This window comes from Pseudophryne corroboree, chromosome 6 (assembly GCF_028390025.1).
Source record: "Pseudophryne corroboree isolate aPseCor3 chromosome 6, aPseCor3.hap2, whole genome shotgun sequence".
NCBI lineage: Eukaryota > Metazoa > Chordata > Amphibia > Anura > Myobatrachidae > Pseudophryne > Pseudophryne corroboree.
Genome location: NC_086449.1, coordinates 205,292,728 through 205,364,816, shown reverse-complemented (window position 1 = coordinate 205,364,816; position 72,089 = coordinate 205,292,728).

Sequence of the window (72,089 nt, the reverse complement as noted above, 5' to 3'; positions counted from 1 at the left end):
ATTATTTTGTTTCTGTGCAGGGTAAAAACTGGCTGCTTTATTTTTACACTGCAATTTAGATTTCAGTTTGAACACACCCCACCCAAATCTTACTCTCTCTGCACATGTTATACAGTGTATCTGCCTCCCCTGCAGTGCACATGGTTTTGCCCAACTGCTAACAAATTTGCTGCTGTGATAACCTCTGAATTACGCCCTAAGGCCGTATTTAATTATCAATTATACTCTGCAATGAAATAGTTTTTAGAAACTCACACCTAGTATAAATATACCAGGGCGGCTTAAGAGAAAAAGTAGCCGTGTGCAGTTTCCAAGAGGACTTTCTCTCTCGCGCAGGCGATACTGGTTAGAAAACCATCTGACTCTGGCACAGTGCCATATTCACTGTGATTTATCTACTGTGCAATGCGAAATCTCTGGAAAAATGTCCGCCACACCACTTTCCCGGTAGCGCCGAAGTGGAGCTTCAGTGAGATGAGTTTAATATATAGGTGCAGGGTGTGCGGTGTGTGCCACCATGGGGCCCGTGTGCACGGAACACCCTGCACCTATTATAGATACACCACTGTATGAAGCAGTGGGTGCCCAAGGGATGCATTTAGCTTCCTGGCTGTGGGGATGCCGGCGGTCATGTGACTGACACCAGAATCCTGACACCACTCAGGAGACTCGCGCCAGATCACAACAGCCGACATCCAGAAGGTGAGTATTGGGCTGGGGGTTAGGCACTATGGGGGAAAGGGGGGTTAGTCCTATCCAACACCCCCAGAGGTTTAGCCCTAGCTGCCACCCCCAGAGGATTAGGGTAGGGGACAAGGGTGGTTAAAAATACTTAACCCCTCTGCCGGGATATAGTATGTATTCCGTGCCCATCTACCATGGCAAATTGACTTTATTCAGATGAAACCTATATTAATTGAAATGAAATGTATATTCGTAGGGATCATGCTGATATGATATAAAAACACATTTTTATGGATGGATGGGGTGCTGGACCAAATGAAAGTCAGTAACAACCTTCAAGTATTTCAAACTTCTGGAAGTAAGGGGGGTGGGAGATGGGTATACACAGGTCCAGCAAAACGTGTTCTATGAACTTCATGTGTATTCCTGTAGAGTTTAATTGATATGTAAATATGGTCTTAGTGGTGTGCACCTGCATTTTCACATTGTGTCTTGTACTTTCAGTCACAGCAGTGTGGCACCTTTTAATGTATTTGAAAAGTACGGTTTGCAGACCAACCCTCCCCTTGAGAGTTTGTGGATGGTTCTAAAACACGAGGGGTAATTTAAAAACAAACAAACAAATAAACATGTTTGTAATGAACAAAACATAAAAACAAAGAGTACACATAGGCGTGCGCAGCTAATTTTATTAGGGGGTGCACCGCAGGAGGGGTGTGTCTAGTACCACCTTTTGGGCGTGTCTAGCACCACGCAGGGACATATCTAGCACAATTTTACATTCTCTCTGTAAAATCACATGACTTAATTTAATTTCTCCTTAGTTCCTAATAATAAAGTAGATATAATACACCCCAGAGAAATAAAATGAAACATAATGGTGTGACCACCGGCCGATACTGACTGTCCGCAACGGCATAAGCCCTGAGTCCTAACTGCCAGAAAGTATAGCCAGGTATAACAGTAAAAGAGACCGAGCAAATAACGGATAGTAATCATTATATAAGTTTTGCAAATTGTATGTCTACAGCATATAGATATAGAAAAAAAGCAAATAGTATATTTATTCAATAACTGAAGAAAAAAACACGAAGCCAGTATGTGAATGCTGATTATTTTACAGGACCAAAAAGCTATACCTTAATACACTTAAATTTGAGCCGCTGCGGCCGCTGTATGTAATCCTTGCCCTACGTACTTTTTACACAGTTAGCGTACAAAAGCCCATACCCTGTACGCACTTTGCGTACTCACGCCGCGACGGACGTACAAAGTACACGCAGTGCATACACACACGGATACGCTGAGAGCACAATGCAGGTGTGATAGAAATACACCTTAAACCTTAGCAGGAAATGGGACACGACACCAATTGTATTTCAAAACTATGTTGGGGTCCAACCCACCAACGGTTATTTTACTAGCAGGGGGTTACAACAATAATACAATACAATAAGAGAAAAAGGCTACAGTCAATGGTACATACGTTTGTTCGCCTGCGCTTCCCGGTCCGGTCCTCAATCATCAAAGTAGATGATCTTCAGAGATTGTGTGTGACCGTGCCTGCAGCTGGCTTTTTATACATTTGTCCAAAACCTAACACAATGGAAACTGTGATCTCTTTGTCTATTGGTCACTGGGGTGGTCATTTACAGTACAGGAGAGGTCATAGGTCGGTTTGAATAGGTGGGCGATGTCTGGTCCAGGTGCACTTGCAGATGTTCTCCACTGGGTTCCCGACGAATATCAGGAGTACAGTAAATACAGTTGATATTTTCTGCTCCTGCGCATAACTATTTGCAGGAGCGTGAGATCTTCTGCAAACTAACACCGGAATATTGCTCTTAAAATACCCTACAGCTGGATACCAAACACCACCTCCTAACCTAATTCTGTCCCCTCCAATCCTGTAAAGGTGAATCCCTTTGTTATTATACCCTTTAAGCAAGTGTAACTCGCTGGTGTGGTGCAGGCTGACTATGTGTAAATTGTGCGCTATGTGTATTAAATATGTCATGTGTTTTTATGGCTTTTCCATGCGATTACAAATACTACCGTAATTACTCATACCACGCGCTAATACGCAGGACCGTGGGAGCGATCATACGCAAATTGCGAATATGTGCACGCACGGTAGAACAAGTACGCGCACGGAGGCCATCTGTGTGTAGTTTGTACGTGATGTGTGTACTGAAATATTTTCGACTTCGACAAGTAACAAACAAATAGATAAGGGGAAGGGGGGAAGGGAAAACGGGGGTTTGGGGGGAATAGTGTTCCTGTTCACGAAGGGGGCAGCGATGAGGGGTAATTTAAGTATTTTTTTTCCATGTTCTTCTTGTACTAGGCACACCAGTAAGGAGCACTGAGCTTTAGGAGCCTCTAGTTAATCTTCTGGTAAAATGTATAGCTAAGCTTAGCCCGCCTGAGATACATATCTCCAGTACTGTATCTATGTATCTTCTTGTTTCAGGATTGCTCCAAGGCTATGTAAGCTACTATTATATTACAAAAATGTTTTCAGAGAGGGGAAGAATTAACACTGTCTCTGTATACAGTAGGTATAGCAAAGATGTACCAATTAAAGGTTAAGAGGTGGATGTTTGGTCCTAGTCATGATACAGGGGCCCCTGAATAAATGGGGCCCACACTACACACCATGTACTCATGGTAGTTTCTTACCTAATTATCTAACGTGCAAGCGTCTGCACCATTTTGTTATGCGAAAGGACTTTGCACTGCTTACCCATCTCAGGTACCAATATTTTCATATCCTGGTAAATATTTATAAACAATAAATGGAGTTTATTAGCCAGCAAGTTTCCATCAAAACTTAATGTAAAAACTTTAAAAAAATAAAATAAAATCACACAACATGCAATAATACAGTGTTATAGGGGAAACAGAATTAGCATTAATACAGACAGCCAATCTCTAGTGCAGGGTCCTAAAAATCCACATTATCCTTTATCCAGCAAAGCAGGAGTATAGCGCAGTGTCACTCCGCATTCAGCAGATACACACTGCGGTACTTCTCTTCCTCTTGATTCTGGAAATCTGGCATTTACCGCTCTAGTGCAGTGGCAAACGCAGGATTTCTAGAGGGGGGTTTCCAAATGCAATCCACAATCTCCTACTCTGCGGAACATTGGAGCAAGAGTGGTTGTCTGGGGGAGTGGCAGAAAAACCCAGTAACGACCATGGACATTAATGTAAACAATGGTCTTTTTATATATACTGGATACTGTGTTAAATACCGTATTAATATTTAAAACTATAGATTGTCTATAGTATAGGCTGTACTGAACATATTTAAATCATATAAATAAGATAAGTGGTCAGGAAAAGGTTAAGCATACCATAGGAAATAAATACACAAACATAATAGAACCAGTACTGCACTTTCTGAACACACATTCTCCCTCCTCATAGTAAGGCTCCTGTCTCTTCTTCCTGGTAGCTACTATCTGGTCCAGTACACTAATTATCAGATCCACACACACAGAAAACGTGGTAGAAGAAGCTGCCACACTAGGCATGTGCAGCAGCTCTACTCTGTCCCTTAAACTGCATGATGTGGCAGCAATTCTAGTAATCGTATTATATACCATTGCTATTGTTGTCATAATTTTAGCAACTTGCCAAGAGGATGGGGGTTTCCGTGCAACCAGAAACCCCCCCCCTTTGTTTGCCTATGTAGTGGGAACCTTATTGCTTTGAAAAATTGGTCATCTGTCTGTCACCTTTTATCCCATATTGTCAGATAGTGGGTAGTTAGTAGGAAAGGAATCTATAACAAAGTTTTCAGCAGTCAGCATACAAAGAGCATGCTGACCCGGTGGGTTGATCTTCGACAGCAAGACACAGGCATCACTATGGAGGTACAGGTGGTGAAGACTGGAGGAGGTTGTGATGTTAGTGTATTAGAATGCTTAATATTTGTAGACACTCCCTTACTAACATGTGTAAGCCTGAATCTTCAGTGATGGTCCCTAGGACCAGGGGGATGCTGGGAAGTGGGCGGTCCAGTGTGCAGTGTGCCTGGAGTTGGGGATGGAATAAAAAGCACAGCAGTGAACTCACATGTCTCTGTGTCCTGATGACTGGATTTACAAACATATGAACAAAACAGAGGTGATTCCAAAATGCTGGCTCCTCCACAGTGACAGGGAGGCGGGTGCTGCACTGTGACATTATCTGCAGAAGCCGGCTCCTGTCACTGAAAACAAGCCAGCAGTGCAGGGGGAGTCTCAGAGGGCAGACCAGCATCTCCGGGAATGTTGGGCATGCCCAATGGTGCTGAGAGGCAGGGGGAGCGGGTACAAATTACCCGAGCCCGGGCTACTGGACGTGCCCGTGAGGGAGCCCCAGGTCCGCTAACTCCCCTCCTCAAGGTTACCTGTACTGGGGCCAGCCGAGAGCGGTGCCATCTTCCTGGTGATATTTTCGGGGAGATGGAGCCGCACATAGAAAGCAAAGACTCTGACACTGTACCAGAGTCTTTGCTGTCTAGTGTCCAGCGTCATCTTCCCAAATATCACTGGGAAGAAGGCGCTGGACGGGGAGGAGGGACCCGCTTCCAGATCAAGTAAGGTAGGACATGGGTGCCCTCCCCACTGCCCCCCTATGTTAAGACGGCACCACCCTATGTTAAAATGGCGGCCCTCTTGTGGAATGCACTGCCCCACAATTATTTTAATATTAACATATTTTTGTACTAAAGGGCATAGTAACGACTACTTAATAAGCCACACCCCCAGGCCTTTACCAGGGCCCGGCGTGGCTTTCAACGGCCCTGGGCACGCCCTCAGAGTGATGAAAATTGGCATGCCTTGAGGTTGTATGCTTTTCCCACAAGGGCATGCCCACTTTTGAACTTTCGGAGGCTTTATTTGGCGCACCAGGTGACACAACACCCAGTAACGCCTCTGACCCTTGTTACTTTGTAGACTAACCTGTAGTTATAGAGAAGCAATAATCACCCCCAAAACAATAAACAACGGTCACCTCTACATGACACAAAGGTCTTGGCACCAAACCGAATTTGCAAGGAAGAAACTTTGAGCAAATTTGAGTAAAACAAGAAGATTTACATTACAGATTGTGTAACAAACAAAATGAACAGCATGTCCACTTGCACAGCTAATGGAAAAACGTTTCTGCTTAAAATGGCCATCATCTTTTCACACCCTTTTCACATTATTTTAGTTTCACCTGAATCAGGGCCAGTGCTAGGGTGTTCGGCGCCCCCCTGCAAACTATAAATTTGCGCCCTCCCATATTCCTTTGGCGCGCACCGGGAAAAGGGGTGTGGTCTCACAAGTAAGGGGCATAGCCACACAATAATACCCCCATTCAAAATTACGCCACAATGTAGCACAATCTTATTCATCTTATACGTAATGCCCCACAAGTAGTAGTAGCGTCCTTATATGTAATGCACCCCAGTAGTAGTAGCATCCCTATACATAATGCCCCCCCAGTAGTAGTAGCATCCTTATACATAGTGCACCCCCAGTAGTAGTAGCGTCCTTATACGTAAGGCCCCCCAAGTAGTAGTATTATTGTTATATGTAATGCCCCCCAAGTAATAGTAGCATCCTATACATAATGCCCCCCCCCCAAGTAGTAGTATCGTCCTTATACGTAATGACCCCCCTAGTAGTAGCATTGTTACACGTAATGGCCCCCCCATTAGTAGCGTTGTTACACGTAATGGCCCCCCCATTAGTAGTGACGTTACACGTAATGGCCCCCCCATTAGTAGCGACGTTACACGTAATGCCCCCCCTGTAGTAGTAGCGTCCTTAAAGCACACATAAACGCACACAGACATACCACAAACACACACATACACAATACACACACACTTCCCTCTCACCCTTCACTTACCTAAGCCAGTCTCCCTCTGAGTCTGTACACTATAGCAGCCTGGTCCGTGTAGCTCCGCCCCTACAGCCCGTTTAGCCCCGCCCCTTCCGTCCAGTGTAGCTCCGCCCCTTTTGTCCCATACACAGCGCTGTCCTGTCACACAGGTGAGGGGTGGGGAGCGGAGGGAGGAGGATTCTAATGCTACAAGCGCCGCTGCAGCAGCAGCAGCACGGGGGACAGGACGGCGCAGCAGGGAAGGAATGCAGAGCAGGGGGAGCGCCTCTCCGTCCCAGCGCCTCCCTGCACTGCATCCCTTCGCTGAGCGGGTAGCGCCGGGCCTGACCTGAATGTATTAAAGGACATTTGGAGCAGTTTTCATGAAAAACTGCTCCAAATGCTTTAATTCACTTTTTCTTAGTAATCCACATCGCATTTCCCATACTTCTAATGGGAAATGCGATGTTGCCAAATTTACAAAAAAAAAGCCGTAAAAAATACCGCAGTGTGCCCTGTGATAATCTCGCCAGCTCAGACTGGCGAGATTATACTGGACCCGGCTCCAGGAATCAGCTATGTGTGTCCGATGGACGGCGCATGCGCAGCAGGACATCGGGGTATTTTACTTTTATGAAAAATACCCTGATGATGCTGCGGAGTGTCATCGAAGGGACAGAGCATGACCGCAAGCTCTGTCCCTGCATGCGATAATTGATACATCCCTGCGATGTAATCAATTATCACAGTGCGAGTTTGGGCAATTTTATCACCTGTCATCCGCATCCAAGGATGTGGATGGTGATAAATAGGCCCCTTAGTACCAGTGGATAACCAAAACTTTGTGTGCCCCATATCAACATATTGAATGGTTACGGGGGAGATAGAGAAGGGATGTAAATTGGATTATATTCTACAGAAACGCCTGTTGTAGTTACAGTGTTCTGTAGCTATTGTCATAGGGCCGCTGTGACTGGCCCTCTCCTGTATGCTCCTCCTTCTCTAAAGATCTTTTCTGTTTATTTATGTGTGTGTACTGTGTAACTGTGGGACTGACTTTGACAAGATGACAGGAAGGAGCACTTCTTCAAAGGCTTCACAGAAGCTATATGCCTGTAAAAATTGCTCAGCCAAGTTCACACAACAGAATGAGGGTTCCCTGTACTGTGATACATGTGAGTCAGTGAACCCACTGGAAAGTCCTGCCACTACACAGGACCCCACTCCTACTTGGTTAACTCACCTGGCTGGGGTTATGTTTGATCTTACTGCGGAACTGGCTGCTTTTCGTAAGGACAGAGAAGCATCCAGGTCCCAGGTTTCACTACCTGAACCAGATTGGGCACAGAGTTTAGCTAAATCAGTAGAAGGGTTAAGACAAACTATGGGGGCATCTAAATTCCCTGCTTCCTTTTCTACGCAGACGGTCTCAAAAAAGATAATTGCCAGTGGTTTACAGTCTGACATACCTCCCAACTGTCCCGATTTTCGCGGGACAGTCCCGTTTTTTGAGGACTGTCCCGCTGTCCCACCCGCGGGCCGCAGTGTCCCGCGGTGGGGGGGCAGTTGGGAGTCTCTTACTCTCGCTGCCCTGCTTAGCAGAGCAGCGGTGAATAGACGCTGTGCGCATGCGCACAGCATCTATTCCCTGGAGTCAGAGGGAGAGGGGGCATGCCAGCGGCTCACAGAGCGCTGGGCATGCCCCCTCAGTGACGAAAACGGGGGCGTGGCTCACGAGCGCGGTCCTCCCGCGAAGCCACGCCCCTTTTTCTTAGGTCACGCCCCTTTTTCGGGAGCGCGCGCGGCTTTGCCGCACGTATGTCCCTATTTAAAGAACTTACAAGTTGGGAGGTATGGTCTGATGAATCAGACACTGAAGATTTACATCCTTTACAGGAAGGAGAAGTTGATCTGGACTCAGACACTGAATTAATTAAGGACGACACGGAAATTGAGTCTGAGGGGTTAGACGCTCTCATACGAGCAGTGAGTAAAGTCTTTCAGATTTCGGATTCTGAGCCGACTCCTCCGCAACCTTGTTTTTTTAACAAAAAGAGATAAATTAACAAGACAACTACAAAAACTCACAAACTTGAATGTCAGTGACGTAAATCTCGTATTTCAAGTGACTTCCTCACATATAAGACTGTCTACCACTCTTGTAGAAAATGAAATGCCTTGGACACTGCCAAACAAACATATTTCCAAACTCTTATCTCTGTTCAAGCCTCTAACCCCAAACGACTCTTTAATACATTTAAATCACTTCTGAATCCTCCCTCACCTACCCCACCAGCCACTATCAAGGCACAGGATCTTGCTTCCTACTTCAAGGAGAAGATTGATAAGACCCGAGATGAAATGGTATGCTCTTCGGCAGCCAGTGACCTGCTCCGTTCTTTACCTGAACCCTCAGGAACTCTCTCTTCATTTGATCCCACAAATGAAGATGAAGTATCATCACTCTTCTCATCCTGCTTCTCTACTACCTCTCCTCTTGATCCTTTACCCTCACAAATAAGTAAAGCTCTGTCTCTGGTGCTCATCCTTACCTTAACTAACATCTGTAATCTCTCTCTCTCTCTACTGGTATTTTTCCTTCTCTCTTCAAGCATGCAGTGATTACTACCATTTTGAAAAAACAAAATCCTGACCCTAACGCTCTCTCAAACTACCGCCCTATCTCTTAGCTCCCTTGTCTCTCTAAGCTACTTGAGAGACTTGCCTACACTCGACTCACACACTTTCTTAACTCACACACTTTATTGGACCCACTACAGTCAGGCTTCTGTTCCCAACACTCCACAGAGACAGCACTGACTAAGGTGGTTAATGATTTTGTCACTACGAAGTCTAAAGGCCATTACTCACTACTTATTCTTCTAGATCTATCTGCTGCATTTGACACTATTGACCACTCTCTTCTCATACAAACACTACAATACCTAGGTCTTAAAAACACAGCCCTTTCTTGGTTCCTATCCTACCTATCTAATCGCTCCTTCAGTTTTCGCTTCTCTGAATCTACCTCCTCTTTGCTACCTCTTTCAGTTGGAGTACCGCAAGGCTCAGTCTTGGGTCCTCTGCTTTTCTCTATCTATACTTCATCTCTTGGTAAACTAATCAGCTCTTTTGGATTTCAGTATCATCTGTACGCAGATGATACTCAAATCTACCTATCTTCCCCTGATTTTTCCCTATCTGTACTGGGCCGTGTCACTGAATCCCTTTCTGCCATTTCATCTTGGATGACATCTCGCCACCTCAAACTTAATATTTCAAAGACAGAGTTAATTATATTTCCACCGGCCAATAGTAGGTACCAACCTGATATCTCTATAACTGTTGAAAACTTGACAATCTACCCTACCCCACAAGCTCGCCGTCTAGGTGTCATCCTTGACTCTGATCTGTCCTTTGTTCCCCACATTCAATCTGTCTCAAGATAATGTTACATGCATCTAAAAAACATATCCAAAATACGACCATACCTTACACAAGACACTGCTAAAACTCTAAGCCACGCTCTCATTATCTCCCGCATTGATTATTGCAATAGTCTCCTAACTGGTCTTCCCAAAACGAGACTCTCACCACTACAATCCATTCTGAATGCAGCTGCGAGGCTAATCTTCCTCGCTAGACGTTCATCGTCTGCCTATCCACTCTGTCAGTCCCTCCATTGGTTACCTATATTCTACCGTATTCAATATAAAATACTTTTACTCACACACAAGGCCATTAACCAAACTACACCAACATACATCATGTCGCTTATCTCAAAATATCTCCCAACCTGACCTCTTCGCTCTTCACAAGACATGCGTCTCTCATCCACACTCATTACCCGCTCTCACTCACGATTGCAGGACTTTCATTGGGCTGCACCAACTCTGTGGAATGCTCTACCACACATAATGAGACTCTCCCCTAGTCTCCAAACCTTCAAGCGTTCCCTGAAAACTCACCTCTATAGGCAAGCATATCAAATTCCAGAAACGCCCACATAACTTTCAAAAACCTTCCTATCATATTGCATCCACTCTGCACAGTCCACACATATCCTCACATGTCTTCTCATTCTTCACTTTCACTTCCTCTCGACCCCAGTTCATCATTGCTGTAAGACCATATCATTCAGCCCACCAAGAACCTTTGCAACCTGGCGGACAACTATGCAATAGATAGCACCTATCCTTGTGTATACATGCCTATTTCCCTATAGATTGTAAGCTTGCAAGCAGGGCCTTCCTACCTCTATGACTGTTTGTTATTACCCAGTTTTGTTATATCATCGTTATTTCCAATTGTAAAGCGCAAAACAATTTGCTGCGCTATATAAGAAACTGTTAATAAAAAAATAAAATAAATAAATAAAAAGACAACGGAGTGCTATTTCTTTTCCTGTATCTGCAGAAATAGATAACCATTTTGTTGTAGCATGGAAGAACCCTGACAAGAAATTTCAGGTGACCCGCGGGCTTTTGCTTTCCTATCCTTTTCCAGAGGACAGTAGAACAAAGTGTGAAAATCCCCCCCGCTGGTAGACCCCTCTTTATCTAGATTATCAAAAAAGACTATCTTACTGGTTGCCAGTGCTACCTCGTTAAAGGAGCAGGCTGATCCTAGGTTAGAAAATACTTTATAGTCTCTATACACAGCAGCGGGGATACTTCTTCGACCTATCATGGTGGGTCTTTGGGTCAATAAGGCTATAGAGGCCTGGGCAGAACAATTGGTGACAGGGTTACAAGCAGGTCTCTCTACAGATCAATTAATTACACTGGCAGAACATATCAGAGAATCTGCTGTTTATTTAGGTGAAGCATCCAAGGATGCCGGAACCACTGGATCCAAAATATCTGCTTTATCTATTTCAGCACGACCGGCACTCTGGCTTAGGCAATGGCAGGTGAGTGCGGAATCCAAGAAGGCGGTGGAGGCCATACCGTTTAAGGGCGCGTTCCTGTTTAGTCAAGAACTGGATACCCTGATCTCCAAAGCCACTGGTGGTAAATCAACCTATCTTCCTTCTGCAGCTCCAGCTCCCAGGAAGACTTATTCTGGTCCGTCCTTCCAGTCCTTTCGAGTCCCATCAAAGTTCACAGGACGTGGCTGAGGAGGAAACACCTCTTTTGGAGGTAACAGAGGCCGAGGTCGTGCAGCAACCACAGCTGCATTACCACAGGTCCCTAAACCTGCTGCTAAACCCACAGCATGATGGGCTACCCTCCCTCCTGGGGGATCCCAGGGTGGGATCTCGTTTACTAAATTTCAGACAGGTTTGGTCGGAAACCTGCACAGATGCCTGGGTAAGAGATATCATTATCCAAGGTTACCGACTAGATTTTCAGTCAAAGCCTCCTCAGAGATTTTTTACAACAGGTTTACCAGTTTCACAGGAACGTCAAGATTCCCTTCTCCAGGCAATAAAGAGACGTCTAGAGATACGAGTCATTGTTCCAGTCCCTCTCCACCAGCAAAAATGAGGGTTTTATTCCAGTTTATTCGTAGTACCGAAGCCGGATGGCTCGGTGAGACCCATCCTGAATTTGAAGGATCTCAATCCTTTCCTGAGAATATTTGAATTCAAAATGGAGTCCATGCGCTCTGTGATAACAGGTCTAGAAGCAGGGGACTTTCTCGTGTCTATAGACATCAAGGACGCTTATCTCCATGTACCGATTTGGCCTCCGCATCAGTGTTTCCTCAGGTTTGCGGTAAAGGATTTACATTTTCAATTTCAAGCTTTGCCTTTCGGTCTTTCTTCAACGCCTCGAGTCTTTACAAAGGTAATGGCAGTGATGATGACACAATTACGATCTCAAGGGGTGAATATTGTTCCCTACTTGGACAATCTCCTCTTAAAGGCCCCGTCAGCAGAGAAGTTGATAAACGACCTGAGATTAGCCCATGCCTTTCTTGTGAGACACGGCTGGATCATCAATGTCCAAAAGTCTCACTTGCAGCCAACACAGCGGCTTCAGTTCCTAGTTCGTATGATGATGGACACTGTACGGCAGAAGATTTTTCTTCTCAGGACAAGATTCAGTCCATTCAGGAATGGGTTCATCTGGTCCTTCAGCATCACAGTGTATTCATTCATCTGTGCATTCAACTACTAGGAAGGATGGTACCTGCCTTCGAGGCAGTACAATACGTCAGGTTCCACTCCCGACCTCTTCAACTAGATCTCCTTTCACAGTGGTCAGGTTTGCATCTTTTCATGCATCAAATAGTTCAGCTACTACTCAGGACTCGTCTGTCACTGCTTTGGTGGCTGAACATGGCGAATCTGTCCAAGGGGAGATCCTTTGTTGTCACAGATTGGGTGCTCCACACAACCAATGGCAGTCTCCGCAGATGGGGATCGGTGACTCTGGATTGTCAATTCCAGGGCATTTGGACTCCACAAGAACAGACTCTACCTATCAATATACTGGAACTTCGAGCTGTCTACAATGCTCTCCTACTGGGATTTCATCTCCTACAGGGACGTGCAATATGCGTGCAGTCGGACAACGCCACAGCAGTGGCATACATAAATCGTCAGGGCGGAACCCGCAGCAGGGCAGCTATGATTGAGGCAACCAGGAACCTGTTATGGGCCGAAAAGTATGCAGTAACAATATCGGCATGGTTCATACCAGGAGTGGAGAATTGGGAGGCCGATTACTTAAGTCGTCAGGATATGCATCCGGGCGAAGGGGAATTACATCCTCAAGTTTTTCATGGCGTCCAGAAGAGATCACAAACTTCCTCGGTATTGCTCTCACACCAGGGATCCCGTAGCAGAAGCGGTGGATGCACTGACGGTTCCTTGGAATTTCCAGTTTGTGTATCTTTTACCTCCGTTTCCTCTGTTACCGCATCTACTCAAGCGGATCAAACGAGAAAGGATCAGAGTCCTATTTGTGGCACCAGACTGGCCTCGAAGAATGTGGTACAGCGACCTACATTACTTACTCATAGACGACCCGTGGCCTCTACCTTTACGACAGGATTTACTAAGGCAGGGGCTTTTTGTTTATCCAAACTTACAGCGGCTTCGTTTGACAGCGTGGCTGTTGAAAGGGAAATCTTAAAGCATAAAGAAATTCAATCTCTAGTTATCCCTACGATGCTGAGTGCTAGAAAAGAGGTCACTTCAAAGCACTTTTACCGTATATGGAAAGCCTACATCTCTTGGTGTGAGCAGCTTCTTCTTTTGCATTGGCTAAGCGTCTCCTTTTTTTCCAGGCTGGTTTCTCAGCTGGTTTGAGTATTGGATCTCTCAAGGTTCAGGTCTCCGCCATTTCAATTTTTGTCCAGAAGAAATTGGCCTTACTCCCAGAGGTACAGACCTTCCTCCAGGGGATATCCTCCTTAAACCTCCATTTATCCCTCCTACTGCTCTAGGGATCTGGATACGGTTCTAACGTTTTTGCAGACATCTTTATTTGAACCACTGGAATCGGTGGAGTTAAAATTTCTTATATGAAAGGAAGTTTTGCTTCTGGCCCTGGCTTCGGCGGGGCGGGTTTCTGAATTAGGAGCTCTGTCGTGCCGTCCTCCATATTTAATATTTAATGAGGACAGAGCGGAACTCCGCACTCATAGGTCTTTTCTACCTAAGGTTGTTTCAGAATTTCACATTAATCAACCTATTGTAGTCCAGGTGATTCTCCTTCTTCAAGATCCCTGGATGTATTACGTAGACCAAACAGCTGACACTCTCTTCGTTCTCTATGATGCTGTCAAGCCGGGTTGGCCGGCCTCCAAACAAACTTTTGCTCGTTGGATCAAATTTACCATCAAACAAGCTTATCTCGCAGCCACTCCACTAGATCCGTTGGTTCTTCCTGGGCGGCTGCTAGAGGAGTTTCTCTGACGCAGTTGTGTAGAGCAGCAACTTGGTTGGGGAAACATCCGTTTGTAAAATTCTACAAATTTGATACCTTTGCAGTGTGGGCTTCTAAGTTTGGCCGAGCGGTGCTTCAGGACTCTCAGCGCTTTCCCGCCTGTGTTGGGAGCTCTGAGACGTCCCCACCATAAAGATCCTCGAGTGTCCCCTAGTGGATGAAGGAGAAAACGGGATTTTGGTGCTTACCAGTAAATCCATTTCTCCGATTCCACAGGGGACACTGGACGCCCTACCAGCTCTGGGCGTTTTTTTCATGGGATTTCTTCTTTTCTCCAGGTTAGGGGATTGTTGGTGAGTCCTCACCGATTCAGTTGAATGGTGACAATGATGGTTGCATTTGGTGTTGTTGGTGTTAACCTTGTTTTTTACTCTCTCTCTATTTTACCTCCTCCTCTGTTCGAGTATATCGAGCCGTCTCCTCTCGGGCTCAGTTTCCAAACTGGTCTGTAGGGGGATAGTAGAGGGGAGGAGCCAGTCACTATTCTAAACAATTGAATGTGCCAGGCTCCCACTGGACCACCATCTATACCCTATCGTAAAGATCCTCCAGTATCCACTGTGGAATCGGAGAAATAGATTTACCGGTAAGTACCAAAATCCCATTTTTAAACTGTATCATGTACAGACAAACTAGATATCATACAGTATTTCCTGGGATTTCCTTAATGTGTTAGAGATGTCGGGTACAGCACTTCATATTTGGTGGTACTATTTTTGTCGATTTAGGGATCTTCTCCCTTTGATAAACCAATCTTCTGGTAGAAGATTCAAAGTGAATGAGATATACGGAACTGAAAACTTTATTCCTCTCAAAAATGTTCATACTGAGAGTAACTGTACATTCATTTAAGATATAAGGCGAGATGTATTAAGCATTGCAGAGAGATAAAGACACAACCAATCAGTTCCTAACTGCCATGTTACAGGCTGTCTTTGAAAAATGTCAGGAGCTGGTTGGTTGGTGGTTTTATCTCTCTCCCACTTTATCACTCTTCAAGGCTTAGTACATCTGCCCCATAGTTATTTACAACTGCCCACCCTCTCTGTTTTTCTTTACTTTTCACTCTATAACCAGTTCCTCCCCACATCCCATTTTTCCTGTAAGGTACCTAGAGTGTTGGATCCTCTGGGACCCTGTTTCCTGCATCTAAAGCATCAGCATCCGCCCTGCTAATTTTTATTGTTTTAGCTGTCTTTCTCCTGATCGGACATATTTGTAATATTACATTACACAACCCAGCCCTTTATACAGCAGTTCCACTGAATGAGCTTTGCTGTGTCAGAGGGTCCCACGCTGCAGTGTATCGTAACAGGCAGAACTGTGTGTTGTGACATTTCTGACAAAATGAATCACACAAGAATTCAGGAAAATATCATAATCAATAAAGAACATCTCTAGGTACAGCAGGATATTAGCTATGGACTCGAAAGAGAGATACTGTAGGTTCCCCAATAGTAACGGACTGCAGTGCCGTAACTAGACATTTTGGCGCTGTGTGCAAGAAACAGCATTGGCACCCCCTCCCATATTTAAAATAGGGCTGGTGCGCACCATAGGCGCGCCCAAAATATAGGGGCGTGGTTTCACAGGGAAGGGGCATGGCCACAAAATAATACCAATTAATATTACGCAGCACAGTAATCTCCATTATTCAAATTACGCCACCAGTACTGCCACTTATACACATTACACCAGGTAGAGCCACTTATACACATTACACCAGGTAGAGCCCCTTTTACACATTACGCTAGGTAGAGACCATGTCACACATTACGCCAGGTAGAGCCTCTGTCACACATTATGCTAGGTAGAGCCCCCTTTTACACATTACGGCAGGTAGAGTCCACCTTTTTACACATTACAGCAGCAGAATTCCCTTTTACACATTATGGCAGCAGAGCCCCTTTTTTACACATTATGTCAGCAGAGTCCCCTTTTTACACATTACAGCAGCAGAGTCCCCTTTTTACACATTACGGCAGTAGAGTCTCCTTTTTACACATTACGGCAGCAGAGTCCCCCTTTTTCCACATTACGGCACCAGAGTCCCCCTTTTTACACATTACGGCAGCAGAGCCCCCTTTTTCCACATTACGGCAGCAGAGCCCCCTTTTTACACATTACGGCAGCAGAGTCTCCCTTTTACACATTACGGCAGCAGAGTCCCCTTTTTACACATTACGGCAGACAGCATCCCTTTTTTACACATTACTGCAGACAGCGTCCCCTTTTTACACAGTACGGCAGACAGCATCCCCCCTTTTACACATTACGGCAGACAACGTCCCCCTTTTTACACATTACGGCAGACAGCGTCCCCCTTTTTACACATTACGGCAGACAGCGTCCCCCTTTTTACACATTACGGCAGACAGCGTCCCCTTTTTACACATTACGGCAGACAGCGTCCCTTTTTACACATTACGGCAGACAGCGTCCCCCTTTTTACACATTACGGCAGACAGCGCCCCCCTTTTTACGCATTATGGCAGACAGTCCCCCTTTTTACACATTACGGCAGACAGAGTGTCGGGGTGGGGGGGGAGTGAGTGAGTGTGTGTGAGAGAGAGAGAGAGAGAGAGAGAGTGTGTGCCATCCATAACAAAATGCATTACTAGACCGACATATATAAACAAACAGAGGTGGCACGTTTATGGACTTATAAATCACAAAGAGACAGTACACACAGCAATACACCAGGCGCCAGCCCAGCTACCTATTTTTGTGGAGTGGCAAGAGGTGACCTGGCTCTGAGTTGTCAGGGACATGATAGCCCGCTCCTCGCTGGGGAATGCGGGGATCGGACATCACAATCTGTCATCGCCGCTGGCCGCTGTAGGTCTCAGAGAGGAGCCAGGGGTGTGGAGGGGCAGGGAGGAGAGAAGAGGTTCCCCCGTCCTCTTCTCATGCTGAACAGCTTCCTCCTCTATTCTGACTGCAGGCCGCGGGTTCTCCGGCATACTTAAAGAGTCAGAGTGTCTCATTCTTGTTATACCGACAGCTTCGGGACCCTCCGCTTCTGGTGGTGCGCTTGCAGAGCCGGCCCTACCTAATATGATGCCCTAGGCAAGATTTTGGCTGGTGCCCCCTAGCACCGCCGCTAGTTCCGCCTCTGACCAAGCACCCCTTTCACAGCACGATCACTCCTCACCAGAGCCGGCCCTAACCAATATGATGCCCTAGGCAAGATTTTGGCTGGTGCCCCCTAGCACCACCGCTGGTTCCGCCTCTGACCTTGTGCTTCTTTCCCAGCACCACCACCCCTCATCCATAGCAGTCCTTATTTTGGTGTTTGTACCCCCTATATTTTAAATAGGAACAGTTTGCATGTTTGGCGCACAGCCCAAAAAGGGGTGTGCTTTTGCTGGCAAGGGGCATAGCCACACAATAGTAACCCCAATTCCAATTACGCCACACAGTACTGCAACTTTATTCACATTTGATCATGCGATAGTGTCCATAATTCATATTACATCCCACAGTAGTATCTCACTTTTCCTTATAAACGTTACTCCTCACAGTAGAGCCCCTTATTCACATTACATCACACTGAATTGCTCCTTATTCACATTACACCACACCCTATTGCTCTTTATTCACATTAGACGACACAGTAGTGTCCCTTCTATATGCAATGCCACATAGTAGGGCACCTTATAAACATAATGCCACACAGTAATGCCCCTTACACACATGAGACACATTATTAATGTCCATATAAACATAATGCGCCTTACACATTATGACAACCTTTATTAATGCCCTTTTACACATAATGTCCCTTACACATATGCTGCACATTATTAATGCCCTTATACACATAATGACACACATAGTGCCCCCTACACATTTGCTGCACATTATTAGTGTCCCTATACACATAATGACACACATACAGTAGTACCCTGTTACACATATGCCGCACATTATTAATGCCCTTATACACATAATGACACGCATAGCGCCTCTGAAACATATGTTGCACATTATTAATGCATTTTTACATGACACACATAATGCTCCTTACACATATTCCGAACCAACCCACTCACATGCACACAGCACTCACACTGCCACTACCACTGTGACCTCTGCCTCTGCTTGGATACAGATGTGTCCTCATAAATCTTGCCTCAATGCTAATGTCGGGCTCATTTTTTTAATGAAAATGCATCTTATTTGCATTGCTATGGGGCTAGGATGCACAAGCAGCTTCTGTTGATTAAAATGATATGCAGCATGCCTATATACTGTGTGAGACTGTGGCTGTATCTGCATATGAAATGCTACACACAGAATATAGGCATGCTGCATATCATTTTAATCAGCAGAAGCTGCTGATGCCCCTAGGCATATCAAATGCCCTAGGCAATTGCCTAGTTTGCCTATGCCTATGGCCGGCTCTGCTCCTCACCCATGGTAGTCCTTGTTTTTTTGTTCCTGCCCCCTACAGTATATTTTAAATAGGAACAGTGTGCACATTTGGTGCACAGGCCTTTTTTGAAGAAAATGCAATTTATTTGCAATACTATGTGGCTAGATTGCACAAGCAGCTTCTGCTGATTAAAATGATATGAGGCATGCCTATATTCTGTGTGCGACTGTGACTGTACCTGCAATCAAAATGCTACGTTACAGTGATTTCCACTGTAAAGCAGCATTTCATATGCAGATACAGCCGCAGTCACACACAGAATATAGGCATGCCTCATATCATTTTAATCAGCAGAACCTGCTTGTGCCCCTAGGCACACCAAATGCCCTAGGGATTTGCCTAGGTTGCCTATGCCTAGGGCCGGCTCTGTGCGCTTGGCAGAGAAGAAGTTGAGCGCACCACAACATACAGGAGTACAGCGCTGCAGCTAATGGAGCGGGCGGCAGTGGTGTTTGGGTTGTGAGCCGCTGTGTGGGTGCTGTCAAATGGTGCGCCCACAGTGCACCTGCGCTGTGGGCAAAACACCGCTGGCACACCGCTAGTTACGGCCTTGACGGACTGGGACTGTATATAACAGCCCTGGCTTATTATTGTGCGCACACACAAAAAGGGGCTGATCACAGTTTAGGAGGGTACCGCAGCATGCCCCGTCCCTCTGCAATATACTGGGCAGCAGAGCAGAACACCAGATAGCAGAGCTGCCCGGCCAGCCCCTGTCTATGTGAGCTGGGCAGCTGAGCAGAGTGCTGGCAGGCTGAGCTGCAAGGCCAACCCCGGTCTCTCTGCGTGGCTGGACCGGCCCATCAGGCCATTGGCCCTTCTAGCATTTTCCAGAAGTGACAGATGGGCAGTCCGGCCCTATCCCCCAACATTCCTGCAGATACTGTCATTTTGCTGCATTAACGTACAGACTTCACATTAAAATTACACATGCATGCCAAACTAGTTGGAAGATGTCACCTGACAGGATTATCTCTGCAGGAACTTTCATTGCAATGTTTGTAAATGACCTTTAGGGAGGAATACAATTCTATGCATCATTAAATATTTACGGGCTATTCCCCCCAAAACAGCCATTTTCAGGGGGAACCTGCATATATTTTTTCTGCAATGTGCTATGGAGGGAGCCCTCATAGATTCCTACAGGGGCTGCAAAGCATTCCAGAGAAAAATGAGTAAATGAAAGGATCCCTACCTCTCTTTGATTACCTCGATGTGATGGCCACTGACGTCAGTGAGAGCAATCCTTAACGTTACAGATAATACACGACACCATGTAGTTAAGAATCACTCTGCGTTTATTGTTCATAACAATGGTATATAAGGCATCATTGTCTAGGGAGGGATTGGAATGTCCAGGGAGGGGTAGGCAAAAGTAAATACTTTATTGGTTTAACTTTACTGCATAGGAGGGATAAAACAGGCTACATGGGGGGGATGTAGGATACAGCCTAGTACTTCATCTAGGGGTGGTGATTTCACACAGTTCCCAACAAACTATGGGTGGAGCTATATTTATTTTATGCAATGCAAGCTAAATCCAAGGCAAAGGAAAAAGAAACAATATTTACACAATGCACAATGACAGAGGAGATTTAACCCTTCAATCCCCTCTTAGAATCATGATTGTTATACGACATGATTCTTCTGTAGAGCCCCCTTTTTGTTTCTCCAATTTTTTAGATATTGAACATAATCATCGGGGCCTTTGCTATCAGAGGAGGTGATGGGGCTAGTGGTAACATCATAATACATCAAGACTGTGTCAATACCTTTAGATGTGAGTTTCTTTCCACAGGGAATCACACAATAAACTATGAGACCTATAAAGATTAAAGTTATTATTATGAATATACTTATTTGCACAAGAGCCTGTTTCCAATTTTCAATCCACCCAAAATATTGGCTCCATGGGTTATCAACACCTGAATTTTTCTTAAGTTCTATGGATAAGGTTTCTAATTTGTTTATGGCTAAAGTAACCTTACCATTAGGACCAGTGTTGTCAGGAATATATGTACAACAGCCTTCCACCTTACTAATGTAAACACATGTACCGCCTTTTTCTGCTAGAATCATGTCAAGAGCCATTCTATTTTGGAAGGTCATTTGGGAAGTGGCTTCTAGCTGTTCAGCTATACCTTTAAGAGCATCTTTGGTATCATTAACAAATCTTTGTTGATTATAATATATATAATTAATCCAGGCTACGTTTTTATTTACAGTTACTATAGGAAACAATGATTCAAAACCCGCAGCCACCTCATCTCTAGCTTTGAACTCATTTGGAACACCTCTTGGGACCCCTATAGCATCAATGTATACGTGGGGGTCAAAGCTACCTCCTGGGAGTGCTCTTTTCTTTCGATTAGCAGGAGTATTAGAGGGAGGAGTGGGGTCATCGGTGATCATTAGGAGTGGCATTATGACTTTGGCCAGGGCACACTCACCATACCATGGTGTGTCTAATTTAGTTCTAAGCTTCATATCCCCACATATATAATAAATGTCACCTAGTGATCTAGTTTGGTTAACTAAAACAGTTGTTCTTTTATTTGCACAATACCCTGGTGGGAAGGTTTTTAAATTTCTACCTGTGGTAGTGTTAGATGTATAACAGGTATAGTTTCCAGGATATATGGTTATGGTGCTTCCTGGGTTGGGATTTTTTGACAATATGGGATATTCCCTTTTCCACATTTCGCACTGACTGTCATTTGTTTTGGTGTCATTAAAAAGGCTGAAAAAAACAATTTTCCTGTTCTAGGGGTATATTAAGGGGCACTGTACCTAGGTGGGGCCTAGATTTGCCACAGACATAACAGTTACTTTTATTATGTTTGCTAGCACTATACTTCATCCATTCTAACCAGAAATTGATGTCAGAGAAACCAGTTTCAATAGCTAGGGTGTCTTTAAAGGTGGGATTGTTAACGGCCATCATATCCTTGAAGGTGGTTATATGAGGTTTCAAGAGGTTGGGGCGTGGTTTAGGGGGCTTGAGCTGGGCATACTTTTCATTGTTAAACATATCCTGTAACAAGAATGGTGTAAGGGATGGGTTTAAAAAAAAGGATTCACCTAGGACATAGGTGCCTGCATCAGTAGACTGGGGATGTTTTATGCTTAATATGAATTTACTATCACATCTGTTTTGTCTATGAAGGGTAAGACGGGTAAGCAGGGACTCACCATATTTGTCTTTTCTTGAGAGAGCCTCTTTGGGCTGGTATCCATAACTATGGCCAGAATTCCATCCCACTGATCCCCAATACGCACATTTATTTCCCCAATATTTACTAGTAACACAAATATAGGCTTCAGTGGGGGTATTACGTGTACCATACTGATCACACTGCCAGGCATAATGTTTGTTAAGACAGGGAGCAATGGTACAGAAATCTATTTTATAGGCGGCAACCTCAGTATTGGAGGAGTTATACCAAAATGTGTAGGTGCCGGATTTTTGTGTAATGTCTACTTCAGCTGTAGCTTGGCAAGTGAGGACCATTAGGATTATCAACATAGTCCCCAGGATAGAGGTAGGGGACAGGTTCCTCATCCTCCTCTGTTCTTCTGTCTTCGCTAGGTGGGAGGTCAGGGCTGTCTGCCCCCGTTTGTACCTCGCTGGAATCACTTGCTTCCCTCTCTAGGTCTGGTCTAGGAATCTTTTTCACTCGGGATGCATGGATCCAGGTGGGGCTTTCCTCTGTCAGGACTGCTGTTCTGGTTACTGCTACGACCTCTGTCTCTGGACCGTAGGTAAAGTCTCCTGGGCTCTTGTTCCTGGGGAGCACCTTCACCACGACTCTGTCTCCGACTTTAAAGGGGTGTGTAGGTTCCTGTGGATTCAAAGGGTTTTTACAAACAACCTCATGTTCAATTTCATTCAGTTTTGTTATCAGGGACCTGACATACTCTTCTCTGATAAGTTCTAGATCTCCCTCCTGTATTACTAATGGTTTCTTAGCCCAAGGTGTAGGGAAGGGCCTACCCATTAATATTTCAAAGGGGGAGTAACCCAAAGTCTTTTGTGGTGTCATTCTAATTTCTGCCAAGATAATGGGAAGGACTTGCTTCCATTTGTGGAAGGTGCCTCCTGTGGCCTTCCTAAGCTTGTCTTTGAGGGTCCTATTCATGCGTTCTACGACCCCTGAACTTTGCGGGTGATACGGGATGTGGAACTTCCATTCCACCTGCAGGGCCTTTACCAAGGCCTGTGTAATTTTTGCTGTAAAGGCGGAGCCTTTATCACTATTGATTTGCAATGGGCACCCCCATCTGGGGATGATTTCCTGAGTTAGGATCCTAGCAACTGTCTTTGCATCCTCAGATTTAGTGGGGAATACCTCTGGCCATCGAGAGAACATGTCTACAATGACCAGGGCATACTCCTGTTTACCAATACCTGGGATATGGGTGAAGTCAATTTGCAGGTGTGTAAAGGGTGTGGTGGGGTATTCAAGATGCTGATGTTTTGCCTTGTCAGGGTTGTTGGGGTTGTTTCGCAGACAAGTGATGCATCTACTGACATACTGATCTACTAATGACTTGGCATCCGTGACATAGAAATCATTACGTAAGAGTAAGGTAGTTGTTGCCTTACTGTGGTGTCCTATGCCATGGTAGTGGGCAATAAACAAGGGTGCACTGGACTGGGGTATACAAGGTTTCCCCTCTTTGCAGATTAATCCTGTTTTAGGATTCTTCTGCAAAACTGGGTAAGTCCAGTCAGCTAGGTCGGCTTTGGAGGCTGAGGCCTGTAACTGGGTGATCAGGTAATGGTTGTCGAGAGCTGGGGGGGTCATGATGGTCATGTGGGCCTGAGTGATGGGCTGTGAGGCTGCATGTTTGGCAGCAGAGTCAGCAAGGGCATTTCCAAGGGAGACTGCATCCTTCCCCCCGGTGTGTGCCCTGCAATGGAGGATTGCAATGTCAGAGGGTAAGGTTATGGCATGCAGAAGGTCAGAGATGAGTTGGGCATGTGATATGCCTTTTCCATCAGCTCCAAGGAAACCACGGCGTTGCCAAATGACCCCATGGTCATGCACGACGCCGTACCCGTATTTGGAGTCAGTGTAGATGGTGACTGGTTTATTCCGGTAAAGGTGACAAGCCCTTGTGAGAGCAATGAGCTCTGCAGCCTGTGCTGACTGGTAAGGAATAGGCTGCGCTTCCAGAATAATGTCAGGGAGAGTGACAATAGCATAACCCGCTTGGTACGTGGTGTCATTGGGTCTGCTACAGGAACCATCTACAAAAATGACATCCGCGTCGGGGACAGGGACAGGGGACATGTCCAGTCTGGGGGATGTTTCTGACTCAATGGAGGCCGAGCAGTCATGGGGTTCAGGAGGGTGGTCTTCAGGACCTTTGAGCCCCAGTAGAGCGTTGAGAATGGGTGCAGGACCTGAAGAGTTGGTGGCATACTTAATGGTGAGGGAGGGGTTGTTCAAAAGGAGAACCTCATATCCACTGAGGCGCTGAGCTGACATGTGTTGTGTGTGTAACCCTTTTAAAATGGTTAGAACATCATGAGTGGTGTGAAGTATTGTTGTGTGGCCTAGGGTGAGTGTGGTGGCCATTTCAGTTACCATTGCACAGGCTGCAAGTGCCCTGAGGCAAGCAGGCATACCTTGCACAGTGACAGGCATTACTTTGGAAAAAAATGCCACTGGGCGCAACTTTCCTCCATGAAACTGTGTGAGCACCCCCGCCATGGTTTTACAATTGTCCCTTGCAAACAAATGAAAAGGTAGTACATAGTTGGGGAGGCCAAGTGCCGGACTTTTCATTAACATACACTTTAAGCTCTCATATGCAGTTAACATTTCCTGTGACCATTGTACAGTGTTAGGTTTGTCTTTCAGTGTGGCTTGTCTCAAGATGTTATCATAATAGGAACAATCAGATATCCACTGTCTGCAGTAATTTACCATACCCAGAAAAGACAGCAGTTCTCTCTGGGTAGTTGGGGTGACCAGGCCCAATACAGACTGAATGCGCTGTGGACTGACTTTCCTTTCCCCCTGAGTGAGCACAAAACCTAAGTAATCCACATGCTTCTTACACCATTGCATTTTTGTTTTGGACACCTTGTGTCCACATTCACAGAGCCAGTTTAACAGTGATATACCATCCTCCCGGCAGGCCTCCTCAGTTTGACTACAGAGCAGCAGATCATCTGCATACTGTAGCAGGACTGAACCATGGTGAGGTTGCCAGGGCCCCAATGTGGCCTGGAGTACAATGCTATACACAACAGGTGCGTCAATGTAGCCCTGGGGTAAACGACACCAGGTGAGTTGCTTGCCCTCAAAAGAAAATGCAAAAAGTAACTGTGTATGTGCATCCACTGGAATGCTAAAAAATGCATTTTTTAAATCAATCACAGAAAAAATTGCAGCATCTGCAGGGATAGCTGAAATGAGTGAGTTAATGTCAGGTACAATGGGTGCTATAGGCACAATGAGTTGGTTAATTGCCCTGAGGTCTTGTACAAACCTTACACTACCATCTGACTTAGCAACAGGGTTGACTGGTGTGCAGTAAGGTGAGATTATGTGTCTGAGAATGCCTTGTTGGAGAAACTGTTGTATCATTGGTCTAAGACCTTCAACCTTCTCTTGTGACAAGGGGTATTGCTTTTGATAGACAGGTTGTGTGTCAGGTTTCAGGGTTGCTCTATATGGTGTGCAAGGAATGAGGCCAGTGTCATAGGGACCCTCCGACCATAGAGCAGGGTTTACTTTGTCAAAATCAGGTGTAATGTCTGTTGCTTCCCACACCGGTAGGTGTGGGGACTCGACCTCCAGGCCACTGCTAGTGGGTGAAGGGAGAATGGAGATTTCGAGTTTGCTAAGAAGATCCCTTCCCAGAAGATTAATTGGACATTCAGGTATTACAGTGAAATTGTGTTTACCCATATACGTGCCTCCCGTGGTTCTGACACTAAGGGCATCTGTCAGGTAAGCATCTGTGGGTATCCCATTGATTCCCATTGAAGGAGCAGTCTTTTCCAAATGACCATCGTACAGGTCGACACACAAAACACTAGTAGTTGCCCCGCTATCCACCAGGAAAGGGATTGCTCTCTTTCCTATAATCAAGGTTAGTAGCGGTGGGTCCTTCCAGTGTCTGGTGAGTTGGGCAAAGGCTGGGATACCCTCCTCCGGGCCCCGTCAGTGGGAGGGATCCTGCCAGTCAACCCGGAATCGGACATGATCCTGAAAGGGGTTGTTGTGTGACTGTCGGGGATGATCCCGGGAGGGAGCCGGAGCTTGGGGCTGTCGGTGGTTTTGTGGGGGACAAGGGCAATCCCTTGCCCAGTGATCGTCCCTTCCACAGTTGAAGCAGGAGGTTTGTTTCCTGCTGGCAGAGTCAGGGGGGTGGGGTGGCCTGGCTTGTGGGTTTTGATATCGGGCTGGATTGCGGGGTGGGCCAGTAAAGTGCTGCTGGCGTCTATCTCCCCGGTTTCTCTGATTTTGGTAATTATGAGTTGGGGCATTCTGCAAGGGTTTTTTAACATCAAAGCATCCTGCAGCTTCCTTTTCATATAAGTGCTTTTCAAATTCCTTAATATTATCAGAGGTCCAGGAAGAAACAGCTTGCTTAACAGGGACCATAACAGATGGCAACAAGTTATTTACAAAGGTAGAAATTAGTAAATGGTCTGTATCTACAAGAGTAAGACCTGCATCTTCAGACCAACACTTTTTAAACCTCTTCCAAAACTCAGTGACAGTTTCAGTGGGCTTTTGTTTACATGCTACGGCAATAGGAAGAGAAGCTCGGGTTTTAAAAATCTCTTTCATATGGGTCTCAATTTCCTTCCACATCGCCTTTACACCATCCCCAGTATTGAGAGGGTAGCGAACGGCATCGTTAAGGATGGTAGGAGTGTTTATGGTGGGAATCTTTTTCCAATCCCACCCGTTGTAATGGTCTATAACCCCATCTATGATCAGCTTCATATCTTCTTGAGTATAGCTGCGTCCTGTGCAAGCCTTTTTCAAGTAAGCTATGCAGCCGTCAGGTGCAACAGTGGGTTTGGGACAGTTCTTAACAATTCTGTCTAAATCCTCTATTTCAATGGGTTTCTTTAACAACTGATCCCCTACTGTCATGAAGGGCAGGTGGGTGGCAACACCGAGGAAACCAGTGCCGGATCGCGTTGTGGAGGGGGTGAGAGGGTTGTCAGTAGCAATAGTTAAGTCAGCGTTGCGGCGGGAGACGGTTTGTCTGTTAGGAGTAGGGGCACTAGGGGCGGGGGTGGTTACGTCTATGTGGAGGGTACTGTCAGGGGGGGCTATTCCTCCTGAGCCTCCTTCTCCTTCCCCTTCCCCTCCTCCCCCTCCCCTTTGCATCGGCATTCGTGACAAAGCAACTGAGCCTCCTTCTCCTTCCCCTTCCCCTCCTCCCCCTCCCCTTTGCATCGGAATTCGTGACAAAGCAACTGCAGCTAAAAGATCTGTGTCTTTTAAGGAGGGATATAGGGGAGTGTAAGGCGGGGGAGAAGAATTTTTCAGAAACTTGTTGCTTCTAAATTCCTCAGCTTTATGCAGTCTGGAAGTTACAGATTTTATTCTACGCTGTTTCTGCTTGATATTCTTGTCATACCAATGAGGTGCTATCGTGAGCCATTGCTCTCCTCCAGCACGCATATATGTCATGTCCCATTGTGGGTCATGATCATACCATGGCCAGGCTTCCTTGTCTTCCAGACAAAGACCTTTGACCATGTCCATATAAAAGGGATAATTAATACCGTCACGGGGGAATGGACTGGGGCTGCCAACTTTCTCTGTCCATCCTGCTAAGTTATCCACCCAAGGGTTAACTAGATAATAATCTGTGGTGGAGTTACGGGCTACATACTCCTTACATGTCTCTCCTGGTAAAGGTGGAGGATAAATGACTGTCTTACTCTGACCCCCTCCCATAGTAAAGAATACAATCTACACCAGCTTTCTACGCAATTTCTACAACAACTTATAACAACTGTCTATGCAATATCACAACAAAAATGCAGTTTACAAAAAAAACATTCTATGCAATTTCACAACAAAAATACGTTCTATGCAATTTCACAACAAAAAATGCAATTTAAAAACTTTCTATGCATGCATTAGCTAACACCAGTTAATTAGTCATTGACAATATCACAATATTATCTGTATAATGAGAACATGAAATCTTTTGACGGGTACGCTTACCTTCGTACAAGATGTCAGAAAAATACAGCGTTTTAAACAGGAAGCAAGAAAAGAGTTTTGAGTAAAGATATCTGGCAGACGAAAACTTACCAGCCGTCTGAACCAAATATAAGAACTTATCTCACTACAACATACAAGAATATATATATAGACGATCAGATCGAGGTATAGTCTACGTTATGTATAGACCCCAGGTCTATATATTTTTTTTTTTAAGTATCCCAGATACTAACGTCTTTGGAGAATTGCGCTTGGACTCCTGGTCCTTTCTCAGACGTATCTTTAAGTCCCAGACATTAAAGATTCTATGGTATCCCTGATACCTGTTTTATGTTTTTTCATAAAACTTCGTAATATTAAGTCCCGGACTTAAATATTACCTTGTCACGTGTTCCCGGAACACTGACACGGATTCAGCTTCAGTGTATGACCGCAATCCTGTATGGCAAAGATAGACAATAAATTCTCTATTTTTTTTACCATTCAGGGACGATCACTGAATCCCGGACATAGAGCTCCCAGCTGAAAGGATCCCTACCTCTCTTTGATTACCTCGATGTGATGGCCACTGACGTCAGTGAGAGCAATCCTTAACGTTACAGATAATACACGACACCATGTAGTTAAGAATCACTCTGCGTTTATTGTTCATAACAATGGTATATAAGGCATCATTGTCTAGGGAGGGATTGGAATGTCCAGGGAGGGGTAGGCAAAAGTAAATACTTTATTGGTTTAACTTTACTGCATAGGAGGGATAAAACAGGCTACATGGGGGGGATGTAGGATACAGCCTAGTACTTCATCTAGGGGTGGTGATTTCACACAGTTCCCAACAAACTATGGGTGGAGCTATATTTATTTTATGCAATGCAAGCTAAATCCAAGGCAAAGGAAAAAGAAACAATATTTACACAATGCACAATGACAGAGGAGATTTAACCCTTCAGTAAAGATAAATCATGGCGTTGTGTTTTCATGACAGTTCTGGTGGCACTTTGTAGTACATTGCATGAAACTGAATTTTCTACTTGATGTTTCAGGAGGATCCCTGCCACTAGTATGCCGGCAGCGGGGCGAGAGCTAGAAAGCCCCCTGCGGCAGGGCTGTTTCTAGCCAATTTGGCTCCCAGTGCGAGATTTAAAAATGTGGCCCCCCCCATGACATAAAAAAATGTGCCCCCCCCACACACCTAGATTAAAAAAAAAAACTTGCTTGCGCAACCGACAAGGGGGCGTGGTCTCATCTAAATGGGTGTGGCCTCATTTAAATGGGCATGGCCTCGTCTGAAAAGACTACCTCACAATCCAGTTTTTGACCCTGCTCCAACAGATCACGACCACCACAGGAAAAAAAAATTCTACCATATTATGCCACACACAGCAATGCCCTTGATACATTAAATCCCCACACTACGGTAGGCAAAAGTCCCCATTTCACACATTACGGCAGGTGTCCCCATTTTACACATTGAGAGAGAGAGAGAGAATACTTACAGAGGCGATTACCGCTCTTCGGCCCGCCTCACCAGTCGCTCCTCGCGCCGGCCTTTCCCTCTTCCTAACTTGGATCCCCCTCTGTACTCCGCTCGGGGGGGGGGGGGGGAGTTTTGCGGAGTGACGGGGTTGCGTCGTGACGTAACGACGCAACCGCGTCATTCCGTGAAACTCCGCCCCCCGAGCGGGTTACTCGGGGAGAAATAGGAGGGGGAAGCGGGGAGCCACAGTTAGTGCCGCGGCGGCGCTGCTCGCCTGCCCCAAGAAACGGCCCTGCCCTGCGGGCTCGCCGCGCTGCGGGCATGGTCTATATGTGGACACCCACAGAGGGAGAAAAGCTGTGGCACCGGTATTTTCCAGCGGTGGCATTTCACCACCTGCCGGGTTTCCGGCGTTGGCATTGTGACCGCAGGGATGCTGACAGGCGGTCTCGTGATTGCCTCCCTTTCAGAAGATTTGCAGCATGCCAGTTCTTCTCTGTTTATAAGTTGTTTGCTAATTACAAGACAGCAGATAAATCAATAACAAAACCTGTGAATTGTATTATTATAAAATTATGAAATGGGGGGAAACATTTTTTTAAGGGGCACACTTATTAATTATTGGGACCTGGTCCCAATAATTTCTTATCGCTGCGTATGGCAGTAATAAGAAATGAATAATCTCTGGCATTTGCCACTGGTCACATGCAGGGACAGGGGCTCCAACAGGAGGAACCCTTCCCTATGATATATTAGAAGTAAAGTGATTGCTAATACAACCACTTTACTTCCAGGACTGGGACCCTGCTGCGCTACTGCGCCTGACCGGTTGTGTGCAAGTGACCCTTGCGAAGGAGGGATCACTGATGTTTAAGAGGAGGGAAGAGGCAAGGGATCTCCATAATTGGACTTAGATTTGCTGGCCTCTGCAACCATGGCTGCTGCAAGCCGCCCAATGGTGAGTTCAGTAATCCGATGCGATTACTACTGCAGCAGGAGACGTCTGCTTGTAGTAGATGCCTCCTGCTGTATCACCATACAGCACTAAGCAGCAGTGATAGCACCTCCAACCACATCTGAATCAGGCCCTATATGCCAATATAATACTGCGCAGCACTCTGCTCCTTTGCCAGAAACTACTTTCTTTTCTGTAACACATTTTATTTCATCCCACAAATATTATAAATGTGCAGTTCCAATAATTAATCTTCCAAAACGATGAAATTGTGGAGATGTGCCCTGTACTACAGGGCACATCGTTGCAGCGGCGGGTGTCCGGTGCAGGGAACAGATATTTCCCTGCACCGGACTGTCGGCGGTGATGGGCAGCGGCGCGGCGGCGTTTCAAACTTGGCGCCACTTGGGCCGCCAATGAGAAGCGCCGCCAGCGTCTTTTCAAACCCGGCGCCGTCCGCGAGCCAATCGCGGCTCGCGGGGCGCCGGACAATCAGTTGCGGGCGCGGCGAGCCAATCGCGGCTCGCCGCGTCATAGGCCCCGCCCCCGGCATCTGACGTCAGACGCCGGGCGGGAGCCGAAGAAGACCAGAAGCGCGCAGAAGAGCGCGGAAGAATAAGCGGCCGGGACCCGGGGGAAGGAAGTCGGAGCGCAGAAGAGAGACCGGCGCGGAGGAGAATACGACGGCCGTTTGAAGAGGAGCTCCGGTGGCCACTGAAGAGGCCAGAAGACGTCGGGCTCCTGACAGAAGATGTCCAGCGGCGGCTGGGCGTGGAGGAGCGGAGGCGACGCTGCTGGCCAGGACGGGTCAGCGGCAGAAGAGGGCGCCGGAGACCCCCGGATCAGGTGAAGCCTCAGTGAGGCTATTTCCACCCCCCCCCCCCCCCCCTCCTTTCCTCCCTAGAACATCAGGGACGGGCATTAGGCCCGGGGGCACAATTCAGGCACTAGGCCTGGGGCCACCATTTGATTAGGTAGTTTGGGCATTAGGCCCAAGCCACCTCAACGGCGCAGTAGGCGGGCATTAGGCCCGAGGGGCACATCAGGCAATAGGCCTGTGGGGCATTAGAGGCCATTAGGCCCTAGTGTATTTTGGCCAATTAGGTGAATATAAGGTGACGCTGAGTACTAGGCCCAGGTCACCCAACGGGCGACAAGTTAGGCGGGCGCTAGGCCCGTGGGAGAAGTCAGGCCTACGGCCTGTGCGCAGTCAGGGGGCGCTAGGCCCAGTGAATAAGTGCCCCCCCCCCACGAGGTGAATAAAGGTGGCACTGGGCACTAGGCCCATGCCACCCTGAGGTGTTTAGGTAGGCAGGTCCGCTTGACCTGAGCCCCATAGAAGGAAGTGTACAGGAGGTGGGCAGGCTGTGTGGCGCCCACCCCCTTCCAGCGGTAGGTAGGAATTTAAAGGAACAGCACCATTTGATGTTGTACTCTGGTATGTGTGTTGTTACCGTGCAGGGCAAAGTGTTGTTTAGAGTTTGTGCATAGTTTGTGTTGCACCACCCACACTTGAGCCAGTTTGAGGGCTTTGTTTATGTAGCTAGTGTAGCGGATGCACACTAGGTTAGAGTTAGGCCCTGCACGGCTGTTTCTCTCTTTGCCTCCTTACAGGGACCTGTAAGTGGAGAAGATCGGAGTACAAGACGTAGGACGGTGAGTAACATCTGTCTGTGTGTTCCTTCTGTGTTTGTCCCTATCTGTCTCCCTTTCTTCAGGGCGAACGGTGAGCCTTGCACGCCGGTGCAAGGTAGAATTTCCACCTGGTGCGAGAGTGCCAATAGGTGAAATTCGGGCTCTGAGGCGTACGCCTGGGATGACCCTCACCTAGCCCGAAAGCGCATTTTCCTCGGTTCCGGAGGGCGTTTCGGTCCACAGTCAGGAGGACGGCACTCAGCAATCTCCTTCTTCCTAGGTCATCGTGTCCGGGTCCGACTGAAGATTTTCCAGGTCCATTGAAGGTTCCGGTACCTGAAGGTGAGAGAGTGCGGCGCCTGGTAAGTGGTGAACCTACACCTGCACGGCAGCAGGCACTACACGCACCGCGCCACTGCCACCCTCTTACAAAATGATAGAGAAATGTGGTATACCGCCGTATAGTGCAGGAAGTTCAAGACACTGTTATTGAGTAAAGAGCTCCAAACCAAGGCACATTTATCAAACTCATGATTTAAACAAGTATCACTTTCTATGTTATTTCTTTGTAACTGCATTTAGCAGCTGGAGAATTTGATAGATGAGTTTACATTATCTGAGAAAGGCAATAAAGTAAGTGTATGTTTTCAGAATCTGGTAATGATACAGCACACTGTTTAAATTTCTCCACCCCATGGGAAATCATGATTAGGGAAGAGAAGGAGAAAGAAGCTACAGCACAAGAACAAAATGTTATTTTAATGACCATAATGAATAGCCCCCGATGGTCTTGGCTGTTCTCACTGATTTTAGAGTTGGCTCAATCTCGTACAATTTGCATTTTGAATTCCTTTGCGCTTCTCTCATGGACTCTGCTGCTTCTCATCTCCCCTGCATTTCAAACTTCCGTTTGTTTACCGATGCAGTGGATGATGAGGACATACTGGGCGATGCCTGTGTTTTGCTAAAGGACCATTGTAAACTGCTAGATCCACCCAACTCTAATATGGCTGCTCACGGATTCCTCAGGGCTGATATCTGGTTTGCAGCCAGGGGACCATAAATGCACTGCAGACCGGCAACAGGACGAACCCATTCTGTGATTCTGTGGCCCAGAGAGGATTGCAAAGGCATTAGATGTGCTTGATGCAAACCATTGACTATCACATTTCTCATTATTCTGATTCTTAGGGGGAGATTTATCAAAGCTTGGAGAGTGATAAAGTATAGAGAAATAAAGTACCAACCAATCAGCTCCTAACTGCCGTGTTACAGGCTATTTTAGAAAAATGGCAGTTAGAAGTTGATTGGTTAGTACTTTATCTCTCTCCCCACTGTATTTACTCTCCAGGGCTTAGGGGTCTATGTACTAAGCCCTCGAGAGAGATAAAGTGGACAGAGATAAAGTAACAACCAACCAGCTCCTAACTGTCACTTTTCAAACAGAACCTGTAACATGTCAGTTAGGAGCTGATTGGTTGATACTTTATCTCCATCCACTTTATCTCTCTCTAAGGCTCAGTAAATAGACCCCTTAGTACCAGTGGCTTAACCAGAAATTTGTGGGGCCCATAGTAACATTTTGAAGGGGCCCCTGTACCAATGTATCCAGAGAGACACCTCTCCACAGAAGTTGATCTCTCTCCAAGCTTTGATAAATCTCCACCATAACTTGTGGTAATAATAATAATTATTATAATTTATGTATTATCGAAAGTCTGCTATGTATGATAATATCTGTTTCTGCAAATAGCTGTGACAGACAGAGAAAAAGATAACATTAGATCAGCCATGTCTAGATAGACAATACATAGGTCGACCACGGTATAGAAAGGCTGTTTACATCGGCATAATATAGATAGACAGTAACATAAAATAGACAGTAATACAGTCGATCGTAACAATAGATCGATATGTGCTACATCAAAAATATAAGATAGACAGGTATTTTAGGTCGACAGTACTTTAAGGGCCTAATTCAAATAAAGCAGCCAGTATTTACGGGCTGTAGTTATGTGACCGGTGGTCAAGAGACCGCCGGTCACAATACCAGCACCTACATCCCACCCCCTCACAATTCCAACAGTCAGCATGCCGATTACCAGGGACTATTCCCACTCATGGGATTCCACAACACCTATAAAGTGGGAAAAGAACCTGTGGCAAGCACAGATCACCACCGAGACTGCAGCATGCACTCGCCCCCGCCCCCTGCCGGGCATCTCAATGCAGGGATCCCAGCGTCGGTATGGTGACCGTGCAATGCCAATGCGTATTTACCCTGCACAGAAACAAAATAACCCACCCAAATCTAACTCTCTCTGCACATGTTATATCTGCCCACCCCTGCAGCGCCTGGACCTGGACACATCATCACCCCAGCAACAGCAATCCATCTAGGTTATGACGCTGCCCTGCTGATAGCGCAACCCCCGGCGCTTGTTTATACCATGGAACTACAGGTCCCAGCAGACCTTTCGCAGGGAGGACAAGGGAGGGGGTGAAGGAGGAAAAGGGGTGCGCTGCAGGGACTGGGGTGCCCAGCACTTTAGGACAAGGACTGCAGGGTGGCTGTTGGGGCAGATCTTGCAGAGATGAAAGGGCTGGCTGGGACCTGTAGTTCCACGGTATAAAGTAGCGCAGGGTTTGTGCTATGAGCGGGGCAGCGTCTTAACCTAGACGAGTTGCTGAGGCAACAATACACCCAGGTCAAGGAGCCCGTAATAGCAGGGAGGGGGGGGTGGCGGGGGTGGTGACAGGGGACGGAGGAGAAGGGGTGCACTGCAGGGACTGACGGTGCCCAACACTTTAGGACAAGGGCTGCAGGGTGGCTGTTGGTGCTTGCACTGATAGTAGACGCATGCAGTGATGAAAGGGCTTGCTGGGACCTGTAGTTCCATGGTTTAAAGTAGGAGTGGGGGTTGCAATAATAGCGGGGCAGCGTCTATGATGTATACCTTTTTTTATTGTCTATCTATAATGTGTCGATCATTTGTATGTCGATCTATTAACTGTCTGCCTTTTTATTTGTTGAACTATAAGATGTCGATCATGTGTCATGTATAGACTGTCTTATTTTATTCATGTCTAGGTTATTATTGTCGATCTTATATTTGTCGAGCTTTTGTTTGTCTATTGTCAATTTTGTCTGTCGATGTGCTGTCGATCTTTATGTTGTCAAGTGTTCATATTGTCGATGTTATGCTTTGTCGATTTTGTGTGTTGTCGATCATTTGTAGCATTAATCTGGTGTTGTTGATCATTTGTACTGTCGATCTAGTTTCCGTGTTGATGTAATGGTGTGGTCGATCATTTGGTTGTCGACCTATACTACCTGTCGTTTTATGTGGTGTCGATCTAACGGTAATCGATCTATCGACCGGATACCCACACTATTCCTGCTCTGTGGAAGAAACTGTAACTTAGTAACATTTCGTAAGTGGCTGCTGTTTGCGCCAAAGGAAGTAAAGATCAGTGTCAATTGAGGGGGTGATGAATTAAATTGAATTTAAACTTGCTACTTTGTGATCTGATTCAATATTTATCCTATCAATTCACTAGGAACTAATGACATCAGTGAGGAATAACTAAGTGGTAGCATCCATTGGGGCTAATGCAGAGCTGGTTGCCAAAGGGGTGTAAATTACTACCAAAAACAGTGCCACTATGAAGAGCCAGGGCCGGATTAAGGGAGGGGCGGCAGGGGCGGCCGTCTCAGGGCCCCCACATATTAGGGATTCCCACGCAGTGCGTTTTTAATTGTAGGCATCTCTCTCCAGCAGCTCAGCTGTTTAGTGGCAGCGGCCGCCGAGGAGCTCCTGCCCAGTCAGTCTCGCGGGATAGGGAAGTCCCGCGAGACAGTGACTTGAAGATGCCGGCGTGAGGGGTAACTTTGTCAGAGAAATTAGTAGTAGGGGCCACCAAAACCTCATTTGCCCTGGGCCCCCACCAGCCTTAATCTGGCCCTGTGCAGAGCCACATACTTTTAGAGATACATCCCACTCTGCAATCAGCATAAGCTCCTGCATTAAGCCAAGTTATTATTATCATCGTATAGTTGCACCTGCCAGGTAGCTCTTGCTAAAAATAGGCCACCTAACAGGCGTATAGGTGTTTTCTGCAGGTCTGCAAAAGCTGTATTCATTCCAGTGAACACATCCTGACTGTATTCATATTTCCCCACCATCCTGATTTTGGGTGATGTCCCACTTTTCAGGCCACTGTACTACAGTCACAGCAGTATACCATGGAGGGGAAAGTTTGACAAGTCGCAATTTCACTTACTGAGAGGGCAGCTTGCTTGACCATAGATATCTCCTGTTCCTGTGGGTGCGTTTCTTAGCTTTTAATGGTATAACAAACTAAAGAGTTCCACCTTTCAGGAGGTACTGGGGTCTTAGGGATCATGATTCAGGTGCTGGAGAAATCCACCAACAAAAATATAAAACCGCATCTCAGGCTTGTGGCGCTGGAGCAGCGACCAGCTGCTGGAAGGCTGATATCTCTGGTTCTGGGAACGTTAGAGATAAGCTGCCAGTGTTAACCAAAAGGAGAGAGCCCCCGCTTTGGATTATACCCTTAGAAACATTCTAAGTCAGATAGAACCAGAGATATCTGGCCTGGAAACAATTAACAGGCTCGGACTGGGACCTCTGCTTTGAAGTTAAATACCTCTGGTTCCCCGGGAGATTTAAACAAAAATCTGGTACCATTGAAGAAGGGACCCTCAACTTTCAGACTAGGGCCCTTAGACTCCTGGGGCCTTTGGGCAACTGCCCATTAAAAGACAGTCCTGGTGTGACATGCATTTTACCATGTCACCTTTTTGTGGAGGCATGCACTACAATGTCCCAAGATCACCAATGTTGTGACACATTTATTTATCTTATCATGAATTTGCATATTGATTTTACTAATATAGATAAACTGCCCATGTCAGCCTTCTTACAGTATATGTGAAATGAGCTTGGCTGTATCTGCCAGTACTGTCTTTCTGAATGTATCCATAGGAAATGACACTGTGGGAAGTGTAATATCTAGATGTGAGGACAATTGCTAGTTTTTTTATTTAGTCACAAAACACAGACTGAGTTTAGCTGTCAACAAAATGGAATGATGCTCTGTATACAGGGTGACAGCAACAGATGGAGAAACTTCTTGGCGTGTCATCGATTACGGCAGCATAGTTAGAGATCCATCACACAGTAGATTTTCATTTAAAACAGGTGCTATGAGATTGAGAGAGGGCCCTGTTCTTAGGCCTGATGGAAACATATTTCCCAGCCAGTAGTGCATGTCAGGCTGAGACCCAGACAGCAGAATGCCCCTTGCTGAGGCGTTTCACTCAGCAGCAATTTGCAACCAATATTTATCCACCGGTTACTTCATATAGGTCTTGTATTCTAGACATAATTAAAAGCTTTCAGTACAAATGCTTCTTGTGAGTGAAGTGACAGCTACCTGCAAGCTAACACCACTTTATGGGTTCAGGTATCTCAGACTGAAGCCCTTTCCAAATTTCGCATAATTATTTGCTCCCAAACAGAAAGGGCTTTATGTAAGATAAGACGTTTGAAAAGGAATATGAAACATGATCTAATTAGCTGGGATTCAAAGGCAGGACCCAGGTATGTGTCTGCACAAGAGCTTCTTACAACAGGAACCCAAAAGGTAAGAGGCCACAAAAAGCAGCTAATATTAAAGAACAAATAACTTTCACTTGGATTCCCTCAGGGAATGTGACCTGCTCAGGTTTCTGTTATTTTTTTTACAGGAGAGATGCAAGATGTGGGGAAGTCTGCGAAATGCGTCTGATAGTTTCCAAGCAGTGAAAGAGTTAACACTATTGTCTATTGTCACTATTGTCTCCAGCCGCTCTAGTATAGTAGACAATACTGATATATACTGTAATCTACTTTACAACTAAAATTATTAGGCTACAGTAGAAAGAGAAAACATCATTCATTGGGTGGAATTCAAATGTTTGAAAAGTCGGTTGGGTGTCTGTTTTTTCCTGTCTATTAGATAGTAAAAAACAGACTCCCAACTGACTTTTCAAACATTTGAATCTCCCCCATAGAGTCTTGATCTGTTTAGCATGGCCTGATATTAGCTGTAACAGTGACAGAGATGTGAATTAGGCAGCAGACATAGACAATCAGGAGGCAGAATGCTGGGACATAAGCAACCTTGACTTCACTCTAGTTTTCCTTGGAGCATAAATATTATGTATTCACAGCAATTCATGGGCAGCGTCTGCCCTGTATTCTGGGGCGGATTTAGGGGTGAGGCCACCCCTGAGCACAACAGTAACAGCCGCCCCACGCCTGCCTTATTGTACAGGTTGAGTATCCCATATCCAAATATTCCAAAATACGGAATATTCCGAAATACAGACTTTTTTGAGTGAGAGTGAGATAGTGAAACCTTTGTTTTTTGATGGCTCAGTGTACACAAACTTTGTTTAATACTCAAAGTTATTAAAAATATTGTATTAAATGGCCTTCAGGCTGTGTGAATAAGGTGTATATGACACATAAATGAATTGTGTGAATGTAGACACACTTTGTTTAATGCACAAAGTTATAAAAAATATTGGGTAAAATGACCTTCAGGCTGTGTGTATAAGGTGTATATGAAACATAAATGCATTCTGTGCTTAGATTTAGGTCCCATCACCATGATATCTCATTATGGTATGCAATTATTCCAAAATACGGAAAAATCCGATATCCAAAATACCTCTGGTCCCAAGCATTTTGGATAAGGGATACTCAACCTGTATTAGTTTTATTGATTGGTTATAGACCCTCATTTGATGATAGCCAATTTGATAGAATAAATTTAAAAAAGCCACTAACTATAAAAAATATATATATTTTTACATATGTGTACATATTTACTAAGTGAGACAGCTTACAGGGGCAGTATGTGCATGTCCTACCCATTTACACTCCATTCAAGATGGCATAAGGTACAGTACAATGAAAATATTTTGCAGTTACTGGTACTTTTTGGGCTGACAGTACCAGCAGAAACATCCAAGTGCCACCCCCAAACAAGTGCTGCCCCTAGGCACCTGCCTCACATGCCTAATGGGAAATTTGCTACTGCCTGTATTAGGGCTCTGATGATTAGTATATGATGAAAGGTGAGGACATTGGGAATCACATGGTACACATGAGATAATGTCAATATTAGAGTTAGCCATATGTGTTACTACAGCTTTGATTGACATAACATTGGATCTTCCATTCTCTGCAGTAGAACATAACATGAGGAGTCGGAGATAATTATGAAAACTGTTGCACAGCTCGGAGCATTTATGAAAACTGTTATACATAGAAACGTTTGCATAACATCCAATATTGAGTTATATCATGGAAACGGAATGCAGCAGTATATAAAAAATGCACAGTACAGGTTTATTCCTTACCTTGAGGATATAATGATTAAATATTTGCAGTTAAACTTATTGGTCTAATCAATAATACTGAATATTGGACCAAACCAAAGAGAAACAAATAAAATGTCAACCAGTGTAAGAATAGAGTCTCTGAGAGATGTTGCTGCAGTGAACACAAAATAGGAGATTGTATTAAAATGTATGGTTCAATCTACATTAGCAAAATCAAAAGACGCTAGTGCTGCTGATCATCATCATCATCATCATCACTACCATCATCATCATCATCATCATCATCATCCTCATCAATGTGTCTCTTTGCAGCCAGTCAGGGGTGGTGTAGGGTGGTATCCACACTAGAACCTATTTCCATTTATATGTTAACAGTATGATATGGGTAACTCACATGTCACTCACAGACCTAGTGCAAAAACACAAAGCTTAAAATGTAAACTTTTAGTAACATCGTTTAGTATTAACACACATTATATTAGTTGGTTTAATATCAGCAAAATATTGAAAGATATAGGGCAGGATGTATCAAGCATCACATTTTGAATACGATCAATGTCGGACTGGGGCATGATGGGCCCACTGGGGGAATGCAGTGACAGGGGCCAATACTTAGGGGTGTGGCCATCCTATCAAGTGGGTGTGGCCAGTCTTCCCTGAGGCTTGAAATACACAATAGCTTAGTGCAGTGTAATGCATCATATCTACCATGTACAATACAAGTGCACAGTCTTGAAACTGATCCCTAGAGGAAGGATTGGGTCCTCAGGCAGTGGGGCCTACCAATGGTTTCCCTGGTACCCCTGTGGGCCAGTCCGACCCTGAATACGATACATACCACCACTTACCGCATGCATTGCAGCGTTAAAAATGCCAGTATGCATGTACAAATGTGATTAAAATTGCATAGGACAGCTCAGTTGGCCCTTGTGTTGGTAGGACCTGTGGGGTTATGAGCCAGGAACCCTTTTGTGCACGTGCTTCCCGATGCACGAGCCACGGAGGATAATGCAAAAAGAAGCCCACAGGTTTCTATTAGGCAACGCCATCTAAAAAGCAAAACTTTACGGAGCTTTATACATATGGGGAATGTGGCAAGTTTTGGCCGTATTTTCAATTACGTACATAAATCCCATAATAAGAAATATCCTAAAATAAATGTTTTAATTGAGATCTGTGCATTTATGCAATCTGTATTGTACTATGGGCCTGATTCATGTATGTAAGTAAAGCAAAAAAGCAAGCAACTGCGCAAAGCCATGTTGCACTGCAGGTGGGGCAGATGTAACATGTGCAGAGAGATAAGATTTGGGTGGGGTGTGTTCAAACTGAAATCTAAATTCAGTGTAAAAATAAAGTTGTCTAACATTTGTCGGCTAGATGTAAAAGCAGACAATATTTATCCTGCACAGAAATAATACAGTATACCCCATCCAAATCTAAATCTCGTTGCACATGTTACATCTGCCCCTCCTACAGTGCAACATGGTTTTGGCGGCGTGTAGGGACTTCAAACCAGCCGCCGGTTCGTGAGCCAATCAGAGCTCACGGACCGGCAGCCAATCAGGAGCCGCCGGTCCGCGAGCTCTGATTGGCTCACGAACCGGCGGCTAGTTTGAAGTCCCTACATGCCGCCAGACATAGCCGCGCACCCGCGTTCTGAGAAACTTCAGCCCCAGCAGCAGCAGTAAGTAGCTGCAGCACTGCTGTGGGGGTATTTCTATACCTGGCACTGTGGGGGCAATTGGCTGGCACTGTGGGGCATTTGTATACCTGGCACTGTGGGGTCAATTGGCTGGCACTGTGGGGCATTTGTGTACCTGGCACTGTGGGGGCAATTGGCTGGCTCTGTGGGGCATTTGTATACCTGGCACGGTGGGGGCAATTGGCTGGCACTGTGGGACATTTGTGTACCTGGCACTGTGGGGGCAATTGGCTGGCACTGTGGGGCATTTGTATACCTGGCACTGTGGGGGCAATTGGCTGGCACTGTGGGGCATTTGTATACCTGGCACTGTTGGGGCAATTGGCTGGCAGTGTGGGGCATTTGTATACCTGGCACTGTGGGGGCATTTGGCTGGCACTGTGGGGCATTTGTATACCTGGCACTGTGGGGGCAATTGTTTACCTGGCACTGTGGGGGCATTTGAATACCTGTCAGGTATACAATTGCCCCCACAGTGCCAGATCCACAATTGCCCCACAGTGTCAGGTATTACCTGACACTGTGGGGGCAATTGTGGATCTGGCACTGTAGGGGCATTTGTGGATCTTGCACTGTGGGGGCATTTGTATACCTGGCACTGTGGGGGCATTTGTATACCTGGCACTGTGGGGGCAATTGTGGATCTGGCACTGCACTATTGGGGGCATATGTCTGTGTATCACGTCCCATTTTAATTGGCCACACCCATTTTTTTGGCGCGCGCGCCGGGGCACTCTCTGTCTGATTGGTCGCTGCTTAGCCCCGCCGGGAGTGCACACAGACGCTCTCATTCTAGTGAATGGGGCGCGTGCGTGTCACGGACACGTGCGCACCCCAGACGCGGTGATAGGCCCAGGCACAGACGTAACTCCATCTGTAATGTCAGGGGGCATAAGTCAGAACAAAAATATAGTGCTATGGATTGTTTGAGGTAGGGGGGCCCCAAATCGGTATTTCGCTTAGGGCCCCATGAGGTCTAAATCCGCCTCTGTGAATCAGGCCCTATAAGGGGAGTACCCACATTGAATGTTGAAAATGTGGCTGTAATACACAGTATAGAGGGCCAAATTGTATCAGAATGGGCAGTGATCGTCTGAGACCTAAATTTCCCAGTAATATCATATCCCATTCCCAACTGTATCAGAGCCTCAGCTGTTCAACTGTTTCACATTTCACGCTGAGTTATGGGGTAATATTATTACCGTTTTAAATTTCTGGTTTAAACCTACGAAGAAACAAGCTGCCACCAAGAAGCAAGTAAAATATAAAAGGCCAAATATTTATACAAACCAGTAGGGCTATAGACATTGTTTAGCATTAGAACCATGACTTATCATATGAATAAATGTAAATAATGCTTAAGGCATTATAGAAGGAAGTTCAAGAAAAAAAAGATCATTTATGAATATAATTGTCAAAACTGCCGTGCAAGTGCTGAGCTGAGAAGTTACACATTAATTTTTGCACAAATGCAACCTTATCATAAGTGAGGCAAACAGAAGACATATGGGGGTCATTCAGACCTGATCGCACGCTAGCTTTTTTTGCAGCGCTGCGATCAGGTCAGAACTGCGCATGCGTATGCACCGCAATGCACAGGTGCGTCGCACGGGTACAAAGCGGATCGTTGCTCTGCGATGGGTTTGTGCGAAGAATCCATTTGCACGGCCGTTCGCAAGGAGATTGACAGGAAGAAGGCTTTTGTAGGTGGCAACTGACCGTTTTCTGTGAGTGTTTGGAAAAACACAGGCGTTTGCAGGGCGGGTGTCTGACGTCTATTCCGGGCCTGGACAGGATGACGTGATCGCATCGGCTGAGTAAGTTCTGGGCAACTCAGAAACTGCACAAAGTTTTTTTTGTACCGCTCGGCTGCACATGCGATCGCACACTTGCACAGCTAAAATACACTCCCCTTTAGGCGACGACTATCTGATCGCAGGACTGCGAAAAACTGCTAGCGAGCGATCAGGTCTGAATTAGGCCCATCATATGCAGGGGTGCAAAATTTGACATCTTGTCATGCAGTGGGCATTTCTTTGCTAAATATATATTGACAGCATTAAAGCATCTACTTCATAATTGCCCCCTCTCCCGAAATTTACGAACCGGTCCCCTGGAAAATTGGACAAATCCCCACACCCCAGCACTTTACAGGTAAAGTAGGCAGGGCCAGGGGCCTGATGACATGATTTGCTATGAAACATCATTACTGCCACACCCCCAGTAAAGTGCTTCTCACAGTGACAGCAGATGTCCCGATGGAAGTGCTGTAATGATGAGATTTTCCACAGCAGAACTCCAATATGCCCACCTGGACATGCCAATGTCACCAAGCATGGTCTTATTTATTTATTTATATATATATATATATATATATATATATATATATATATATATACTCCAAACTCATCTAACAAGCAGCGGCACTCAGAGATTTCAATAAGTGAAAAAATGTGAAAGTTTTTAATCCATGTTAAAACATGTTAAGGCCAACGTTTCGGGGCACACCCGCCCCTTTGTCAAGGTGAACCAGGACTTGTGGTTCACCTTGACAAAGGGGCGGGTGTGCCCCGAAACGTTGGCCTTAACATGTTTTAACATGGATTAAAAACTTTCACATTTTTTCACTTATTGAAATCTCTGAGTGCCGCTGCTTGTTAGATGAGTTTGGAGTATCAATTGTTTCCAGAGGGCACCGGAGCAAGTCTTTTTAAGAGAGGTGAGTGCCGGTCCTACACGCTATTTATATATATATATATATATATATATATATATATATATATATATATAAAAGATATGGTAATGCCCGGCACTCACAATATAATGTTGTAGATCCGGGTGCCCTCCGCAGCTAACGGTAATCCACAGTAAAAAGAAAAAATGGCAGCGGCACTCCGTTGAAGTAAATAAACAGATGTGTATTTCAAATCACATCAATATTACAATGGTCACATAAAGAACCAACGTTTCGGGGTCCTGAGACCCCTTTGTCAAGGCGTGACACGCCTTGTCAAGGCGTGACAGGACCCCGAAACGTACATGGAAGTAGCAGTGATGCACTAATATGGTGATGCAGCAGGAGGCATTTAATATAAGTAGATGTCTCCTGCTTGCTTTAGTGATCTGAGCTGCATCCTAGGTCGCAGCATTGGCAACACCATCGAACGGCTGTATGACCCATGGGGTCGCACAAGTCGACCGCCGCAGATCGAACAAAAAAGGTCAGGCAATCTCCATCTTCCATTGGAGATCTTGACTTCATCACTCCCCACCATCACCGGCCACAAAATGCAGCAGACTGCAACGTTTCCAGCAAGTCCGCCAATGTTATAAAGGGGCAATCATCACTTAAAAGGTAAAACTGACCTGGTTTCTTACATGCATATGTTGAACTAAATTCTTGGCCAGTTGTGCTCTTTGAAATAGGTAATATGCTCACCTGCTAGATTTATAGTGGGCATCTCGGGACAAGTTTTCTAAATGATCATATTTAAAGTCATATTTTTAATTTCAGTCTAAACTGTGACTCCACGCCATTTTCCCAGTGATTTCTGTCTGCAGCAAAGGAGCAAGACTCTGGAGAGGTAAGTACAGGTTGAGCATCCCTTATCCAAAATTCAAAATCACACATTTTTGGTTCCCCCACTGAGATAATGACATATATATATATATATATATATATATATATATAAATAATATATCTATATATACACATAATACTGTATATAATATATATGTCATTATTTCAGTAGGGGACCCAAAAATGTGTGATTTTGGATAAGGGATGCTCACCCTGTATAACTATGCACCCATTATAGATACACCAATGCCATTGGCATCTCTCCGCTATGCCCGTCTCTGCTAGCGTCTCTCTCTGCAGACCGTCTCTGCCAGCCCCTCACTGCAGCATTCAGGCTCCCTCAGCGTCTCTGCAGCACTTCCCGTGCTTCAAAGCTCCCCCACAACAGCCTTTGTGGTTTCCCACGTCTGGCCAGCAGGACCATCTGACAGGTGTCCGCAAGGTCCTAAAGACCAATCATTAACCCCTGAAATGCCGGGGTATCACAGAAGTAGGGTGGATTTTGAGGTGATGTTTTCACTGTTTTATTTGTTTTCTCCGTTTCCACCATGCAGATTTGGAGACCCATAATCCCACAATAGTAGGTGCAGATCTGAATGTGTTAGGCACAACCTTTTTCATCTTTGCATTTGCTACAGTATTTTGCACTTTGGCAGGGCCATAGCCAAAACATTGTGGGCCCCATAGCAACATTTTGAAGGTGCCCCCGTCACAATGCTTCTAGAGAGACACTTCTCTGCACCAGTTGTTAATTTTATGCCCTATAATAGTGCCCTAGGTCATTTTCTGAACCATCGTAGAGCCTGATTTTATATTATGCCCCATAGTAGTGGCCTAGTTCCTTTTATGAATCGCAGTAGTAAGTTCACCCTATGTCACATTTCAGAGCTCCCAGTACACATTATGCCGCATAGTATCCCCAATTCACATTATGATATAAAGTGCTTCCTGTTCATATTGTGCCTTATTACATTGCCACTTATATTATATAACATTAAAATGCCATCCAGTTCATTTTATACCACACTACAATGAGCAGGCCCAGGGGCGTACCTAGATATATTGCAGGCCCCAAGGAAAAAGTTTGAAAGGACCCCTACATACCACCCAGTGGCGAAAAATTTATATAACACATGTAACTTTGACAGGGGAGGTGGGCCCCACTCAGCTCTGGGTCCCATAGCAGCTGCACTGCCTGCACCTATGGTAGCTACGCCCTTGCACTTTGGCAATACCTTATGACAAGGTGATCAGTACCGAACCCGGGGACTTCTACATCTTAGATGGTCCCTGCCACCCTCCGCTTCCAGTGCATGTGTCATAATGACATCACAGCACAGAGGGCAGGGAACTGGAGATGGCTGCAACCTAAGGACGTGCCGTCACTTCTCTGTGCCAGGGCAGCATCCATGCCAGCTCCTTGGTCTTACTTCCTGGGCTGTGGCACTAGTCACACAGCCTGTAGCTGACTTCCTAAGAATGTTATGTGTGCTGGTTCTTCTAACTGTAGATTGCAATTAGGCTGTTACTTAGTATGCATTATTAATTTTTTTATTTTTTTTAAACTGCATGACAGCTACATGGTAAAGACTCAGAGCTTGTGGTTCAGCAACTGGAAAGTCCCAGAGATGTTCTATATAAATAATCAAAAGTCTCACATTTTAATTAATTGCACAGATGTATCCAAAGAATGAAAACATTAGTTTGTACAGCTTCTGCTGGAAGTTACAGAAGTACCTTAAACTGGATCTAATATACCCCATTAATAACATCAATGTTATTCCCCTATTCTTTCCTCTGCAGATCACCCTGTGATGTCTAGTTTATTGGTATTATCTATGGGATTCCCCTAAATACAAAAGTCCCAGTCAGCCTGAATGTAATCTGTCTGCTTTACTGTAAAACACTCTTGTTTGTCTGACCTCTTATCCTTAATATGTCAAACAAACATCCACTTCTATAGCCCACACACCGAGCATTCACTTCCACCTCAAAGGGAGAGGTTACATAATTTAATGCTTTTACTTGTCTTGGCTTCTGGTCCTGAAGAATATGCTGTGGCTTTAATTCATTATATGAATGCACATTTCTATTCTCTGGAAAACACAAAGGGCATGAGACACGATGACAGGGACTGCTTAGCAGAGAACAAACGGAGGTCATACAAAGACAGTTGGAATGAGACAAAGTATGAGTACACGTTGTGGAATTCAGCTTTATTCTCTAGAACACCCCACTCACCCCCCATACACACGCACTCTCCCCATCTACAGTCATTGATTCTCTATGGCAGCAAATATGGGGACTTCACTATGAAAGTAAAAAGCGTCTTCCATTACTGCGCTGCATATTTGTAATGTGATTTATTTCCCTTTAAATATCTAAAAAATAGTCCCCAGATTTACGGAACTTGGTAGGCTCACTGAGAGGCTATTTCTGATTCACATGTGAAGTAGCTGTAGTTGCTCGCAGTGGCGGAAGCCAGATTGACTACCTTATGCTTATGCCAGTATCCGTTCCTCTAATGTGGGGGTTTGTGTATGTACAAGCGGAAACCTGTGCTGCCCATTGATATTACGCCAGCAACAGTCATCAGGGTAGCCATCATGGGGGGATCATTAGGACTGAAGTCCCAGACCCGGCCAGAGAGGGGGACCTCCCCTGGATGCTTCCCAGTGTGGATGGATGGTGTGGGTCCGGGACCAGGCAACCAATGTAATTTGTCAGTGGGCCAGTGGTTGCCTGGAGTAGTTAAATCAATAACATGTGTTTTTATATTGAGAAAAGGCACATGTGATGTCATGCATGCCTCACAACTGTTACACAGAAGAACTGTCCGCACCATGAGGAGGACAGCTGCAGCCAGGAGAGACACGGGAGAAGGCAGTCTGGACACTCAGAAGGGTTGCTAACTGGACACACAAAAGGGGGGCTGGCTGGAGACTCAGAATAGGGGCTGGCTGAATACACAAAGGGGGGCTGGCTGGAGACACAGAAGGGGGCTGGCTGAACACACAAAGGGGGGCTGACTGGAGACACAGAAGGGTGCTGGCATGAGAGACAGAAGTGGGGCTGGCTGAAGAGACAGAAGGGGGTGCTGACTAAAAAGAAAGGAGGGGTGGACTGGCTGGAGAGACCGAAGGGCTGCTAGCTTGAGAGACAGAAGGGGGCTGGCTGGAGCTAGAGAGACACTGGAGAGAGGCTGGGGATACAGAAGGGGGCTGGCTTGAGCTAGAGAGACACTGGGGAGAGGCTGGGGAGACAGAAGGGGGCTGGCTGGAGCTAGAGAGACACTGGAGAGAGGCTGGGGATACAGAAGGGGGCTGGCTTGAGCTAGAGAGACACTGCGGAGAGGCTGGGGAGACAGAAGGGGGCTGGCTGGAGCTAGAGAGACACTGGAGAGAGGCTGGGGATACAGAAGGGGGCTGGCTTAAGCTAGAGAGACGCTGGGGAGACAGGAGGGGGCTGACTGGAGCTGGAGAGACACTACAAGGCGGGAGGTGCAGAAACATGGAGAAGGGGTAGGGTGAAGAAAACTGAGGGGTAGTGGCTGGAGATTTTTCTTAGCGGGCAGGTTTACTGGTGCATTACAAACTCCTTTGTCCCCTTCCGAAAACACACAGCAGCGATCAGGTCTGAATCGGGCCCTTAGAGCAAGCACGAGTAAATTGGTACGGATCTGTCATATCTCCACTTGTGATAGTGAGTGAGCTTAACCGGCATTCTAATGTAGGATTGGTGTGCCATGGGCATGTTGTGGGCTATTCAGAGGTGAGCGTATGCAGAGATCCTTCTGACTGCAAACCAAGGATAGGGCTAGTGTAAGTGCTCTGAATACTGGCAGAAATGTTCAGTTAATTCCAATTGCAACCGCTTAACGTTTAATTCTGAATTTGGACCTTAATAAGTCTTACAATCATGCCTTAGAAAAGACAGTGCATTAAAAAATGAATAGGATAATATTTACACATATAGAGGCAGGGCTGCCATCAGAAATTGTGGGGCCCAGGACTGACAAAATAGGCAGGGCCCCCTGGGGGTGGAGCTGTGGATAATGTGGGTGGGGCATCATTTGGTGCTATAGCTAATTTAAATTTTTTTTACAAAATTTGGGCTTTGCGCCATACATGCCTACCTGACCCTCTCCATAAGGGAGAAAATGCTCTGTTCCTGGACTTTCCTGGTAATGTATGATTGCCATCACCTGTGGTGAGCTAGTTAATTGATAAGAAAGGTGTTTCCCCACAGGTGATGGCAATCATACATTACCAGGAAAGTCCAGGAACAGAGCATTTCTCCCTCATGGAGAGGGTCAGGTAGGCAAGTATGCTTTGCGCTGTACATAGAACAGGAAGCAGTGCTGGTGTGTGTGTGAGGGTTGCAGAGTAGCAGCAGGAGGAGAAACATAGAGGGCAAAGTGGCAGCAGAGGGAGCAGGGTAGAGGGCAGGGCACAGGGCAGAGTGGTAGCAGATGGCAGGCACAGGGCAGAGTAGCAGCAGAGGGCAGGGCACAGGGCAGAGTGACAGCTGGAGGAGCAGAGTACAGGGCAGAGTGGCAGCTGGAGGAGCAGAGTACATTGCAGAGTGGCAGCTGAAGGAGCAGGGTACAGGGCAGAATCCCTCCAGCCACTACACTTCGAAGCACACTCGGGATGATGGGGGTGGGTGGCTATATACCAATATAGCTTGATTCTTCTGCGTAACATATGTAGACATTTGTAGACATGTATGCATGTGCAGGCCCCTGTGCGGGGTGCTTACCTCCCCACGCCAAACAGAGCAGCAGCAGGGATGTGCACTTCATCATGGGAGATGTCCGGCATCCCAGCCGCAGGGGGAGCAGGAACTGGGCACTCAGAGAGGGGCAGCATGATTCTGGCAGCAGCAGCACAGGGTGTGGGATGGGAGGAGCTCAGCTGTCAGACCCTTACAATCGCGGCATCCGACCGACAGAGGGGTGACAGCCCGGGTGAGTGAAAGGTGGTGACCACTGAGGGACACACTTGGTGCAGGGGTTCCTTCCTCCAGAATGCTGCATGGGCAACTGGCAGCGGGAGTATGGGGGGCCCATTTTGCTGTGCGGCAGTAGTAGTGGGTGAGCGTAATGATCTTTGTTTCAGCCTCCCCCCTGTGTCTATCTGCTGGCTCCATCATCCTCTCCAGCACCCTAACCTGTGTCTCCCCAGCAAATTTGGGATTCAGTTAGCTTCCCGACAGACTGGATCCCGGCAGTTGATATACCAACGCCGTGATCCCAAAGGATGCCACATGCCCGGCGTCTAGAGGGGGCTGTTGGGATTCTGTTGGATGGGATGCCACTGGCAGGATTCTGACCAATGGCATCCCGTCCACCGGGAAATCATACTGAACTTGCCAATTCATTTACAGCATGCATTGTTGCTATCAGGTCCTCCGGCTCCCTGACACACCGCTCAGAGCTTTCAGTTGCCTGTGATGCTGTAGCTCTGGCCAGTGGAACAGTCTGCAGAGAAGCAGGTGAGGAGAAGGCCCCATCTGAGCTACCAGAACACAGGCTCCAGGTGCTGTGTCTCGGGACTCCACGGCAGAGCCGGCCCTAACCAATATGATGCCCTAGGCAAGTTTTTGGCTGGTGCCCCCTAGCACCACTGCTAGTTCCTCCTTTGACCCTGCATCCCTTTCCAAGCACCATCACCCCTCACCCATAGCAGTCCTCATTTTGGTGCTCCTACTCCCTATATTTTAAATAGGAACAGTGCACACATTCAGCACACAGCCCAAAAAGGGGTGTGTTCTTGCTGGGAAGGGGCATGGCCATGCAATAGTACCCCCAATTCAAATTACACCACACAGTAGTGCAACTTTATTCACATTTTATCATGCAATAGTGTTCCTAATTCACATTGCATCACACAGTAGTACCACTTTACCTTATATAGGTTACTCCTCACAGTAGTGCCCCTTATTCACATTACATCACACTGAATTGCTCCTTATTCACTTTACACCACACCACACTGTGGCTGTATCTGCATACGACATGCTACATTACAGTGATTTCCAGGAATACACTGTAACGTAGCATTTCGTATGCAGATTCAGCCACAGTTATACAAAAGAATATAGGCTTGCCGCATATCATTTGAATCAGCAGAAGCTGCTGGTGCCCCTAGGCATACCAAATGCCCTAGGCATTTGCCTAGTTTGCCTATGCCTAGGACCGGCTCTGCTAAACGGCCCCCGACAATGCACACATAGCTTGCTACTTCACACTTCAGGACTCCCAATGCAGCTGACCGCAGCTCCATGGACCCGATGGGCGACTCGGAAGTGTGCAGTAGGCCCCTCTTCGCATCAGCTGCCAGGAGAGGGGGAGTGATGTTGGGAAATCATTGTCGCGCTCCCAGCAGCCCTGGCTTTTCGAAACTAATGGTGAACTATACCGCTATACGTGCACCGCAGCCAGGGCCCCTCAACGCCTCAGGCATATTGGGGGTTTGCCGACATTAGGGTGTGGCCTGTGTGCATGCCTATGCTCCGGATACTCCCATTTCCTCCCACAATCCAAAAATATACTAATAGGTTAATTGGCTAAATAAATAAATAAACGTGTGTGTGTGTGTGTGTGTGTGTGTGTGTGTGTGTGTGTGTGTGTGTGTGTGTGGACAGACTAGATGGGCTAAGTGGTTCTTGTCTGTTGTCAAATTCTACGTTTCTATGTAATGTCAATGAAAGTCCAATATTAAATTTGTAAAAATCCTTACAAATGTAAAGTAAAAAGAAACAAGATGCTAAGGAGGACATTTACTAAGCAGTGATAAGAGCGGAGAAGTGAGCCAGTGGAGAAGTTGCCCATGGCAACCAATCAGCACTGAAGTAACATCTATAATTTGCATACTATAAAATGATACAGAGCTGCTGATTGGTTGATGGGGCAACTTCTCCACTGGCTCACTTCTCCGCTCTTATCACTGATTAGTAAATGTCCCCCCATGAATTATACATCTCAATACATTTTTAGAATGGGGTCTCCAACTTGTCATGTCTGCACCTTCGCTGATGACCATCCACAGTTGCTCCTCTTGAAATACTGTACAATCTTCTTACTCTTTTTATATACACATATTATATGATTTTCATTTCACTATGAATTAGTTATACAGGGGCAAAGGTTCATTTTGGCCATCTGAACTATGTCATTCCCATGTCACCTGGCACAGGATGTCTCGGCCAGCATAAAACAAGGCAGCCTATTGTGTGACAGAGGGATTGATGTATTGTGACTATACGGCACATCAAAGACTATTTGCTGATTTTAGCTCTTTGTGAAATAAAGGTGGTAAACCCCATTTTGTCTATATCTTCCTTTTGTGTGTAAGCTGCATTCACTGTCCCAACTTACAAACAATGTATGTGAAGCCCATGTCCTGACTGTGAGACCAAAGTGTGTTATCTCTTTCTTATTTGGTGAAACCTGTGCACACTGTCAGTTGACTATAGCCTTTCCTTTTATACCGTCAATGGCAGAACAGCCTTGATGAGAGATTAGCTTATCATATACATGGGAAAATTTGCTATTCTCTCTACTGTGCACGATAATTGTAAATTTCTCTGACGTCCTAGTGGATGCTGGGGACTCCGAAAGGACCATGGGGAATAGCGGCTCCGCAGGAGACTGGGCACAAAAGTAAAGCTTTAAGACTACCTGGTGTGCACTGGCTCCTCCCCCTATGACCCTCCTCCAAGCCTCAGTTAGATTTTTGTGCCCGAACGAGAAGGGTGCAGTCTAGGTGGCTCTCCTGAGCTGCTTAGAAAAAAGTTTAGTTTTAGGTTTTTATTTTCAGTGAGACCTGCTGGCAACAGGCTCACTGCATCGAGGGACTAAGGGGAGAAGAAGCGAACTCACCTGCGTGCAGAGTGGATTGGGCTTCTTAGGCTACTGGACATTAGCTCCAGAGGGACGATCACAGGCCCAGCCATGGATGGGTCCCAGAGCCGCGCCGCCGTCCCCCTTACAGAGCCAGAAGAGCAGAAGAGGTCCGGAAAAATCGGCGGCAGAAGACGTCCTGTCTTCAATAAGGTAGCGCACAGCACCGCAGCTGTGCGCCATTGCTCTCAGCACACTTCACACTCCGGTCACTGAGGGTGCAGGGCGCTGGGTGGGGGCGCCCTGAGACGCAATATAAACACCTTAGGGGGCAAAAAATGCATCACATATAGCTCCTGGGCTATATGGATGCATTTAACTCATGCCTGTTTTTCCATAAAAAAGCGGGAGAACGGCCGCCGAGAAGGGGGCGGAGCCTATCTCCTCAGCACACTGGCGCCATTTTTCCTCACAGCTCCGTTGGAGGGAAGCTCCCTGACTCTCCCCTGCAGTCCTGCACTACAGAAACAGGGTAAAACAAAGAGAGGGGGGGGCACTAATTTGGCAGATAAATCTATACAGCAGCTATATAAGGGAAAAACACTTATATAAGGTTATCCCTGTATATATATATATAGCGCTCTGGTGTGTGCTGGCAAACTCTCCCTCTGTCTCCCCAAAGGGCTAGTGGGGTCCTGTCCTCTATCAGAGCATTCCCTGTGTGTGTGCTGTGTGTCGGTACGTTGTGTCGACATGTATGAGGAGGAAAATGGTATGGAGGCGGAGCAATTGCCTGTATTAGTGATGTCACCCCCTAGGGAGTCGACACCTGACTGGATGGTCTTATGGAAGGAATTACGTGATAGTGTCAGCACTTTACAAAAGACTGTTGACGACATGAGACAGCCGGCAAATCAGTTAATACCTGTACAGGCGTCTCAAACACCGTCAGGGGCTCTAAAGCGCCCGTTACCTCAGGTGGTCGACACAGACCCAGACACGGACACTGACTCCAGTGTCGACGGTGAGGAACAAACGTATTTTCCAGTAGGGCCACACGTTACATGATCACGGCAATGAAGGAGGTTTTGAACATTTCTGATACTACAAGTACCACAAAAAAGGGTATTATGTGGGGTGTGAAAAAACTACCCGTAGTTTTTCCTGAATCAGATGAATTAAATGAGGTGTGTGATGAAGCGTGGGTTTCCCCCGATAAAAAACTGCTAATTTCTAAAAAATTATTGGCATTATACCCTTTCCCGCCAGAGGTTAGGGCGCATTGGGAAACACCCCCTAGGGTAGATAAGGCGCTCACACGCTTATCAAAACAAGTGGCGTTACCGTCTCCTGATACGGCCGCCCTCAAGGAACCAGCTGATAGGAAGCTGGAAAATATCCTAAAAAGTATATACACACATACTGGTATTATACTGCGACCAGCAATCGCCTCAGCCTGGATGTGCAGTGCTGGGGTGGCTTGGTCGGATTCCCTGACTGAAAATATTGATACCCTGGACAGGGACAATATATTATTGACTATAGAGCATTTAAAGGATGCATTTCTATATATGAGAGATGCACAGAGGGATATTTGCACTCTGGCATCAAGAGTAAGTGCGCTGTCCATTTCTGCCAGAAGAGGGTTATGGACGCGACAGTGGTCAGGTGATGCGGATTCCAAACGGCATATGGAAGTATTGCCGTATAAAGGGGAGGAGTTATTTGGGGTCGGTCTATCGGACCTGGTGGCCACGGCAACGGCTGGGAAATCCACCTTTTTACCCCAGGTCACCTCTCAGCAGAAAAAGACACCGTCTTTTCAGGCTCAGTCCTTTCGTCCCCATAAGGGCAAGCGGGCAAAAGGCCACTCGTATCTGCCCCGGGGCAGAGGAAGGGGAAAAAGACTGCAGCAGACAGCCTCTTCCCAGGAACAGAAGCCCTCCCCCGCTTCTGCCAAGTCCTCAGCATGACGCTGGGGCCTTACAAGCGGACTCAGGCACGGTGGGGGCCCGTCTCAAGAATTTCAGCGCGCAGTGGGCTCACTCGCAAGTGGACCCCTGGATCCTGCAGGTAGTATCTCAGGGGTACAAATTGGAATTCGAGACGTCTCCCCCTCGCCGGTTCCTGAAGTCTGCTTTACCAACGTCTCCCCCCGACAGGGAGGCGGTATTGGAAGCCATTCACAAGCTGTATTCCCAGCAGGTGATAATCAAGGTACCCCTCCTACAACAGGGAAAGGGGTATTATTCCACGCTGTTTGTGGTACCGAAGCCGGACGGCTCGGTGAGACCTATTTTAAATCTGAAATCCTTGAACACTTACATACAAAGGTTCAAATTCAAGATGGAATCACTCAGAGCAGTGATAGCGAACCTGGAAGAAGGGGACTATATGGTGTCTCTGGACATCAAGGATGCTTACCTCCATGTCCCAATTTACCCTTCTCACCAAGGGTACCTCAGGTTTGTGATACAGAACTGTCACTATCAGTTTCAGACGCTGCCGTTTGGATTGTCCACGGCACCCCGGGTCTTTACCAAGGTAATGGCCGAAATGATGATTCTTCTTCGAAGAAAAGGCGTCTTAATTATCCCTTACTTGGACGATCTCCTGATAAGGGCAAGGTCCAGAGAAATGTTAGAGGTCGGAGTAGCACTATCTCAAGTAGTACTACGACAGCACGGATGGATTCTAAATATTCCAAAATCGCAGCTGATTCCGACGACACGTCTGCTGTTCCTAGGGATGATTCTGGACACAGTACAGAAAAATGTGTTTCTCCCGGAGGAGAAAGCCAGGGAGTTATCCGACCTAGTCAGGAACCTCCTAAAACCAGGCCAAGTGTCAGTGCATTAATGCACAAGGGTCCTGGGAAAAATGGTGGCTTCTTACGAAGCGATTCCATTCGGCAGATTCCACGCAAGAACTTTTCAGTGGGATCTGCTGGACAAATGGTCCGGATCGCATCTTCAAATGCATCAGCGGATAACCCTGTCTCCAAGGACAAGGGTGTCTCTCCTGTGGTGGTTGCAGAGTGCTCATCTTCTAGAGGGCCGCAGATTCGGCATTCAGGACTGGGTCCTGGTGACCACGGATGCCAGCCTGAGAGGCTGGGGGGCAGTCACACAGGGAAGAAATTTCCAGGGCTTGTGGTCAAGCATGGAAACGTCACTTCACATAAATATCCTGGAACTAAGGGCCATTTACAATGCCCTAAGTCAGGCAAGGCCTCTGCTTCAGGGTCAGCCGGTGCTGATCCAGTCGGACAACATCACGGCAGTCGCCCACGTAAACAGACAGGGCGGCACAAGAAGCAGGAGGGCAATGACGGAAGTTGCAAGGATTCTTCGCTGGGCGGAAAATCATGTGATAGCACTGTCAACAGTGTTCATTCCGGGAGTGGACAACTGGGAAGCAGACTTCCTCAGCAGACACGATCTCCACCCGGGGGAGTGGGGACTTCACCCAGAATCACACATGATTGTGAACCGTTGGGAAAAACCAAAGGTGGACATGATGTCGTCCCGCCTCAACAAAAAACTGGACAGATATTGCGCCAGGTCAAGGGACCCTCAGGCAATAGCTGTGGACGCTCTGGTAACACCGTGGGTGTACCAGTCAGTGTATGTGTTCCCTCCTCTGCCTCTCATACCCAAGGTACTGAGAATCATAAGAAGGAGAGGAGTAAGGACTATACTCGTGGCTCCGGATTGGCCAAGAAGGACTTGGTACCCGGAACTTCAAGAGATGCTCACGGAAGACCCGTGGCCTCTACCTCTAAGAAAGGACCTGCTCCAGCAGGGAGCATGTCTGTTCCAAGACTTACCGCGGCTGCGTTTGACGGCATGGCGGTTGAACGCCGGATCCTGAAGGAAAAAGGCATTCCGGATGAAGTCATCCCTACCCTGATCAAAGCCAGGAAGGATGTAACTGTGCAACATTATCACCGTATTTGGCGTAAATATGTTGCGTGGTGTGAGGCCAGGAAGGCCCCTACAGAGGAATTTCAACTGGGTCGTTTCCTGCATTTCCTGCAAACAGGACTGTCTATGGGCCTAAAATTAGGGTCCATTAAGGTTCAAATTTCGGCCCTGTCAATATTCTTCCAAAAAGAACTAGCTTCAGTTCCTGAAGTTCAGACGTTTGCCAAGGGGGTACTGCATATACAGCCTCCTTTTGTGCCTCCAGTGGCACCTTGGGATCTCAATGTAGTTTTGGGGTTCCTAAAATCACATTGGTTTGAACCACTCACCACTGTGGACTTAAAATATCTCACATGGAAAGTGGTAATGCTGTTAGCCCTGGCCTCAGCCAGGCGTGTCTCAGAATTGGCGGCTTTATCCTATAAAAGCCCTTACCTAATTTTTCATACGGACAGGGCAGAATTGAGGACTCGTCCTCAATTTCTCCCTAAGGTGGTTTCAGCATTTCACTTAAACCAGCCTATTGTGGTGCCTGCGGCTACTAGGGACTTGGAGGATTCCAAGTTGCTGGACGTAGTCAGGGCCCTGAAAATATATGTTTCCAGGACGGCTGGAGTCAGAAAATCTGACTCGCTGTTTATCCTGTATGCACCCAACAAGCTGGGTGCTCCTGCTTCTAAGCAGACTATTGCTCGTTGGATTTGTAGTACAATTCAGCTTGCACATTCTGTGGCAGGCCTGCCACAGCCAAAATCTGTAAAAGCCCATTCCACACGGAAAGTGGGCTCATCTTGGGCGGCTGCCCGAGGGATCTCGGCTTTACAACTTTGCCGAGCAGCTACTTGGTCAGGGGCAAACACGTTTGCTAAATTCTACAAATTTGATACCCTGGCTGAGGAGGACCTGGAGTTCTCTCATTCGGTGCTGCAGAGTCATCCGCACTCTCCCGCCCATTTGGGAGCTTTGGTATAATCCCCATGGTCCTTTCGGAGTCCCCAGCATCCACTAGGACGTCAGAGAAAATAAGAATTTACTTACCGATAATTCTATTTCTCATAGTCCGTAGTGGATGCTGGGCGCCCATCCCAAGTGCGGATTGTCTGCAATACCTGTACATAGTTATTGTTACAAAAAATCGGGTTATTATAATTATTGTTGTGAGCCATCTTTTCAGAGGCTCCTCTGTTATCATGCTGTTAACTGGGTTCAGATCACAAGTTGTACGGTGTGATTGGTGTGGCTGGTATGAGTCTTACCCGGGATTCAAAATCCTTCCTTATTGTGTACGCTCGTCCGGGCACAGTATCCTAACTGAGGCTTGGAGGAGGGTCATAGGGGGAGGAGCCAGTGCACACCAGGTAGTCTTAAAGCTTTTACTTTTGTGCCCAGTCTCCTGCGGAGCCGCTATTCCCCATGGTCCTTTCGGAGTCCCCAGCATCCACTACGGACTATGAGAAATAGAATTATCGGTAAGTAAATTCTTATTTTCATATCCGTGTCCCTCTGCTTCCAGGATCCCTCCAGAACTCTCAGAGTACACTGCTAATCTCAGTCAGTCACTTTCATTAGCAACATCAGGCTGGGCAAACCAGTGTCGTAACTAGACATTTTAGCGCTGTGTGCAAGAAACAGCATCGGCACCCCCCCTCATATTTAAAATAGGGCTAGTGCGAGTGGCAAAATAATAGGGGCGTGTCTTCATGAGGAAGGAGCGTGGCCACAAAATAATACCAGTTCATATTATGCTGTACAGTAGTCTCCATTATTCAGATTACGCCGCGCAGTAGCGCCACTTACACACATTACACCAGGTAGGGCCCCTTTTACACATTACGCCAGGTAGAGCCCCTGTTACATATTACGCCAGGTAGAGCTTCCTTTTACACATAACGGCAGGTAGAGCCCCTTTTATACATTACAGAAAGGTTGAGTCCCCTTTTGCACATTACAGCAGCTAGAGCTCACTGTTACACATTATGGAATGTAGAGTCCTCCTTTACACATTACGGCAGCTAGAGCTTCCTTTTACACATTATGCCAGGTAGAGTGCCCGTTTACACATTACGCCAGCCTGTCCCGCACACACACACACACACACACACACACACACACACACACACACACACACACACACACACAGCCTGTCCCCTACACACACAGTCTGTTCCCCCAATGCGCGCACACACACAGCCTGTCCCCTACACACACACAGCCTGTCCCCTACACACACACACACACACACACACACACACACACACACACACACACACACACACACAGCCTGTCCCCTACACGCAGTCTGTTCCCCCAATCCACAAACAAACAATCCCTAGTGCTTATATAACCACCAATTCTGTTTGGTCTCTCAATAGCACTAACAGTGCTACTAAGCAGCTCCCAAATGTCACCACTGTAGTGACAAAAATTACTAGAGGTAAAAATAGATGATATAGAATATCAAGAGAGCGCTTCTGGAAGCTATATAGAAAATGTGTTTTATTTTAAAAAATATACGAAAAATAACACAATATCAATTACATACACATTACATGCATATACAATAAAAAATGAATATGTTATAAAAAAAAACTACTTCACAACCATAAATGTATCCGGAAAACAATCGTCCTCTACTGATGGTTTATTATTGGCCAAGGATCTCGTTAGAGTATTAGCTCAATTCACTGTCCGTGATATAAATAAAATTAAATTTGCAGGAGATACTTGTAGTATAAATGAAGGGTATCCAAATAAATGCTTAATAACACAGTATTCTTCCTAATTCTGCTATATTCCTCCGTGTCAGTTGTAAGTTCTGATGGAGGGACAGCGGTTTTTAGCTCTATGCAATAACGTAACGCTGAACTCACCTCCTGGATATGTATCCATTTAGCTGGAACTGCACGTAGAGGGGCAGAGGGAGATCACTGTTGTCCTTTATACGGTTGTTTCCGCCTGTGTCTGTTGCACACTATTTGAAAGCTCTGTATAGCAGTGGATGGAATACCGCTCACCGCTCTCTGCTCCGGTCCACCACTGTCGTATTGTACCTCGATTGTCCGTGAGGCTAGGGCTGACCAGGAGCTGGCGTGTTGTATTAGGGGAATACAGTGAGGTGTCCGGATACAAATTGCTGAATAAGGGAAAGTACTTACGCGTTTCTCCATAAATAGTTTTTTTATAACATATTAATTTTTTATTGTATATGCATGTAATGTGCATGTAATTGATAATGTGCTATTTTTCGTATATTTTTAAAAATAAATCATTTTCTATATGGTTTCCAGAAACGCTCCCTTGAAATTCTGTTTCCCCAATCCACACACACACACTCAGCCAGTCCCCTACACACACAGTCTGTTCCCCCCAATGCGCGCGCGCGCGCGCGCACACACACACACACACACACACACACACACACCCTGTCCCCCCCCACACACACAGCCTGTCCCCTACACACACACACACACACACACACACACACACACACACACACACACACCCTGTCCCCTACACACACCCAACCTGTCCCTTACACGCAGTCTGTTCCACACACATGCACTCAGCCTCCCCACCCTCCCCTGTTCCCACTGTCTTACCTCCAGAAGAGCCGAGGGACGCAGGCACTACAAGCCACAGGCAAAGTCAAGGGCATGGCCTAATCATGGACCCATAGCCACGCCCCCTTTGAGGGAAATAATGATACAGCAATCATGATAGGTGGCCTGGCAGAGGATGCTCATGACCGGAAAATGGCAAACTCACCCATCATCCCGATCCACAGCTGACGGGCACTGCGGTTTACTGAAACGTCCGCGGATACACCAAGCAGCGCGGACTTGCAGGTGTTGCCGGTGGTCCTGCGTCCTCAGTCCACATACGCTGTGTGCCAGGCACCGCCGGCACACATCTAGTTATGGCCCTGGGGCAAACACTGCACCGATATATTCGCCACCTGGCTGTCACACCGAACGAGTGACTGATTCTGGTAAGCATACATACCGGCTGCTCGATATGTCGGTCCAGACATCACAGCTGGGCAGGCATTTGAATTTGCTGTGACGTCAGTATCAGGGGTCCCTGCAGCCGGTCTACGGGCAGATGGTGGGTGCAAGTGTTTCTAAACACTGGATAGGTTAAAGACCACAGATCATACAGGTTGTATTTCGGAGGCTCTCCCGGCTCCTCATAGGGTTAGCAGCTGCGCAACACACCTTGTGTGTGAAGGAGGCCATTATTTCAGACGGGTCCGGCAACATTCCACATCCTATTCATAACCTGCGGTCGGCTCCTGGACAGTAATGACATGCTGATATATCTGCAATTATATATATCGGCACTGGTTGTGCTGCAGGGCTGGCGCGATATGTCTGTGAACGATATCGCTCACAGACTACACCCACCAATCCGCTACCGATATATCGACCAGTGTGTACCCAGCCACAAAGATTGAACAAAGATTGAACATGTGATGAAGTTGACCATAGTAATCAATCAGTTTCTAGCTATAATGTATCTAGTACTGTACATTGTATGCATGTCTAATAAAGTAAAAAACATTTACAGTATCTTTACTATATATTTTGATAATATGGTTGTTTTCCCAAGTGCTGCAATATTCTGGTTGTCTTTCTGTTTTGTCGATAGAGGTTGGCTCTATTTTTTTGCAGCAGCTGGGGATAATAATTATATCATCATATATATTTATTTAGTTAATTATTACTCATTTCGTAGCTCCTTGGACTCATTTGTCTGTTTGTTTTCTACCTAATTCAATCCACATTGATAACACTCCAGGTTTTAAAAGTTTCTGAAGCTGGCAGCAGTTCCTCCACCCCAGGGGCTGCCACACTACTGGGATTCCTGCAGTTTCTTAGCATTATGCACCAGATGCTGCTGGTGAAGTCATAAACCACTTTATTGGACAGCGTTCACTAGCTAATAGAAAGGAGTCATCTGCTGGATTGCTACACCCTTTGCAATATTATCTATACACACACACTACGTTCTGGTTCAGAATAACAGACATCCCACGCAGTCGGCGTTTCTAGAGAGGAGGGGACCCGTGTGCAGACTCTGTGTTGGGCCCCCTCCTCTCCTGTAGCCGTCACCGCTGCTGCTAGCGCTCTCAGCGCTGAGACTCTGGCACAGTGCCAGAGTCTGTAGCGCATGCGCAGGACTCTGAAAAATGTCCGCCGCGCCATTTTTCCGGAGTCCTGCGCATGCGCTGTAAACTCTGGCACCGTGCCAGAGTCTCTAGCGCTCAGTGCGCTAGCAGCGGCGGTGACAGCTACGGGAGAGGAGGGGGCCCACACACAGTCGCCGATGGACGCTGGAAAGGTAAGTATAGACGAAATGGGCGCGGTGTGGGTCCCCTCTGGACCCAGGGGCCCGTGTGCACCGCACACACTGCACCCATTATAGAAACGCCAGTGATCCCAGGGATGAGACCCCACTCTTTTGCTATTTGGAAATAGCTATTGAGCAAATATTTTGGGGGAGGTGATATATACTTTACAAAGATTTCAATGATAAAGTTTTTACTGTTAATCTTTTTTAGGGGACTATTTATCAAGTAATATTTGCAGTATAGTCCTCGAAAACATGTTTTCAGGGGAGACCCGCAAAAATGTATATATATATATATATATATATATATATATTTATATACACTATAATATTAGTGACTCCAGATGGGGTTGTCCTATAGTAGCCTGTGGCTCCATCTCTGTCGCATCGGTGACGCATGCACTGGTCAATGGTGAACCAAACTAGGAAGCAGTGTGATAGCAAGATAAACTAATACCCCTTTTCCACTGCCTAAAAAACCTGGGTAATTGCCGTGTCTACTGGGGATGCAGTTTAGTGGAAAAAATCCTAGGTCTACTGATCCAGGATTTCTTCCCTGGTATTCAGTAAGCTTTTTAGCGGGTAAACCCTGGTAACACTGCACTGGAAACAGCTCTTTCTGTACCTGCGTTTTTTGACCCAGGTAATTGCAAAAGCCACTGATTGGTCATTCCAGGGCACTGGCTGCTGATCACCCAGAGACCAGAGCAGACGTGTCAGTGCTGGGAGAGGCTGTTGAGAGAGGGACTGGAAGGAGAGCTGGGCGCACACAAGCATAGCTGGGAACTGGGCACATAGTGTCACGATCCGGGTATCTGGACACCATTATTTACCTTTCAGGTGTCTCCTAAGGCTGGCTCAGCATCCTAGGCCCGGTTCCCAGCTATGTTGCTAGCATTCATATGTCATGTCTCATCTTTGCTGATCCGTGGATATTGTCCTTCCAATGCCCGGGCGACTGGCATGGCGTCACCTGCCGGCGGGGCCTCGGGCATCGTCTCCTATTCTCAATGCACTACAGGGTATGTGGCACTCTTCACCTACTGCGGCCACGGCCATCCATGCTGGAGGTTTGAGACGCAAGTCGGCGTTCTCTGTGTTCACCGCCGCCATTACAGAGGAATCTCCATGTGGTGTTACAAACAAGGTTTCCCTCCACTGGCCGGTATGGGCGCAGCCATCTTAGTTCTAGTCACATGATCCTGACCTCCAATCCATAGCTCCGCTGAAGTCTGCCTAATTGCTCATCCAATCCCTGCATACCTAAGGGTATAAAGGGATTGAGCCTGCACCAGGAAATCGTCAGTGCTTTGGTTGTCAAACCTTGTTTCCAGTCTCTCTCTCCTGTGGTTGTTTTCATTCCAGGTTTCCAGCTCCTGTTTCCAGTTACCACTAAGAGACCCGCACCAGCTTACCACCTTGCGGTGCAGCCTGACTCTGCAGTCTTCTGTGTTTGCTCCAGCTTCCAGCTACAGTTTCATCTGCTTCCAGTGGTCAGCTTCCAGCAGTGATCAGCTTCCTTAAAGAGCCGGTGCTTCTCCAGCGGTTACCTGCATACCATCGGTACCCGCACACCATCGGTTCCTATATCCTCGCTCCCTAGCTTCATTCTACTATTTGGCTGGTTCCATCCAGCATCCACTCCATGTTTTAACACCTGTCTGGTTTCATCCAGCGTCCACAGCAGCTACCTTAACTACAGTGTTACCGGCTTCCAGTGTTACATCTGCTGGTGTGTTCCTTGGCTACATTTAATACTACGGACGGGTCTGGTAAGGACATTCCATCTCTGGGACATTAAGAACTGTACCTACTGCTACCAGTACCCTGTGGCCATTGCCAAACCCATAGTTATCCAGGAACTGTTTTATCATATCTGCTGTATATCTTCATTCATTTATCACTGCTGTGAATACATGGAGTTCTGTTAATAAACTTTTATTGACTTTTAATCCTGGTTGTCGTGGTCACGCCTTCGGGCAACCTTTCTACAGCTTACTCATATGTCCAGGGGTCTGAATAAACCTCCGAAGTTTAGCTTCACCTCAGCCCCTACAACTGAGGCTTCCTCCTGTCAGCTCAGGCCCTCAGTTGTGACAGTAAGCACTGACCATATGAATCCAGCCGGAGACCAGGATCAAGCGGCCAGGCCAATGCAAGAACTGGCAGCCAGACTCGAACATCAGGAGGCTGCACAAGGCCACATCATCCGCTGTCTCCAGGATCTCTCTACTTGGCTGGATGGGATCCAAACGACCCTCCGTGGATCAGGGGCGTCTGGTGCGTCCACCACAGTGACACCAGTTGTAACCCCACCCACCTTACCCATTTCTGCTCCACGTCTTCATCTTCCAACGCCAGCAAAATTTGATGGATCTCCAAGATCTTGCAGGGGATTTCTCAATCAATGTGAAAAACATTTCGAGCTACAACCTGGCAGTTTCCCTAGTGAACGCACTAAAATTGCTTATATTATTTCCCTCCTTAGTGGCTCAGCCCTTGATTGGGCATCACCTTTATGGGAGAAATCCGACACCCTGTTGTCCTCATATACTGACTTTATAACGACATTCAGGCGCATCTTCGACGAGCCAGGCCGTGTAACTTCAGCTTCTTCTGAGATTCTTCGTTTACGCCAAGGAACGCGTACTGTGGGACAATACCTAATACAGTTCAAGATCCTGGCATCCGAACTGGCATGGAACGACGAAGCCCTGTATGCTGCATTCTGGCATGGCTTATCTGAACGCATCAAGGACGAATTAGCTACCAGAGACTTGCCCTCTAAGTTGGATGAGCTAATATCTCTATGTACAAAAGTTGATCTACGGTTCAGAGAAAGAGCAACTGAGCGGGGAAGGTCATCTATCCCAAAATCTTCTGCTCCTCCTCCTCGTCAACCGTCTCCATCTGGAGATGAGCCCATGCAAATTGGTCGTTCCCGTCTATCTCCAGCTGAGCGTCGAAGACGTCTTTCTGAGTCCCTCTGTCTTTACTGTGCAGCTCCGTCTCATGCAATCAATGCCTGTCCCAAACGTCCGGGAAACTTCAAGTCCTAGCCCGCCAAGGAGAGGGCCGGCTAGGAGTAATGCTCTCTTATCCATCTCCTCAGGATTGTAATCTCCCAGTCTCGCTTCAAATTGCTCAACGTTATAGGAACGTCATTGCCCTCCTAGATTCCAGAGCAGCTGGGAATTTCATAACTGAAGCATATGTTAAACGGTGGTCCCTACCCACTGAGAGACTTTCCTCGTCCATATCTTTGACTGCCGTGGATGGCAGTAAGATTATTGATACAGTTATTTCTTTAAGAACTCTACCAGTTCGTCTGAGAGTAGGAGTTCTTCACTCAGAATTAATTTATTTTCTAGTTATTCCAAGAGCCACACATCCAGTGGTTTTGGGCCTTCCATGGCTTCGTCTCCATAACCCATCGATTGACTGGACGACTACTCAAATCCTGGCATGGGGTCCTTCCTGTACTGAGACCTGTTTGTCCAAAGTGCTTCCTGTATGTTCTTCCTCTTCCAAGTCGTTTGATGTTCCACCTCCTCCGTATCAAGATTACACGGACGTGTTTAGTAAAGCTACTGCCGATATCCTTCCTCCTCATAGGGAATGGGACTGTCCAATCGATCTCATCCAGGGGAAGGTTCCACCTCGAGGCCGAACCTATCCGTTGTCTTTACCAGAAACGCATTCTATGGAAGAATATATTAAGGAGAATCTGGCGAAGGGTTTCATTCGACCTTCTTCCTCCCCAGCTGGCGCAGGTTTCTTCTTCGTTAAGAAGAAAGACGGTGGCCTGCGGCCATGCATCGACTACAGAGGCTTGAACGACATCACTGTCAAGAACCGATATTCTTTACCCTTGATTACAGAACTCTTCGATCGAGTTAGTGGAGCAACCATCTTCACGAAATTAGATTTGAGGGGTGCCTACAACCTCATCCGGATCCGAGAGGGTGACGAGTGGAAGACCGCATTTAACACCCGTGATGGACATTATGAGTACCTCGTCATGCCTTTCGGATTAAGTAATGCTCCAGCTGTCTTCCAGCATTTCGTGAACGAGATCTTCAGAGACATCTTATATCGCCATGTTGTGGTTTATCTAGATGATATACTTATCTTTGCCAACAATCTGGAAGAACATCGTTTCTGGGTACAGGAAGTTCTGTCCCGACTCCGTGTCAATCATCTCTATTGCAAATTGGAGAAGTGTGTTTTTGAAGTTAAATCCATTCCGTTTCTAGGCTACATTGTGTCCGGTTCCGGACTAGAGATGGATCCTGAGAAACTACAAGCAATCCAGAATTGGCCGATACCTTTAACCTTCAAAGGGGTCCAGAGATTTTTAGGTTTCGCCAATTATTACAGAAAGTTTATACAAGACTTTTCCACCATTGTGGCACCTATCACTGCGTTAACCAAGAAGGGTGCTAACCCGTCCAAGTGGTCTGAAGAAGCTATGCAAGCCTTTCATCTATTAAAGCAACGATCCATCTCTGCTCTGGTTTTGAAACAGCCTGACATCAACTCACCTTTCATCCTTGAGGTGGATGCATCTTCCGTTGGAGTAGGGGCGGTGCTATCCCAGAGAGCTAAAGATGGTCATCTACATCCTTGCAGCTTCTTCTCCCAGAAGTTTTCTCCAGCTGAGCGCAACTATGCCATTGGCGATCAGGAGTTGCTGGCAATCAAACTCGCTCTGAAGGAGTGGAGATACCTGCTGGAGGGAGCTTCTCATTCTGTTACCATACTTACCGATCACAAGAATCTTTTGTATTTGAAAGGTGCACAATGTCTTAATCCTCGTCAGGCCAGATGGGCACTTTTCTTTTCTAGGTTCAACTTTAAACTCCAGTTTTGTCTGGGCTCTGAGAATCGCAAGGCCGATGCCCTTTCCGCTCTTGGGAGCAAGAAAATGAGTCGGAGTCTTCTGACAAGCATCCTATTATCAATCCGTTGGCATTCTCCATGGTAAGGATGGACTCTACGCCCCCACCAGGGAAAAGTTTTGTGAAGTCGGTGTTAAGGAAGAAGCTCATGCATTGGGCACATGATTCCCGTTTTGCCGGACATACAGGCATTCAGAAAACCCTTGAGTTCTTCTCTAGGTCTTATTGGTGGCCAACTCTGAAGAAGGACGTCATGGAGTTTATTGCTTCTTGCCCAAAGTGTGCCCAACACAAAGTATCCCGCCAGTCGCCTGCGGGGCAACTGGTTCCATTATCTGTTCCCCGTCGACCGTGGACCCATTTGTCGATGGACTTCGTCACAGACCTGCCTATGTGCAACAAGTTTAATACCATCTGGGTAGTGGTAGACCAGTTTACCAAGATGGCACATTTCATTCCCCTCACCGGTCTTCCGTCAGCTTCCAAGTTGGCTCAAGTATTCATTCAGGAAATCTTCCGACTACACGGTCTTCCCGAGGAGATCATCTCTGATAGAGGAGTACAATTCGTAGCCAAATTCTGTCGAAGTTTGTGTCAAGCCCTCCAAGTCAAATTAAAGTTCTCTACAGCTTACCATCCTCAGACCAATGGTCAAGCTGAGAGGGTGAATCAGGACTTGGAGGCCTTCCTCCGCATCTATGTGTCTTCCTCTCAAGATGACTGGGTTCAACTTCTTCCCTGGGCCGAGTTCAGCCATAATAACCAATATCATTCCTCATCTTCTTCAACACCATTCTTCATCAACTACGGATTCCACCCTAAAGTTCCAGAATTCCAGCCGCTTCCAGCGACTTCTGTACCAGCAGTTGATATCACCTTGCGCCAGTTTTCAAACAACTGGAAAAATGTTCGAGTGGCCCTGCTCAAAGCATCATTTAGATACAAGAAGTTTGCAGATAAGAAGCGTAGGGCAGTTCCTGCCCTCAAAGTGGGTGATCGTGTGTGGTTGTCTACAAAGAATTTGAGATTGAGAGTTCCAAGCATTAAGTTTGCGCCCTGTTACATCGGTGCTTTTCAAATTGAACAAGTTATCAATCCTGTTGCTTACAAACTCCAGTTACCCCCATTCTTGAAAATTCCTAGGACATTCCATGTTTCCCTTCTGAAACCGCTGATCCTGAATCGATTCCATTCTGCTCTATCTTCGGCTCCTAAAGTCCCGACTCAATGGGGAGTTGAGTATGAAGTTGCCAAGATTCTGGATTCACGATTCCGTTATGGTCCGTTACAATATCTTATTGATTGGAAGGGCTATGGCCCTGAGGAACGCTCTTGGACCAATGCTTCAGATGTCCATGCTCCTACCTTGGTCCGGAATTTCCACTCCAGATTTCCTCAGAAGCCTAAGAAGTGTCCTGGGGCCACTCCTAAAGGGGGGGTGCTGTCACGATCCGGGTATCTGGACGCCATTATTTACCTTTCAGGTGTCTCCTAAAGCTGGCTCAGCGTCCTAGGCCCAGTTCCCAGCTATGTTGCTAGCATTCATATGTCATGTCTCTTCTTTGCTGATCCGTGGATATTGTCCTTCCAATGCCCGGGCGACTGGCATGGCGTCACCTGCCGGCGGGGCCACGGGCATCGTCTCCTATTCTCAATGCACTACAGGGTATGTGGCACTCTTCACCTACTGCGGCCGCGGCCATCCATGCTGGAGGTTTGAGACGCAAGTCGGCGTTCTCTGTGTTCACCGCCGCCATTACAGAGGAATCTCCATGTGGTGTTACAAACAAGGTTTCCCTCCACTGGCCGGTATGGGCGCAGCCATCTTAGTTCTAGTCACATGATCCTGACCTCCAATCCATAGCTCCGCTGAAGTCTGCCTAATTGCTCATCCAATCCCTGCATACCTAAGGGTATAAAGGGATTGAGCCCTCACCAGGAAATCGTCAGTGCTTTGGTTGTCAAACCTTGTTTCCAGTCTCTCTCTCCTGTGGTTGTTTTCATTCCAGGTTTCCAGCTCCTGTTTCCAGTTACCACTAAGAGACCCGCACCAGCTTACCACCTTGCAGTGCAGCCTGACTCTGCAGTCTTCTGTGTTTGCTCCAGCTTCCAGCTACAGTTTCATCTGCTTCCAGCGGTCAGCTTCCAGCAGTGATCAGCTTCCTTAAAGAGCCGGTGCTTCTCCAGCGGTTACCTGCATACCATCGGTACCCGCAAACCATCGGTACCCGCACACCATCGGTTCCTATATCCTCGCTCCCTAGCTTCATTCTACTATTTGGCTGGTTCCATCCAGCATCCACTCCATGTTTTAACACCTGGCTGGTTCCATCCAGCGTTCCACACAGCAGCTACTTCAACTACAGTGTTACCGGCTTCCAGTGTTACATCTGCTGGTGTGTTCCTTGGCTACATTTAATACTACGGACGGGTCTGGTAAGGACATTCCATCTCTGGGACATTAAGAACTGTACCTACTGCTACCAGTACCCTGTGGCCATTGCCAAACCCATAGTTATCCAGGAACTGTTTTATCATATCTGCTGTATATCTTCATTCATTTATCACTGCTGTGAATACATGGAGTTCTGTTAATAAACTTTTATTGACTTTTAATCCTGGTTGTCGTGGTCACGCCTTCGGGCAACCTTTCTACAGCTTACTCATATGTCCAGGGGTCTGATTAAACCTCCGAAGTTTAGCTTCACCTCAGCCCCTACAACTGAGGCTTCCTCCTGTCAGCTCAGGCCCTCAGTTGTGACACATAGCAGGCCTGGAAGGAGAGCTGGGCACACACAGGCCAGGAGTACTTGGAGAGCTTGGCGCACACAAGCATAGCTGGGCACATAGCAGGCCTGGAAGGAGAGCTGGGCACACACAGGCCTGGAGTACTTGGAGAGCTTGGCGCACACAAGCATAGCTGGGCACTGGGCACAGAGCAGGCCTGAAAGGAGAGCTGGGCACACACAGGCCTGGAGTGCTTGGAGAGCTGGGCACACATAGGTCACAGAGGACACAGGTCAGGCAAAATACAGCTTGGACAGCTTGCAATTGGAGACCTGGGTGCTGGTCACACAGGTCTGGAAAGAGAAGGCGCTGGGCACAGGTCTGGAGAGGACTTGAAGAGGCTTTCCAGCATGTGGTTTGATGAGGGCATCCGGGAACTCCTAAGCATCAGGGGTGAGGAGGAGATCATATGTCAAATGACGGGCACAGTAAGGGATGCCACTGTGTATCATAACATCACCAAGATACTGGCAAGTCGTTGAATAAAAAGGTCCCAGCAGCAAGTGATAAACAAGTTGAAGTCTTTGCGCAAGATGTTTATCAAGGTCCATGACCATAATCGCAATAAAAGTGTCGCGAAAAGGATGAAATGGTAGTACTATGATGCATGTTACTCCATTTTTGGCAACTCTGCCATAACAAATCCAGTTGGCCTGTCATCTTCTTTATCCTGCACCACCAGCAGCACAAGTTAAAGTGGGTAATTCAAACCTGATTGCTGGGCTGCGTTTTTTGCTACCCTGCGATCAGATAGTCGCCGCCTAAAAGGGGAGGGTGAATTCGCTGTGCAAGTGTGCATTCGGATTTGTAACAGAGCTGCATAAACTGATTTTGTGCAGTCTCTGCTCAGCCCAGGACTTACTCAGCCGCTGCGATTGCTCCTTGCTGATCGGGGCCGGAGCTGACGTCAGACACCCTCCCTTCAAACGCTTTGACATGTCTGCGTTTGTCTGGACACTCCCTGGAAATGGTCAGTTGCCACCCACAAACGGCCTCTTCCTGTCAATCACCTTTCGAACGCCCGTGAAATCGGATTTATCGCACCATCCCGTCGCTGACTGGCGATGCCCCTTGCTGTAGTCCGTCGCACATGTGCATTGCGGTGCATACGCATGTGCAGTTCAGATCTGATCGCATGCTGTGCGAAAATGTACACCAGCGATCAGGTCTGAATTACCCCAAAAAATCGGTGTAGGAATGCAGTCAGGCAAGTCAGCAAAGCATGCTCAGCAGTCTAGCCTGCCCTAATTCAGCACTGCTGCTTTCTGATGAACATGACACAAGCGAGCATGATTCCTCCCTTGAGATGAACACCACTGAAGTGGAAGACCCACAGACCACCCTGTAGCAAACTGACTGGCACTAACATTAGCTATCACTTTATCTTACATAGGAAGAATGCCTATCTATGGAGTAAGCACATGTTTTCTCCTGATGTAACCTTTGGATCAGGGTCAGACTGGCCCACAGGTATACAGGGAAAATCCCCAGTGGACACAGTGCCTGTGGGCCACACCCACTACCCTAGGGGTCAGTAACGTGGTGGAGCAGGATGATGGGTGATTAGTTTGTTTCAATGGAAACTACACCAAGATTAGCCCTCCTGCCAATCAACACAGGTGGTCCTGACACACCCCTGCCCCCTCTTTTATAAAGGTGCCCTGTTCGTTCTTTGCATGTCCTCACTAATGGTTGGACAAGTCACTATGTGGTGGCTGGCAACACTAAGCTTGGGCTCCTACCACTGCAGTCCCTGGTGGGCCCTTCATGTCCTAGTCCGACACTGCCTTGGATTTCAGATGTTACCACTGCTCTCTGTAGGGACTGAGATCTCGGATATTACAGGTGCAAGCTGTGGCAGTTGATTGAAATCTCTCATATTATTGTACAGTCTGTGGCAGATGTGTGACACACCCGGCCCAAGTGCGAGTGCGATTACCTTATCGGTGCGGGGAAACCCCAGTTCTTGTTATCTGGCAGTTCAGAGACACCTGCTGGGGACTCAAGGAGCAAGTAACAATAGGGCTATGCAATCAGGGTCTTTTATTATTCCACAATTGTTACAATCTGCATGTGTACTACGTCACTGGGGCAAGAACCCCTGAATTTCTCTATGCTGTCAGACACCTGGTTAAACAGGTCACCTCAATAATGATTCTGCACTTGTAACAAACACAACACGTTCAGTACAGTGGTCTCATCAACAGTAAATGAGTTACTTTATCTATAGCTTATATAACATATCACAACAGTGCTATTAATACTAGTATGTCCCAATCACTATTTTAGGCTAGCAATGGTATACCTCTTATTACTAACACTTGCAAGTGTGTGATAAACAAAACCTGACCTGTGCACAGGGATTTAAGCCTATTTCTGTAAATAGGGTTTACACCCACAGTCACTGT